At 46.2% G+C, this 72,089-nt stretch overlaps 1 pseudogene; it reads left to right on the top strand.

The window, feature by feature from the left end:
• The first annotated feature begins 18,997 nt into the window (after nt 1-18,997).
• LOC147117610 (lecithin retinol acyltransferase pseudogene) lies at nt 18,998-49,037 on the top strand (annotated as a pseudogene).
• The last annotated feature ends 23,052 nt before the right edge of the window (nt 49,038-72,089 follow it).

Genomic DNA, 72,089 nt, shown 5'->3' on the forward strand with positions numbered 1-72,089 from the left:
CTGATCTCTCTGTCCTCGGCCTATTACATTGTTCCAATGAAGCTCAACGTAAGCTCGAGGAACAGCACCTCATCTTTCGATTAGGCACTTTACAGCCTTCCGGACTCAATATCGAGTTCAACAATTTCAGATAATAATCCCTGCCCCCATTTTTCATGCAGTATGATTTTGCCATTCCCATTTGCAACATTTTCACAGTATGTTCTTTCAATTCCTTCCTCCCCTCCTAAACCCCTCCCCCTGTCTCTGCAACTGCTTAATATCTGTTACATTTCCAGCTTCTTCCAGTTCTGATGAAGGATCCCAGACCTGAAACGTTAACTCTGTTTCTCTCTCCACGGATGCTGCCTGGCCTGCTGAGTATTTCCAGCATTTTCTGTTGTTATTTCCTCTTAGCTTTCTCTGCTCTAAGGAGAACAACCCCAGCTTCTCCAGTCTATCCACGTAACTGTAATCCCTCATCTCTGGAACCATTCTAGCAAATCTCTTCTGTACCCTCTCCAAAGCCTTCCCATACTTCCTAAAGTGTGGTCCCAGAATTGGACAAAATATTCCTGCTGGGGCCGAACTAGTGTTTTATATAGGTTTAGCATAACTACCTGGCTTTTGTACTCTATGGGCAGGATTTTCATTGGGCCGTAGAGGTGGGATTGGAGGCGTGTGGGGGATTAAAATCGTGAAATCGGGGGGCACGAACTCATCCCGCCTCCATGCCAGTTTCAAAGGAGGCGGATACCCGACCTGTGCTGGGAGCCGCCTCCCCGAGGCGGGAAGGGGATAAGTGCCAATTAACTGCCTGTTAACAGGTAGTTAACAGGCAGTTTTTAGCCTAATCCCTATTTTTATTCCTGAAGTGTGGGATTCCCGACGGCTCCAAACCACGCCAAGTTAGCGAGGCGGACCGTCAGGCTGAAGGGCTTGGAGGGTTTGAGATGTCCGGTGTTCAGGTGAGTGATGGGTGCATGAGTGCAGAGGTAAGTGTGTTTGGTGTGTGTAAAGTGTTTAAAGAAGTTTTACTTACCTTTACTTACCTTTACAGCCTTCCTTCCTTCAGGTCTTGGGAGTCCCTCATCTCACCGGCACAGAAAGCAGAATGGCTGCGAGCTGTTAAAAGTTGCAGCATTCAGCTTTCTGTTCTGGAGAGATCTCTAAATCAGCCTGAGAGGAAAGAATTAACTTAGTGTACAGATTGTCAGTGTTTGACAGCTTGAAAGAGCTGTCAAACGCTGATATTTCATCTGTCAAATGCTCTTGACAGATGAAATTTCAGCCTGTGATGTCACCTGTTGCTGGGTGGCCCTTAATTGGCCTGCTGAGCCCGCTGGGTGGGCTCAACAAGGTCAATCAAGTGAAAATCACGTGGATTGGCCACAACTCGATGGAGGCAGGACTACAACCCCAAAAGTTGTAGTCCCGCCTCCTACACGCCTCCAGTATCAAAATCCAGCCCTATGCCTCTATTTATAAAGCCCAGGATCCCATGAGCTTTATTAACTGCTTTGTTAACCTGTCCTACCACCTTCAAAGATTTGTGCACAAGCACCCCCAGGTCTCTCTCTTCTTGCACACCCTTTAAAATTGCACCATTTCGCATGTATTGTCTCTCCACATTCCTCCTACCAAAACGTATCACCTCACACTTTTCTGTGTTGAATTGCATCTGCCATGCGTTCGCCCATTCTACCAGCCTGTCTATGTCCTCTTGAAATCTATTACTATCTTCCTCGCTGCTTACTGCACTTCCAAGTTTTGTGTCATGTGCAAATTTTGAAACACCAAATCCAAGTCATTAATGTATATCAAAAACAGCAGTGGTCCTAGTACTTAAACCTTGGGAAGCTCCACTGTATACCTCCCTCCAGTCTGAAAAACAACCATTCACCCAAACTCTCTGTTTTCTACCCCAGAGCCAATTTTGTATCCATGCTGCTACTGCCCCATGGTCTTCAATTCTGCTAACTTGTTCAAAAGTATCCTTTAGATTATGGGCTGATATTCTCCACTTTGTAGTGGAACATCTCCCTGCCCCTTATGTTTATTAAAAAGAATCACTGATGCTTGCGTGGCATATAAAGGCCAATTTTATGAATGCATACTGTAGGCAGGAGCCTCATGCCTGCAAATACCTGATATGCTCTGCTAATGTGTGAGGCCCAACAGCTTTGAATTTTTTTTGCAACAGGTTGCTGATTTATTGGTGTGCATAAAATATTGCCTTTACCATGGAAAACATTTTGAAATAACCTTTGGTACTCACAGGGGACTAGGGATTACCAGATCCAATAATAGCAGTAATCGTGGTATAGCTACATTTTCTGTCAGCTTAACAGCAGATGGCCACATACTTAAGCTAAAAATCTTATGATACTATTTTTATAATTGTTCTAACCCTTTCATCCTGTTTAAAATGTATTTTCCTCCCTTTTAGGGCCCTCTGCTAATGGCATCCTGTAATTGGCTGCTTGGAGTTACACAGAGCAGTCTGGAATAACTCACTCTGATTACCATAAAATGCACTGGTGTCATCTCCAGATTTATGGGCCAGCTGGTTTGTACTAAAGGACTTAAAGGGTATCCATCCTTTAGTGCTTGCACCGTATATTTCTTCTTCTATTTTAGGTGGCAATTAGATTTTTCCAAACCTCCTGCTCGTCATTTGACAACCTCAGGACATTTTCATCCTGTAAGGGATTTAATGAGCGCCCTACTGCTTATCTCTGATTGGAATTATAACCATATTTCTTTTATTGGTCTTTTTTTTCTCTTCTCATTCTCAAACATTAACAGCCACACTAAAACCAGTGTCACACACTCAAATGGAGGAGGCAGTGCTTAAGATTGAAAGCTTTTTGATTTCTCTATCTGATTTACCACTGGTTTGTACATTTCTGATAGCTGGCACCAATACTGCAGTCAGCTGCCATTGTTCCTCAGAATGACAAAGTTTATATAAATTCTGTCAAAACTGATAATTATTGAAAGTTCACACTCTTGAATGTCACTTTTTCAGAGGGAAAACAGACAGCTGCCAGAGTACTCCAATTATGTGATGAATGGATCCTTTCCAGTAATTTGATAATAGTTATGTTTGTTGCAGTCAGATGACGAATACAAGCTTTATTATGCTTATATTAACATAAGAAATAGGAGCAGGAGTAGGCCATACGGCCCATCGAGCCTGCTCCGCCATTCAAGAAGATCATGGATGATCTTTGACCTCAACTCCACTTTCCCGCCCAATCTCCATATCCCTTGATTCCCCTAGAGTCCAAAAATCAAAGGCCAGAATTTTCCGGGAGGTCAGCGGGCGGAATTGGTGCTGGGTCAGGTGGGATATTTGATATTTTTGACAGATTCTGCTTCCTGATCTTCCAAGCCAAGATCTTTTCTCACTACTGTCCTTATGTCATCCTTTATTATCAGGGCTACCCCACTCCCCTCCTTTTCCATTCTGCCTGTCTTTTCTAAACATCAAGTACCCTGGAATATTTAGCTCCCAACATTGGTCAACTTGCAACCATGCCTCTGTAATCTTCTTCTCTTCCTCTTAGGCAGTCCCTCGGAACTGAGGATGGCTTGCTTCCACATTAAAAATGAGTTCGCAGGTGACTGATGAGTCCAATGCGGGACCTACAGTCTCTGTCACAGGTGGGGCAGACGGTGGTTGAAGGGGTGGGTGGGTGGGGTGCTTGGGTTGACGTGCGCTCCTTGCGCTGCCTCCGCTTGGCTTCCGCTTGCTCCCAGCGAAGAGACTCGAGGTGTTCGGCACCTTCCCGGATGCTTCTCCTCCACTTTTTGCGGTCTTGGGCCAGGGATTCCCAGGTGTTGGTGGGGATGTTACACTTTTTCAAGGAGCTTTGAGGGTGTCCTTGAAGCGTTTCCTCTGCCCACCTGGGGCTCTCTTGCTGTGCTGGAGCTCCGAGTAGAGCGCTCGTTTTGGGAGTCTCGTATCGGGCATGCAGACAATGTGACCCGTCCATCGGAGCTGATCGAGCGTGGTCAAAGCTTCGATGCTGGGGATGTTGGCCTGAGTGAGAACACTCACGTTGGTGCACATATCCTGCCAATGGATTTGCAGGATCTTGTGGAGGCAGCGTTGGTGGTACCTCTCCAGTGCTTTGAAGTGCCTGCTATACATGGTCCATGTCTCTGAGGCATACAGCAGGTCGGGTATCATTGCTGCTCTGTAGACCATGAAGGCTGCATTGGCACACTGAAGGTGGTGTTGGACTTCGTCGTCGACGTCTGCCCTTGTTGACAGTAGGCTCCCGAGGTATGGAAAGTGGCCCCCTTGTCATGGATTTTGGTAATCGGGGGGGGGCAGTACTGTGTGGTGGGGGCAGGTTGGTAGAGGACCTTTGTCTTACGGATGTTTAGTGTAAGGTCCATGCTCTCATACGCTTCAGTGAAGGTGTTGACGATGGTTTGGAGTTTGACCTCCGAGGAAGCGCAGACACAAGCGTCGTCTGCATACTGTAATTTGGTGACAGAGGTTGGGATAACCTTGGATCTGGACTGGAGGTGACGGAGATTGAACAGTTTCCAGTTTGTTCTGTAAATTAGCTCCACTCCAGCGGGGAGCTTACTGAGGGTGAGATGGAGCATTGCAGCAAGGACGATCGAGAAGAGCGTTGGTGCGATGACACAGCCTTGCTTAACTCCGGTTCGTACGTGAATTGGATCTGTGGTGGAACCGTTGGTCAGGATCCTGGCTTGCATGTCGTCGTGAAGCAGGCGGAGGATGGTGACAAACTTTTGAGGGCAGCCGAATTTGAGGAGGACACTCCATAATCCCTCATGGTTGACAGTGTCGAAGGCCTTTGTGAGATCAAAGAAGGCCATGTACAGCGGTTGGTGCTGTTCCCTGTATTTCTCTTGTAATTGACATGCGGTGAAGATCATGTCCATTGTGCCCTTTAGTGGGCGGAATCCGCATTGCGACTTTGGAAGGAGCTCTTCGGCCACTGGGAGAAGGCGATTGAGGAGGATTCTTGCGATGACTTTCCCTGTGGTAGACAGCAGAGAAATTCCTCTGTAATTACCGCAATCGGACTTGTCACATTTCTTGAAGATGGTCACTTAGAAATGGCTATTAGATCAAAGCCGTTTATCTCTATTTGTGCCACTAATTCGGCGCTTCGAGCATTCAGGTAAAGAGCCTTTAGTTTTAACTTTTTATCATTATTCCCTGCTTTCACCTTATTCGCTGATGAACTTTTACCGTTAAACTCTCTGTCCCTTCCTGTCACACTCTGCTTATCCATACCCAAATTGCTACACTTCTCCATTGCCTTGACTTTTCGCTTTAGATTTCTAAATTTCCCCTCACCTGACCCCTCCCCCCACTTTTTTGTTTAAAGCCCTCTCTACAGCCCTAGTTATTCGATTTGCCAGGAAACTGGTCTTAGCCTGGTTTAAGTCCAAATGGAACAGCTCCCTCTTTTCCCAGTACTGGTGCCAGTGCCCTATGAAATGAAACCCCTTCCTTCCACACCACTCTTTGAGCCACGTATTTAACTCTCTGATCTGCTTGTCCCTATGCCAATTTGCGCATGGCTCAGGTAACAATCCAGAGATTATTACCTTTGAGGTTCTGCTTTTTAATTTGGACCCTAGTTCCTCAAACCCTCTCAGTAGAACCTCATGTCTACCTATGTCATTGGTTCCTATGTGGACGACAACAACTGGATCCTCCCCCTCCCACGAGGAGATATCCTTAACCCTGGCACCAGGCAGGCATCACAGCCTTTGGAACTCCCGGTCACGGCTGCAGAGAACAGTATCTATCCCCCTGATTATACTGTCCCCTACCACTACAATATTCCTTTTCACTCCCCCCACTTGAATGGCCCCCTATACCATGGTGCCGTGGTCAGTTGGTTCATCCACCCTGCAGACTTTGCCCTCATCCACACAGGCAGCAAGAACCTCATACCTTTTGGACAAGGGCAAAGGCTGAGGCTCCCCCAGCAATGCACCTGGGGTCCCCTTACCTGCCTGAGTTGTAGTCACACCCTCCTGTCCCTGACCACTAACCAGACCTGTACCATTACCTAACCTAAGTGGTGTGACTGCCTCCTGGATCAAAGTGTCCAGCACAGTGGCATAGTGGTTAGCACTGTTGTCTCACAGCGCCAGGGACCCGGGTTCGAATCCGGCCTCGGGTGACTGTCTGTGTGGAGTTTGCACATTCTCCCCGTGTTTGCGTGGGTTTCCTCCGGGTGCTCCGGTTTCCTCCCACAGTCCAAAGATGTGCGGGTTAGGTTGATTGGCTATGATAAATTGACCCTTAGTGTTAGGGGGATTAAATACATGGGGTTACGGGGATAGGGTGGGATATGTGTTGGTGCAGGGGTTACGGGGATCGGGTGGTATATGTGTCAGTGCAGGCTCGATGGGCTGAAATGGCCTCTATCTGCACTGTGGGGTTTCTGTGATTCTGTGATAAATCTCCCCCTCCCTGATGCCCTGCAATGTCTGCACCTCCGACTCCAGCTCAACAACTCTGAGCTGAAGTTTTTTCAGGAGCAGACAATTACTGCAGAAATGGTCGTCTGGGATCCCGAAGCTCTCCAGAAACTCCCACTTGCTGCTGTTGCGGTACACCACCTGCACTGCCATGTCTTATTTAGTAAGTTAATTAAAATGTTGTAGCAGTTCGTGTTCACCTAGGTAGGTATCGGACGAATGACTACTAAATAATCGAGTTCGACTTCAGGAGAACAATCTAGAAGTTGTTTATTTACAAGAACAGACGAAATACAGCAGGTAAGGCGGTTGGATGCAGGAGCACTGTGAAGTAGGTCTTTCCCCAGCGGGGACGCCACGAGGACTGACTCCGCTGTCCTGTGGAGAGCGTGATGATGTCATCACGCTCGGTCGCGTTTTCCCGCGCTTAGGTGGGCACGTGACCGCGTCGTGCCGTCAGCGTGTTTGCCCACACTTGGGCGGTCACGTGACCTGCATTGCTGTGTTGGCGCGCAACTGGGGCTGGCCGTTGCGCCCGAAGACGCGAGAGTGGGCGGACGAACCGGGCCGGCGGCCATTGCGGGCGCGGGAGGCCAAACCGGGCCGGCGGCCATCGCAGGAGCGGGAGGCCAAGTTGTGCCAGCGACTGTCGGGAGAGTGTAAGGCCGAGCTGGGTCGGCTCGCATCTCGGTGTGTTACGCGACGCGCGACGTGATGTCAGTGCATTATGTCGCGTTCTTAAAGGGGCACCGGCCCAAACAGGTAAGTTAAAGGGGCAACGGCCCAAACAGGTAAGTTATGTACATACAAAGGTAAGTTAAAGGGAAATATGTATATACATAGTCAGGGACACCCGGTGGAACCGCCACAATGTATGTATTTCAGTTAACTTAGTTTATAGTTTATATTTTAGCTAATTACTAGATCTAGTTTAAGTTTTTGGTAGATTAAATTAAATATTTCCCTGTAACTCAAAGCAGTACAAGTATTGGAGACAAAAAGCAGCACCTCCTTCTCCCTCTGCACCGAATTCCAACTCTCTCCAAATTCCAAAGTTTAACACTCAGTTTAAAAGTACTCCATTTAAGATCACTCTGCACAGACCACTCTTCTTGCTTTTTGTGCTTTACACATACTCAAATTTGTATTATTGTCAATGTTTACAGGATCTGCGACCTTCACAGACCACTCCATAAAAGCCAGCAAACAGCTAAGATACCGCCAAAAATAAATATCACAACAATATCCATTTTACAATAATGTGTCATACTGAAGCATATGTGTGGATAGCAAGAAGGATTTTACATTTCTAGAGTAAAGATGAAACTATAGTAAATTGAATAGAATGTCGTAATCTATATATATAAAGCGGTTTGTCTCTCTGTTTGTCTCTCTGTTTGTCTCTCTGTTTGTCTGTTTGTCTGTCTGTATGTCTGTCTGTCCGCTATACACACAAAAGTTATAGAGCGTACCTACACGTGTTATATCAAAAGAAAGCTTATCATTAGGGGAGTCTAATAGGTGTATTTACTTTTTGGTCAGACAAAAATTGTTCGGACAGTATACAAAAAAGGTTCAAAAAACGGCAGCATTCCGCTCATTACACAGAATCTACAGTGCAGATAGAGGCCATTTCGGCCCATCGAGCCTGCACTGACACATATCCCACCCTATCCCCGTAACCCCACGTATTTAATCCCCTAACACTAAGGGTCAATTTATCATAGCCAAATCAACCTAACCTGCACACCTTTGGACTGTGGGAGGAAACCGGAGCACCCGGAGGAAACCCACGCAGACACAGGGAGAATGTGCAAACTCCACACAGACAGTCGCCCGAGGCCAGATTTGAACCCAGGTCCCTGGCGCTGTGAGGCAACAGTGCTAACCACTATGCCACCGTGACGTGATGGTTGACCAATCATACAGGGGATTAACCTGATGGTTGATCAATCGGTGCATCACGGGGGGGCATTTCATTGCATGTGTGGGCGGGCCTAATCCTTCTGAGCTGAGGTGAGTGGCCGCCATCTTGATTCCTAACTATTGATTTATTTTTCCCACTCTCTGTGTGTTTATTTTTCCCACTTTCGGTGTGTACCCCGTTAGGTTCTTTTCTGCAGTTGTCTTCTTAGCTATGGGGTGCTTAAAAACCTGAACTTTAATATTTAGGAATCTCTCTTTATTGTAGTGGATGCGCGGAGCCGCGGCCTAGCAGCACGGGAAGCCTGGGCCTCGAGTTCAGCGGATTCCCGGCGCGCCCGGAACCTGTCGAACCTGCTGAAGGCCATTCATTTCCACGACCACGTCACCGTCTTCGCCTCGGCCAACGTCATTGGGGTGACGGCCGAGGCCGCCAAAAGCATCCAGGGGAACGCGTTCATCCAGGTGCCGAGGCCCGGGCCCCGGGGCGGAAAGCCGACCAGGTCACCGTCTTCGCCTCGGCCAACGGCATCAGGGTGACGGCCGAGGCCGCCAAAAACGTCCAGGGCAAAGCGTTCATCCAGGTGCCGAGGCCCGGGACCCGGGGCGGAAAGAGAGATTGGAGCGGGGGATGAGGGCTCGGGGAGGGGAGAGGGGGGAGGGGAGAGGGTAAGAGGGAGGGGGAAGAGGGAGGGGGAGGAGGGGGAGGGGGGAGGAGGGAGGAGGGCGAGGGGGAAGAGGGGGAGGGGGGAAAGAGGGAGGAGGGGAGGGGGGAAGAGGGAGGAGGGGGAGGGGGAGGAGGGGGAGTGGGGGAAGAGGGAGGAGGGGGAGGGGGGAAGGTGGAGGAGGGGGCAGGGGGAAGGGGGAAGAGGGGGAGGGGGGAAGGGGGTTAGAGGGGGAGGGGGGAAGGGGGATGAGGGGAGAGGAGAGGGGGAGGGAGGGAGAGGAGAGGGGGAGGGAGGGAGAGGAGAGGGGGAGGGAGGGAGAGGAGAGGGGCAGGGAGGGAGAGGAGAGGGGAGGGAGGGAGAGAGAGTAAAGCAGGGAGAGACAGGGGGAGGGAGAGAGAGAGGGTGAGGGAGGGAAAGAGTGAGGGGGTGTGAGAGGGAGGGAGAGCTCGCCTTCTTCCTTCCTTCCTTCCTTCGCAGGGGTCCATCGGGCCAGGCGTGAGGCGCTCCTTCCCCCCCTCTCTCTCCATTTTAATCCTGAACTAAATCCAGCAGTCTCTCTCTCTCTTCGCCCCATCTCTCTCTTCTCCCCCAGTCTCTCTCTCTCTTTCTCTCTCCCTCCCCCTCTCTCTTTCCCTCTCTCTCTCTCCCCCCCAGTCTCTCTCTCTCTCTCTTCCCCCCAGTCGCTCTCTCCCCCCCAGTCTCTCTCTCCCCCTCAGTCACTCTCTCTCTCTCTCGTCCCCCCAGTCGCTCTCTCCCCCCCTTCCCCCCAGTCGCTCTCTCCCCCCCCAGTCTCTCTTTTCTCCCCCCAGTCTCTCTCTCTCTCTCTTCCAACAACAACATGCCCTCAAAAAACCCTCGGCACCGCCGGGCACTCCAGCTAGTAATTTATAAAGTGGATCAGGGCAGGGAGTATCACAATATAAAAAGAGAAATAGCAATAAGATTATAATGATGTGAAAGGATATATTTTATACTTTGCCATGTTGGCTTCCATAACAAATAGTGATTTTTGGTTCTCTTTACAGTTGATTAGACTTCAGTTAAGCTGAACCAAATATCTGAGCAAAATTAGTTTGTTCATTACTACTCATGTATTCGCTGTTTAACACAAACTCATCTAGATTGTGTCAAGCCATGATCATGGACAATGTTGGAGAGAAAAATTCTTACAGAATTTGTTGTTTAATTTGGTTTCATCTGGCCAAAACCAAGGATATCTTTTACATTAATGATGGCAGTCATTTTATTATTGGTTTTTAAATGATAATAAATTTCACCCAAAAGCAAAGCAATTTGATGTTACTCATATTACTAAATGTAAGACACAATTTGTTTAGACTTAACTCCTTTCATTTCAACACATAATAGCCTAGAAGTTATTGGTTTTGATATTAACATATGAATAGTTAACATATTGAGTGTCATTTTATGAGTCCATGTAGCCAGCAGGCAAGGCTACCTGCAGGGCAAACTCATAAAATTACCCTCATATTGTTCAGCTGTTGTAAAGTATTAATCATTTGTATCACAACACATGATACTTGACGATAATTTTATGAAATCGGGCCTCTGGATGATGGAAATTCTTGGGGGACAAATTCTCAATATCTGCTTCCAGTGTGCGGGGTTCCGATTGGGTGGAAAATTGTTGGCGAGCACGTGTCCAACCGCAGACTCCGTACCAGGAGTATGATTTTGTAAAATTACCTCTAAACTATAATTTATGTTTGTCCACTGTTTTAATGGAGGTGTTCAACATTCTTACACTGCAAAAAGTAATACGTAAGCATTTTCCATTCATTGATTTTAAAACCCATGACTGTCAGTATGCGCAGTGAGGTTCCCTGTCATCAGCATGTACTCAGAAGATTACCCCTACAATGGTAAAGATATCCAGGTCTCATTTCACTCTCCTTTTCATCAGTATATCTTGGCAACCCTTCACGGAAATCACAGAAATCACAGAAACCCCACAGTGCAGGTAGAGGCCATTTCGGCCCATCGAGCCTGCACCGACACATATCCCACCCGATCCCCGTAACCCCTACACCAACACATATCCCACACCTATCCCCGTAGCCCCATGTATTTAATCCCCCTAACACTAAGGGTCAATTTATCATGCCCATGTAATTTGTGTTCATCCTATTGCCACTGGAGCGAGGCTGCCTGTCCTCCCGCAGACGTGAGCTGTCTAACTGTTTGCCAGAGAGCAGTGCAGTGACTCGATTTGGGATCACTTTTCTCATTCCAGTGTCCTTGTTTGCTGGGTGCATCCAACAGATATGGGAGCGAATGTTCCCCCTTTGGTCCATAGTTTCTACAATGGGACAGCAAGCTTGGGGTGTTGTGGTTACAATGGTTTCATGTTTTACCTGAGCTTTACTTAGCACGCAGCTGTCGTGCGCCCTATGCCTCACCTCCGTGCACTTTTCTGATTTTTGCCACACCTGTAAGTTGACCAGGTGGCTATTGTGGTGTTTGTGATTGAATGGCCACAGACAAGAGGGTTGAAATAGCAGATCGATAATTCTTTGTCTTATTTTCTTTTTCTTTTTTGCTCGTGCAAGAGGATGATGTGCCCCATGTTTAAGTCAGGATTTCTTGCCTCATATTCATTAAGTGGTCCGTGTGAGCTCCTGAATTGGTTTCAATCGCCTGAGGGGGGTCTGAGAGAAATTTTCCAGAGTAATCTTTCCCTTATTGGCCCTGGGTTTTTTTTTTTGCCTCTCCCAGGAGATTAAGTGGCTGTGGGGTGGGGGGAGAGGGAGAAAAGAGGGAGGTAAGAAGTGTTTAGTCGCAATGCACTTGCTATCATGGTGTGGGGCAGGCTTGATGGAGCAGCTGGTCTGTTCTGCCCTTCAGTTTTCTGTGTTCGTATTCTATCCGGTACATAGAATCATAGAAAGTTACAGCACGGAAGGAGGCCATTTCGGCCCATCGTGTCCGTGCCGGCCAACAAAGAGCTATCCAGCCTAATCCCACTTCCCAACTTTGGTCCGGAGCCCTGCAGGTTACAGCATCCCAAGTGCACATCCAAGTACTTTTTAAATGTGGTTAGGGTTCCTGCCTCTACCACCCTTTCAGGCAGTGAGTTCCAAACCCCCACAACCCTCTGGGTGAAGAAATTTCCCCTCAAATCCCCTCTAAAACTTCCCCCAAATTACTTTAAATCTGTGCCCCCTGGGTTTTGACCCCTCTGCTTCGGGAAATAGGTCCTTTCTATCCACTTTATCTATGCCTTTCATAATTTTATACACCTCAGTAATGTCTCCCCTCAGCCTCCTCTGTTCCAAGGAAAACAAACCCAGCCTATCCAATCTTTCCTCATAGCTAAGATTCTGTACTCCCGGCAACATCCTTCTAAATCTCCTCTGTACCCTCTCTAGTTCATTGACCTTACATTTTTCTTTTGGCCCCTGACAGTTTTTTCTTCCTATTAGCACTGGTTTCTGGTGAGACCTCTCAGAAAATTGATTTATTGGACAGGAGCTTTTCACTAGGCCTGATGAGAGCCCAGGCCACCAATTTAATTTAAAATAATTGATCTCTGCCCTGCTGATTTTCTCGCAACATTTTGATTTGATTACAGGAAGTGCAAGTGATCTACGAAATAAGCTTTTAACGCCACCTGCTATCACTGGAACCAGACTCTTGTGCACAACAGTCTTATTGTTGAAGCACTGACCTACATAACAAACAACGCCAGGCAGCGAAACTGGAGCACAATATACCCAGAAGGCTGGAAAGACAATGATATCACAAAAAACACCAGTTCACCAGTTCACCAATGAACTTTTTCACTGTGTGGCAAAATAAATCCAAATAGATTGAAGTTAAGACATGCAAATAACAATTATATTTTGTTCATTTGGTGATATAAGCAATTTAATAATATTTTATAATCTAGCTAAGGTTGTCATTGGCTCTGTTATGAACTGGACAATGGCTTTTTGAATGGGTCCAGAAATTTCTAAAATATAAGACAGACACCTAGGCCCTGATATTTGCGGGGAGGTGGGGAGAGAGCAGGGGGGACTCGTAGCGGCTGGGAAACCCGAAAGTACAGGGAACGTGAAGGTTCAGCTGAATTTAACTGCATGACTTGGTTGAATTTTTTTCTCCGTTTCCTGGCTGGTAGCCGGCCAGATTGAAGGCTGGCTGCTGGGCGGGAAGGCCTGTGTTACAAGGACACAGCCAGAGACTGGAGTGGTGGGAGAGATAGGGGGAGGGGGAGATTGCAGGGGAGAAAAGATCGCAAGGAAGAGATCAGGGGGCAAAAGATCACAGGGAGAAGAGATCACGGGGGAAGAGATAGCGGGGAAGAGATCGCCGAGGAGACGAGATTGCCGGGGGGAAGGGATTGCGAGGGAAGAGATCGCGGGGGAAGAATTTGCGGGGGGAGAGATCACGGAGGAAAAGAATGCAAGGGTGAAGAGATCACGGGGGGAGGAGATTGCGGGGGAAGAGATTGCGGGGGGTAGAGATCGCGGGGGGAAGAGATCGGGGGTTGACCTGAAGAATGCAGGGGAGAGTCGTTGAATCGCAGGGAGGGAGGCCGATTGTGGCAGGTTAGCTTGGTTTTCTGGGAATCACTCCTGCTCCTCCTGGCACACAAACTCAAGCATTAAATCTAAATGGCTGCTAAAATCTGAGGCACGCAGTCTCATTAGCATATTTAAATTACTAACTCACCCTCCGTGATCAGGCTGCTCGCCCACCCCCCAACCTGCCCCGCCCTGGTTAAACTGGAAGTAGGTGCATTCACGGTGGGCTGGGGTTGGGTTTTAGATTTTTAAGAAATTAACCCACTCCCCCCTAGTTTCAAAACATAAGCCTATTTCTTTACCACGTATTTCAATGTCTCATGGTGCGGAGACTTTGGGGGGAATTTCAATCCCCCCATGATGGGCAGGAGATGGTCGAGAGGGTTAAATTGTCAAATTCACAAAATCTTCTGTAAACACGCCTGTTTCTGATTTTACTGTGATGGATGTCGGAGCGTCCAAATAACCTGCTCTGGAAAGGCCGGTCTGTAATTATAATATTTAAATGAGGGTCCTTTCATGAGATTTTGGCAGCAATTTGAAATTAACACCTCTTGTACGTGTTTCCCAGGGTACAGGAAACTCGTCAATAAGACGAAGGCGAGATTGAATGGCACTTCATGAAGTTGGTTAAAAATCAGGAGTCCCGATATGAATAAAAGCTCAGTACACACAGCTGCTTTCTCAGTTCCCTCTGTGGAAGTATCATAGAATCATAGAATGATACTGCAAGGAAGGAGGTCATTTGGCCCATCGTGTCTGTGCCTGCCCTTTTGGTAGAACTAGTCCACGAGTGCCACTCCCAATAACCTGCATGTTTTATCACTTCAAGTTTTTATCCAATTCCCTTTTGAATGTTACTACTGAATCTGCTTCCAGCACCCTTTCAGGCAGTGCATTCCAAATCACAGCAACTTGCAGTGTAAAAAAAAATTCCTCCTGTCGCCTCTGGTTCTTTTGCCAATTACCTTAAATCTTAAATCTCCGTCACTTTAACAGTTTCCAGTTTCCTGGCCCCAACCGTCTCCTTTTCACTATGGGTGTCCAATCCCTCTACACCTCCATCCCCCACCAGGACGGCCTAAGGGCGCCCTGCTTCTTCCTTGAACAGAGGCCCAACCAGTCCCCATCCACCACCACCCTCCTCTGCCTGGCTGAACTTGTTCTCACATTGAACAACTTCTCCTCTGACTCCACTCACTTCCTCCAAATTAAAGGTGTTGCTATGGGAACCTGCATGGGCCCTAGCTATGCCTGCCTTTTCATGGGATATGTGGAGCATTCTTTGTTCCAGTCCTACTCAGGTCCCCTCCCTCACCTCTTTTTCCGGTACATCGATGACTGTATCGGTGCCATTTCCTGCTCTCGCCCTGAACTAGATAAGTTCATTCACTTTATTTCCAATTTCCACCCTTCCCCCACCATCTCCGACTCTTCTCTTCCCTTCCTTGACTTCTCTGTCTCCATTTCTGGCGATCAGCTTTCTACAAACATCCACTACAAGCCCACTGACTCCCACAGCTACCTGGACTACACTTCCTCCCACCCCGCTTCCTGTAAGGACTCTATTCCATTCTCCCAGTTTCTCCGTCTCCGCCGCGTCTGTCCTGATGATGCCACCTTCCATACCAGTGCTTCCGACATGTCTTCCTTTTTCCTCAACCGAGGATTCCTCTCTACTGTGGTTGACACGGCCCTTGACTGTGTCCGTTCCATTTCCCGCACTTCTGCTCTCGCCCCTTCCCCTCCCTCCCAGAACCATGATAGGGTTCCCCTTGTCCTCACCTTTCACCCAACAGCCTCCACATTCAACGGATCATCCTCCACCATTTCTGCCACCTCCAACGTGATCCCACCACCAAATGCATCTTCCCCTCACCTCCCCTTTCAGCATTCCGAAGGGACCGCTCCCTCCACGACACCCTGGTCCACCCCTCAATCACCCCTAACAGCCCTTCCCCTTCGCCCGGCACCTTCCCGTGCAAGCGCAGGAGATGCAACACATGCCCTTTTACCTCCTCCCTTCCCACTGTCCAGGGCCCCAAACACCCCTTCCAGGTGAAACAGCGATTTACTTGTACTTCTTGCAATTTAGTATACTGCATTCGCTGCTCACGATGCAGTCTCCTCTACACTGGGGAGACCAAACGCAGATTGGGCGACCGCTTTGCGTAACACCTCCATTCAGTCTGTAAGGTGACCCTGAGCTTCCGGTCGCCTGTCACTTTAATTCACCGTTTCACTCCCACTCTGATCTCTTTGTCCTCAGCCTATTATATTATTCCAATGCAGCTCAACGTAAGCTCGAGGAACAGCACCTCATCTTTCGATTAGGTACTTTACAGCCCTCTGGACTCAACATTGAATTCAACAATTTCAAACTATAACCCCAGCCCCAATTATCATCCTGTATGATTTTGCCATTCCCATTTGCAACATTTTGGCCTAGAAATTTGGTATAGCCGCGTTTGGGGCGCTAGTCCTGGCGATGTGCAAAGTTTAGCGCCAGGCGCAATTTAGCGCCACCTAGCGTGATATTGGGTTGCAGCGCCCCTAAAGGTGATTGCGGCGCTAAATCTGGCGCTGCACGCTACTCTTAAGGCGCTAACCCGGAGGCGCAACCCAATTTCGCGGCGGCGGGGCGCAGCGAAGGTGCTGTCAATAATCACTTTCCCTGAGACACACTGGAGCCGGCCAGCTCTTAAAGGGGCAGGTCAATTGGCATCACCAGACACACTCACTGCCTTGTAGGCCTTCAAAGCGGTGGGAGCCTACCTGTGGCGCACCAGCCTAGCAAGACATGGAAAAGGTGAGGCAGAGGGCGGAACGCCTCACTGATGGGGCATTGGATGCTTTGGTTGGCGCAGTGGAATCAAGGCCAAGGAAGATGGTTGGAATGTGATTTATGTTTTGGACAGTCTCCCGGGTGTGAGAGGCAGTTATGTGTCAGTGTATTAGTTTTGCTTTCTGTTGCCATAGCTTTCTCATGTTTGAAGGAACCACATTTTGAGTAATGAAACACTTTCTTCATTTACAATGGCCATGCCTGCTATTTACATGCATCTTGCCATTCACAGGCTTGGGGGTATCAGACCGGTTCCATTCCTGTTCTTGGAATGGCAGCAAGCATTCCGTGAGAGGGGCCTAGAAGCTACTTCTGATCAGCCTCTGACGCGCAGCCTGAGAAGAGCCGCTCGCGTAGAAGTTCAGGCCAGCAGGCATCTTCTCAGCCACCGACAGAGATGTCCTGCACCTTATCTGAGGCTGCAGATCTGGCTGAAGCAGCTGGCACAGCTCAGTCACCACCTCCTTTCTAAATCGCAGCCTTCTGACACACTGCTCCTCCGGCATGTTCATGTAGGAAAACTGCTGTTGGAAAACCCTGCCAGCGTAAGGTTTGCTGTGGTGACGTCTGTTGGCCCTCCTCCGTCTGGCCATGCCCGCCCCCCTCTCCCAGCTTCTCAGTGCCCTTTCCAGATGATTCAGCAGCAGGACGTTCCCCTCCAATGCAGCCCCCATAAAAAGTGCCCACAGGAAGGTTCCCCGTTGTCAAGGCTCACTAACAGCAAGGTGATGGTCAGAAGGCTGAAGTTCGTCTGCCTGCGCTGGCTCAGTGGTCAAATGGCTCTCAGTGTGCAGCTCAGCAACTCTTTGTAGCTCTCGAGGAAGTTGTGCTCCAAAAATGGCTGCCGCTTTTAAGCCACACCAGTCCCCTTTAAATAACGCTCCTCCAGCCCGAGAGCGACTTGGTAAGGTTCCAGGTAAGCTGTCACTATTAGCGCCAGGCGCTACGGAGGGGGGCGCCACTGAATTTCTGGTTTGAGGTGCCCAAAAGGCGTTGCACACTCAAATGACGTCATAATCAGCCTGCGCCCGTGAGCGGGTGCTAAGATTTAGCGCCGGCGCTAAATGCATGCTCAATATGGGGCGAGGCGCTAGGCGCCCTGCGCCCGCCCGGAAATTGGCTAGCATCCCACTTCTTGGCCTCTTTAGGCGTTAGTCGGTGGCGCAACCAACCGAATTTCTCCCCCTTTATCTTTCCTGCCTCTTACAAAAGCACAGATTGTTCCTTCAATTCCTCCCCCCCCCACCCTGTCTCTGCACCTGCTTAATATCTATTACATCTCCAGCTTTTTCCAGTTCTGATGAAAGGTCCCAGACCTGAAACATTAACTCTGTTTCTCTCTCCACAGATGCTGCCTGGCCTACTGAGTTTTTCCAGTATTTTCTGTTGTTATTTCAGATTTCCAGCATCTGCAGTATTTTGCTATTGTACCTTAAATCTATGTTCTCTGGTTACCAACCTTTCTGCCACTGGAAACAGTTTCTCCTTGTTTACTCTATCAAAACGTTCATGATTTTGAACACTTCTATCAAATCTCCTCTTAACCTTCTCTGCTGTAAGGAGAACAACTCTAGCTTCTCCATATAACTGAAGTCCCTCATCCCTGGTACCATTCTAGTAAATCTCTTCTGCACCATTTCCAAGGCCTTGGCCAATGCTTCATAAATGTTTAGCCTAACCTCCTTGCTTTTGTACTCTATGTCTCTATTAATAAAGCAAAGGCATTTTTAACAACCTTGTCAACTTGTCCTGCCACCTTCAAGGATTTGTGTACATACATCCCCAGGTCTCTCTCTTCCTGCACCCCTTTAAAATTATATAATTTAGTTTATATTGCTTCACCTCATTCTTCTTACCAAAATGTATCACTTCACACTTCTCTGCATTAAATTGTGGTCCCAATAACGACACCTGGGGAAATACCACTGTATACCTCCCTCCAGTCTGAAAAACAACCATTCACTTTGTAGCCAGCAATATAGGCCTGGAATTTACGGTCCCCGTGATGGTATACCCTCAGTGTATGCTGTCGTAAGCCTTCTGAAAGGCCTCGCAAGTTCCGGGTTTCCGCATCCGCTGCGCATGCGCGAAAACCCGGAACTTGCGATCTGTCAAGGTTTGCCATGACAGATCATCCGAACCGACTAGAAATTCACTTTCGCTCGTGCAGAGTTGGGCTATTTGCACAACCACTGTGCAGCAATTGCCACAAAATTCTTACGCCTGGTAAAAGCAGGCTTAGGGCCCGCTTTTACCAGTGTAATAAATGATGCACAAACACTTAAAATTAGTTTATATAAATATTGGCCATTTTTCATTGTATTTGCTGTAATGAAGGGACTTATAATTAAATTTGAAAATCAGGACATTTATTTTTATTACAGTTGTCTAAATTGCTTAATGATTTGGAGATTCCAGTAGGGTTTATGGGTATTCTGTTTGTAAATGGAATCCTCCTTTCTCATTGGTGGACCTGGCCCACATGATCCCAGGAATGCTTCCGAACCGCCTGTATCCCTAGGATCTGTGGGCCTTTATGCAGGCGTATGCCTGGAGGCCCAGGACCCGAAGTTGCCATAGCTTTGGAGCCAGGAGGTAAGTTTGTAGATCTTTCCCGGGTTGTAGGCGTACTCTGGAGGCGTGCCTCTGATCGCAAATTCAGGGCCATTAAGTCACCAATCCCTTCTTTGAGCCAGGTCTCTGTTATTGCCACTAAATCATAGACCCACAGGGTAAATTGTGCCTTCAGCTCACCAACCTTATTTACCACGCTACATGCATTTACACATGTGCACTTCCAAACCATCTTAGATTCTGCATCATACTTAGCCTCTGTCTGATTCCTCCTATTTCTGAACTATTCTTTACTCGAGTGCTATTTGTCTCTCCCAGCCCTGCAGTGCTCACAAGAGCGCGTCTCAAGATTCGTCGTGGTCTGCTGCATGCTCCACAACCTCGACATCATGAGGGCACAGCCCTTACCACCAGGTATACGGCAACCAGATAAGGAGGAGGAGGAAGCGGAAGAGGAGGAGGCGGAAGAGGAGGAAGTGAAAGAGGAAGAGGCGGAAGAGGAAGAAGAGGAAAAGGAGGAGGCAATTCAGAGAGCCCCTTTCTGCCTGGTCTGTCTGTGATCGACTCATCTGGCTGCTGTACCAGTGAACGCAACCCCAATTACCCATTCTACAATAGTTCCACACATCACCTTCCCTCTGTTATTGACCATCACAGTGTCCTCTTGGCCACAATGCTGAAATAAAAGCCACCACAAAAGAAAAATTCCAATCCAACATTATACACCAATCCATCCAATATTACATAACAATGTCAACTGATCACCCTTGTGCATTCCCTTAGTGCCTGTTGTCGAAGTCTCGAATCCCGAGTAAGACTCTTAAACACAAAGTATCGTTAAAGACAGGCTTTATTTGCTTGCAAGGGAAGAGTTGTGTAGTCAAGGGCTACATCAGACCGCTTCAAAGTAATACAGAATTTGTAACATATTTATACAGTACAGAAACAAAACAGGCTTTCTATGCCACATGACATAGTATTGAATCATACCTGATTACAAAGGCACAGACCTTGCGAATTATTGGAACAACGTATTCCAGGCTTCGTTAGAATAACGAACAGAAATACCTTGAGATAAGATTAATTAATCCTTTATTATGGGATCCTTCTGTTCTCCCACTGTACCAACTGAGCCTGTGGGCCGATGTTTACCTTATCCTGTCCTTGGCTATTTGTTTGGTAAACGAGGCTCCTTGTTAAGCTTGTCACAGATAAGGAGTATGTATGTAGCATTCCTTTTATTGTCTCATCCCCTTGAAACTGATTAGTGAATCATGCTGTCGGCCATTTGAGTTTTTATTCTATGCCTAGGAAGCCATTTTATGTCTAAGTGAGAAACTGTACTTCCACATTCTTCCCTTTTGTCCTTACTAGGACAACATAACTGAAATTAACCTCTTCCTATCGGTCCTCGTACTAAATTTAGATTTTAGCCAAGGATACCGACTTCTTTGCCGTTTGAACCATCCCCGGGATTTACCTGTATTGATGGTTGACCTTGTCTAAGATCGTCTTTCTTCTTTGTCTATTCTTAGTGTTTGGGCGTGTGTTCTTGTAGGGTTTAATTATGTTTGATTTGATTTCAGGTTTATGTCTTTGTATAGTTCTGCAGCTTATGTTAGCCTGCAGTGTTCTAATTTTCCTGCAGCTTATATTAGCCTGCAGTTCTAGTGCCACTATGCACCTTCTAAGAAGATAGGGAACTGTAGCTTATAGAGGAGGACTAATTCATGGCCCACACAGTTTATAACTAACCTGTGGGGTTCTCCTAAGCACAAGTGCTTCTATGTAAGCCCCCAAAGTGCTGACCAAGTGATATACAAAGTCGATGACACTGGCTTGTTGTTGAAAGGAGTCCTCTCTCTTTTTCCTAGCCTGCAGTTCCCATTTAAATGGAAAATGTGTTTTGCAGAAAGAGGAGAGCACGTGGAGTATATATATGTATATATTTGTCTAAGTTTTCTAATCCCTATAATTGTATTTTATTCAATCGTCTCAGTTCCTCATCCAGGGGACAATTCTTTTCCTCTACTGACTTTACTTCTCTCTGTATCACCATATTCATCGCAGGCAAGACTGCCTTGCCCAACCTATTGCAACAACACTTAATCATTGTGACAAACAGAGCAATGCATACAATCAGGGCTATTACTACTACCAGTCCATGCAATAATATTTGTCCTACTGATCCCAGCCATCCTCCCAATATCCAGTCAGCCCAGCCTTGGTTCTTTGGGTTTTCATACTGACTTACTGCGTCTAGCATATTCGTAAGACATGTACAAAAAAGTATTCACGTGTAATTCTCGTTTCTTTTGGGATCTTTCCCCATTTCCTTGGCATATTAGACTCAGTAGTCCGATTAGTATACAAAATATAAGTAACGTCTTCATTGTTAGAGTCTTTGAAAATTCAATTGTCTCTATTCGGTGCCTTCTTGCAGTGGGATGCGTGAATCCAGGAAGATCTTTCCTTGACTTTTACGGCTGTGTTTGTAGTCAGGAGCACTTGATATGGTCCTTCGAAGCGTGGTTGCAGACCATTCTTTCTTTTAAAAACCTTCACGTAGACGCCGTCTCCTGGTTTCAAGTCGTGGCACTTTCCCTCTGCTGGACTCGTTTGAGCTTCCTTTACCTGTTGGTGAAAGCTGGAAATACATTTAGTTAATGCAATGCAATAGTTTAGCATAGCCTCGTCCATTTTATGAATGTCCATTTGTTTCACCGTAAATGGTGCTGAGAATGGCAGTCTTAGGGGTCGTCCCATAACAATCTCATGTGGAGACAGTCCATTGGTCCTGTTGGTTGCTGCTCGCATTATCATCAATGCTAAGGGTAATAGTTCGACCCATTTAAGTCCAGTTTCACTGCAAAGTTTAGAAATTTTATTCTTCAGCACTCCATTATGTCTTTCCACCAGTCCTGCGGATTGTGGATGATAACTGCAGTGAAAATGCTGGTTAATCTGCAAAGCTTTACATAGTTATTTTATGATTGCTCCAGTGAAGTGCGATCCTCTGTTGCTTGAAAGCTGCATAGGTATTCCAAACCTTGGTATGATTTCTTTTAACAAGCACTTTGCTACTGTTACAGCATCATTCTTTTTACATGGGAAAGCTTCGACCCATCTTGAAAACATATCTATAATTACTAACACATACTTAAATCCTAAACATGGAGGTAATTCAATAAAATCCATTTGTAAATGTACGAAAGGGCCTGATGGATTTGGGTGGGAGGCAGCCTGTACTTTCTCTGTCTTGCCTGGATTCATTTCCTGGCAAATGGTGCACCTTTCACTAATTTGTTTTGCAATTGCCGAAATACCTGGTGCATACCATGTTTGATTAATATAGTCTGCCATCCCCCCTTTGCCCGCATGCATGAACACATGAACGCATCGGGCAATCCATGGGAGTAAAGATTTAGGCGCCACCATGCGGCCGTCATGGTGAACCCATACCCCTTCAGGCGTTTTAAAGCAAAAATCCCTTGCCCAACTTAACACTTCGTCCGAGTTAGCCTGTGACTGAAAGGCTAAAACATCATTAATAGAAAGTGGGTCATTATCTGATTTCTGTTGATGCAAAACAAAGGCTGAGACCTGTGGCCCTGTATCCGACAGAGCGGCTGATTTAGCAGCTCTATCTGACTGCTCGTTACCCAGGGATATGTGATCCTGACTACCTGTATGAGCCTGACATTTAATAACTGAAATCTTAGTGGGACACACTAGAGCCTTCAAAAGATTATTGATTTGCTCAGCATTCTCAATAGTTGATCCTGAGGAAGTTAGAAACCCCCTTAATTTCCAGATCTGTCTGTAATCGTGAGCAACTCCAAAAGCATACCTGGAGTGTGTATAAATGTTAACAGTTTGATCAGTAGCCAATACACAAGCTCTGGTAAGAGCGAAGAGTTCTGCTTGTTGCGCTGAAAAGGATTGAGGTAGTGAGAGTGCCTCCACAATCGAGTGATCATCTGATATGGCATATCCAGCCCTAGGTGATCCCTTGTCATCCCTAAGGGCTGACCCGTCTACGTAGTACGCTAAGTCACTATTGGAGATAGGAGTTTCTGATAAATCTGTTCGGGGCTTAGTCACCAATTGGGTGATCATTTCGCAGAAATGTGGAGTTTCGTCTTCTTCTGTGGGTAGCAGCGTGACTGGATTCAAGGCCGAACATCTTTGAATTAGGAGATTAGAGTTGGATAATAACTCAACCTCATATTTACTGCTGCGGGCTGACGTCAGATGTTGAGTGGCGCATTTTGTCAATAGCACCTCAACTGAATGTGGCACAAATAAAATAGTCCAGTGATTGAGCGTGATACCTTGAGCTTGTTGTACAGCATAATAGGCAGCAGCTAGAATTGGCAGGCATCCAGGCAGGCCGCATGCAACGGGATCCAATTGAGTAACTGTCTTTTATAGTCGTGTCTTTTCCCGTGCCTTCATAAAAGGCAGTGCAATGCAGATTCATGTGCCAGCTGTCTAATTTCAAATCCTTCTGGTACTCTGAGACTGTTCTTGAGGCACGGTGTAGTGCTCCTACAATTTATCATTAGTTTATGGCTTATTTCTTGGTTTTCATTTGCCCACTGGTAGACAATGGGAGGGGAGCATTCTTGTAAAAGGCACATAGTACATCTATCGGTCAGAACGTGTATCTGCAGTCCCTTTTGTGAACAAATTATTGTTGCCTGCATTTTGCACAACAAGTCTCTCCCTAAAAGGTTCATGGGGGCGTCGTCTGATAACAAAAAAGCATGTTGGCCAGAAAAATTATCTGCTCGTATTTGTAACGGTTGTGACCATGTCAGAGTCTGTGAGACACCAGAAAGTCCTATGCAGGTAACATCCTTGTCAGTGCATGGAATTCCTGTAGCGTATTGTTTTGTCAATAGTGAGGTTGTGGCTCCTGTGTCGATGAGAAAAGGGACTTTCTTGCCTTGCATATTTATGGATAGATATGGCTCATCTCTAGAATTTAGCGATACTAGTGGTAATTGGAGAGTGTGGGTATTGTTCGGGGCCGTTTCTCCGTGTCATGCTGAATAATTTTGCCCTGGGGGTCCGAATTGTCCTTCCATAATCTGACCTCCCCAAGGATCCCCTGTTGTAAAGCCTGCTTGTGGACGAGTGTGAATCTGGGCTTGGGTATTTGTATTTACTGGGGCACCTCCCCAGCCTTGATTTTGCTGTTTGGGGAACGGGCAATTGGACTTCCAGTGTCCGATCTGACCACAGTTAAAACGCGGAGAGTTTGTGCCTCTTCCGTTCCACTGGCCTCTGCCAGTCCCTCCTCTACTATTTCCTCTAAATCCGCCTCTGTTATATCCTCTACCTCGTCCCCTGTTTTGACCCTGGTAGTAAATAGTAGTCTGGGCGGTCGGGGCTGGAGAAGCTGCTTGCTCCATTAACAAGGAAACTTTACTCTTTTGATCTTTATTCCTTTCCTGTATTCCTTTCAAGATTTGTGTCAATTCAGGAATGGTTTTATGTCTCCAGTCAAGGCAAACTAAAGTCAACGGTTCCTTAAGTTCTGTTCTGAGGCTGTTTACAAGGGCGTTAATTAAAGGGATTTGGTAATTTTCTTTTGTCATACCCGAATGCTGTCCCATAACTGCTTCCATTCTTTCTATATAATCCTCAACGTCTTCATCCCTTTTCTGAGTTGTCTCAATTATCTTATCTAGTGTTGATTATATTCTCCTGACTTACAGCACTGGGGTCGGGTGATTCACCACCCGCTGCGCCTTGTTGTTGCACTTCGTATTCAGGAGGCGGGGCTGGTCTTCTGAACCATCTCTGATCCTTGTCATCACTGGAATGAGTCGTGGGCATGGGAGGATATTCACAGGGAGGAGCGGTAGGCTTCGGGTTTTGTCTTAAAGGCATTAGCGTAACCTTTTCTTGTTTAATCAATTTATTCATTAGATCTCTTTTCTTATTTTTGTTCTCAATTTTACGAGCTAATATGCTGCGTTCCTTACGTTTTTCTGCTTCCCTTTTCCAATCTGAGAAGGCAGACCAATTTACTGACTTTGCATCCTTTCTCCTTGGGTCTCTGCCTGCTAGGCAGTTTTCTAGACACGTGATTCTATCTAGATTAAATGTACCATCCACGGGGAAAGGGTGTCTGTCTTTCTTGGTCCATCTAGCCCACTTAGGTAAGTCATTTATGGATATCTGACCATAGTAGGTAAAGACATTAGAAGCGGGAGTTCCTTTTTCTGGGATCTTGCTCTGTGCAGCTCCCATCTTAGTTTGTTTGGTGTTTTTTTTTTAAACTAGGCTCTCTTCTTCTAGATCGCAAGTTTCACCCCTTACCCCCTTATGATTATTACTGACTGTCCAAAGGACCACAAGTGATGAAAAATAACAAGTAATAACAACAGTCAAAGAAATGATAAGCAATGCAGCTGCCCAAACAGGCAAACAGACCAAATATTCAGACATTTATCTTATACTTTAAACTAAACAAATAGTCAATTCTCAGTTTGCGTTATACGCCACTACAAACTGAGTCCTTAACGTTTAACTTATACTTTATGTGAGAGTTTTCTGTCTTAATGTTGTCAATAGTCAACAAAAAATGGAAAACAATGGTTGCGATAATTCTTAACCTCTATATTCATATAGAATCCTTATGCTTTAATGCGAGGGGCTTGAACCCTCGTAGAAGGTATCTCAACGGAGAAAAATCCTGAGCCTGGTAATACAGGTCTTCTAAAACACAGTGACAATCCTCAAACGATACCTTCTGCCGCGGGTCTCTCACCCCGGCTCAAGGGACCCACCCTTGATACTGCAGTTTTAACTTGGTACCTTATCTGTCTGGGACTCAGCCCTGTCGACTTTCCTCTTGCCTTCTTTGCCTGATACTTTTTCTTTAAAGACTTGAGTTGTCAGTATTCTCCTCCTTTCAGTGGTCAACAATAAAAGAAGCAAAAGTTACAGGATTCAACTCAAGTCTGAAACGTGAGTCTTAACTAGATCGCAGTACTCCCGTCGGAAGAAACAGACCACACCAACTTAATATCTAATGAGAAATCCTTTTATGTGATAAAACATCACTGTGGCCAGTCAGGATCTGTCATTAGAGATTCACGATGTCCTTGTCCGTGACTTACCGAAAGGCAGCAAGCGACCTCGGTGGAACCTCCAAGTAATACTGTCGAAGTCTCGACTCCCGAGTAAGACTCTTAAACACAAAGTATCGTTAAAGACAGGCTTTATTTGCTTGCAAGGGAAGAGTTGTGTAGTTAAGGGCTACATCAGACCGCTTCAAAGTAATACAGAATTTGTAACATATTTATACAGTACAGAAACAAAACAGGCTTTCTATGCCACATGACATAGTATTGAATCATACCTGATTACAAAGGCACAGACCTTGCAAATTATTGGAACAACGTATTCCAGGCTTCGTTAGAATAACGAACAGAAATACCTTGAGATAAGATTAATTAATCCTTTATTATGGGATCCTTCTGTTCTCCCACTGTACCAACTGAGCCTGTGGGCCAATGTTTACCTTATCCTGTCCTTGGCTATTTGTTTGGTAAACGAGGCTCCTTGTTAAGCTTGTCACAGATAAGGAGTATGTATGTAGCATTCCTTTTATTGTCTCATCCCCTTGAAACTGATTAGTGAATCATGCTGTCGGCCATTTGAGTTTTTATTCTATGCCTAGGAAGCCATTTTATGTCTAAGTGAGAAACTGTACTTCCACACTGTCTTGCATGTGCCTTTGCCTGTCCTAGTGCTCCTACAAAGTGCTATCCCAGTGGCTGCAGCTTGGCTGGTGGAAGGCTGCTGACTTTCAGTGAGGGAGACTGCAGGTGGCCTTGCAGGACGACCTCGAGCAGCTCTGGGCCTAGAAGGCTCGGCTGCGGACTACACCACCTTGGAATGGGCGGCAGCAGTCTGGGTTGGCTGGCTGACAAGCAACAGCAAGGGCACTGGCAGAGTGGCAGTGATGGGAGGACGAATGCTGTCATCCTGAGAGAGGACAGGAGGTTGATCCTCCATGGAGCCAATGCCACTGCCTCGGATGGCACCTCAGCAATCCTAGTAATCTGCTGGAGGAGAGATTGCTGGACTGCTTTGACACCCTGCAAGCCCCTATCCACATTAGTAAACACAGCCACGATGACAGAAGTCTGAACTTCTACTGCAGCACTCAGACATAGGGTGGATTGTGCTTGTGCTACATTGGAAGCTGAGACATCGGGCGCTGCATCATGGTTGGGTCCACAAGTGCGCTAATGGATCTAGCCACCCTTTCCATGCTGGAAATCATTGGCTCCAAGTTCTGTGCAAGGTTGGGCTGGACTCCCCCATGCTCCTTAAATTGCACTCAGGCTTTCTGGCAGACCTGATAATGCATCAAGCATTTTGTTGTGCATACCCATCAGTGGTCTTCTGTAGGCTGCCACATTGAAGTCCTCATCTGAGTCATCTGCAGCAGAACTCGTGTATGACCTCACTGTCTGGGAAGCTGGCACCTGCACTGCCCTTTCCCCCTGCTCTGGCTGCAGGCCACTTGTGCCCAGTGTCTCATCACTTGCAGTTCTTGCGTCTAACCTATCCTCTAAAGTACATGGAGTGTCAGTGTCTGAGCTGATGGCTGTGTACATGGACCTTTAAATCACTTAGGACCTGCACTGTTCCTAGCTTTTCACCATTTAAAAAATACTCAGATCTATCCTTATTTGTCCAAAATGGATGACTTACACTTTCCTGCATTGAAATCCATCTACCACAGTATTGCCCACTCACTTAATCTATCAATGTCTCTCTGTAATTTTATGCTCCTGTCCAGATGGCACAAAGCTGGGTGGGCGTGTGTGCTGTGAGGAGGATGCCGAGAAACTCCAGTATGATTTGGACAGGTTGGGTGATTGGGCAGATGCATGGCAATGCAGTATAATGTGGATAAATGCAAGGTTATCCACTTTGGTGGCAAAAACAGGAAGGCAGATTATTATCTGAATGGCAATAGATTGGAAGAAGGGGAAGTGCAACGAGACCTGGGTGTCCTTGTGCACCAGTTGCTGAAGGTAAGCATGCAGGTGCAGCAGGCGGTTAAGAAGGCAAATGGTATGTTGGCCTTTGTAGCGAGAGGGTTTGAGTACAGGAACAGAGATGTCTTGCTGCAGTTGTATAGGGCCTTGGTGAGACCACATCTTGAGTATTGTGTGCAGTTTTGGTCGCCTTATCTGAGGAAGGATGTTCTTGCCATGGAGGGAGTGCAGCGAAGATTCACCAGACTGATACCTGGGATGGCAGGCATGACGTATGAGGAGAGATTGGGTTGATTGGGCTTATACTCGCTGGAGTTTAGAAGAATGAGAGGGGATCTCATTGAAACTTATAAAATTCTAACAGGAGTAGACAGACTAGATGCATGAAGGAAATTCCCGATGGCAGGGGTGTCCAAAACTAGGTGTCACAGTCTAAAGATAAGGGGTAAGCCATTTAGGACAGAGATGAGGAGGAATTTCTTCACCCAGAGAGTGGTGAACCTGTGGAATTCTCTACCACAGAAGGCAGTTGCGGCCAAGTCATTAAATATATTCAAGAAGGCGTTAGATATATTTCTTAAGGCTAAAGGGATCAAGGGATATGGGGAGAAGGCAGGGACAGGGTACAGAGTTTGGATGATCAGCCATGATCTCATTGAATGGCGGAGCAGGCTCGAGCAGCCGAATGGCCTACTCCTGCTCCTATCTTCTATGTTTCTATGTTTATACTACTTACTGTGCCATCTATCTTTGTGTCATCCGCAAACTTGGACATATGGCTCACTTTTGTGTTTGTAAGTCATTAATAAATATAATTAATAGTTGAGGGCCCACCACAGATCATTTTGGGACACCACTAGTCACTTCCTACCATAGAAACTTGGAGATATTACATCTAGTTCCCTTGTCTAGATCATCATTAATATATATTGTGAATAGCTGGGGTCCAAGGACCGATCCCTGCGGTACCCCACTAGTCACTGCCTGCCACTCGGAAAAAGACCCGTTTATTCCAACTCTTTGCTTTCTGTCTGCCAACCAGTTCTTTATCCAAGTCAATACCTTGCCCCCAATCCCATGTGCCTTAACTTTACACGCTAATCTCTTGTGCAGGACCTTATCGAAAGCCTTTTGAAAGTCCAAATACACCACATCTACTGGTTCTCCCTTATCTATTTTACCAGTTACATCCTCAAAAAATTCCAGTAGATTAGTCAAGCACGATTTACCTTTTGTAAATCCATGTTGACTTTGTCCGATCCTGTCACTGTTTTCCAAGTGCTCTGCTTTTACATCTTTTATAATGGACTGTAGCATTTTCCCCACTACCGATGTCAGGTTTACCAGTCTATAATTCCCCATTTTCTCTCTACCACCTTTTTTGAATAGTGGGGTTACATTAGCTACCCTCCAATCCATGGGAACTGTTCCAGAGTCTATAGAATTTTGGAAGATGACCAGCAATACATCTACTATTTCTAGGGCCACTTCCTTAAGTACCCTAGGATGTAGATTATCAGGCCCTGGGGATTTATCAGCCTTCAATCCTGACAATTTAAAATTCCCCTGATTCTGACTACAAGGGACCTACTCTTGACTTCACCAATCTTTTTCTCTTCATATATCTATAGAAGCTTTTACAGTCAGTTTTTATGTTCCCTGAAAGCTTACCCTCATACTCTATTTTCTCCCTCTTAATTAATCCCTTTGCCCTCCTTTGCTGAATCCTAAACTTTTCCCAATCCTCAGGTTTGCTGCTTTTTCTGGCCAATTTATATGTCCTCTCCTTGGATCTTATGCTATCCCTAATTTCCCTTGTTAGCCACGGTTGATTCACCTTCTTTGTTTTATTTTTATACCAAACAGGGATGAACAAATTCTGTAGTTCATCCATGCGATCTTTAAATGTTTGCCATTGCCATTGCCTATCCACCATCAACCCTTTAAGTAACGTTCCCCAATTACTGTTTGGGGGTCTGTATACAACTCCCACTAACGTTTTCTGCCCCTTGGTATTTCTCAACTCTACCCATACATTTTCCCCACTACTGATGTCAGGCTTACCAGTCTGTAATTCCCCGTTTTCTCTCTACCACATTTTTTGAATAGTGGGGTAATATTAGCTACCCTCCAATCCATGGGTACTGTTCTAGATTCTATCGAATGTTGGAAGATGATCAGCAATGCATCTACTATTTCTAGGGCCACTTCCTTAAGTACTTTAGGATGTAGATTATCCAGCCCTGGGGATTTATCGGCCTTCAATCCCGTCAATTTCCCTAACACCATTTCCCTACAAATGCTGATTTCTTTCAGTTCCTCCCTTTCATCAGACCCTATGTTCCCCGACATCTCTGGGAGGTTATTAGTGTCCTCCTTTGTGAAGACAGAACCAAAATATGTATTTAATTGGTCTGCCATTTCTTTGTTCCCCATTATAAGTTCCCCATTATAAATACCAATTTGATTACATACCCATTATCCCTACTCTCTGACTTCTACCGCCTAACTAGTCTCCTAACCAGGTCAATAATTTGCCTTCAATTCCATGGCCTTTAATTTTAGCTAACATTCTCTTATTTGGAATCTTATTGAATGCCTTCTGTAAGTCCATATAAACTACATCCATAGACATTTTCCTATCTACTACTTTAGTTACTTCCTGAGAAATTTCAATTCGTTTCATTAGACATGACCTACCCTTTACAAACCATGTTGGCTCTCTGTAATCAGTTCAAATTTTTCCAAGTGTTCAGTCACTTTGTCCTGAATTATAGATTCCAATAACATCCCCACAACAAATGTTAGGCTAACAGGTCTATTTCCTGTCATCTTTTCGCTGTCATATTTCATGTCACACTTTGTATTCTCTCTGACTCACATGAGCAAGGCCAACGGAAATTTGTTATTCTGTAATCCTTGAATTCTGCAAATTTGAAACTCAGACAAACAACGTATACATCCCAGTATTCCATGGGATAGGATTAGGTTAGGATAGTTGCTTCTTCGGCTGAGTCTGAACAAGACTTCTCAAGGTTGTAGAATAGTGCACTGATTATGGTGGTATGGATATTGCTTAAATAAGGTAATGAACAAGGAAGAACCTTGGAAAGCAATTGATACCAGTGCTGGTCGTGACCCGGAAACCAGCAAGAAGGAAAGGAGTGTAGCACCTAATTGGAATATTGTCATTTGACAATAAAGCGGTGTGAAATTGAGCAGGGTAGGAGATCGATGGAATCATTGCGGAATTTCAGCTCCAGGGTGTATATTGTCATGCTTTGCCCACCTCCATGCAAAAGGTTTCCAAGAAGATTAAAAGATTGTTGGAAGGTTTCTGGAAAGGATAGAAAGCTGAAAGAAGTTGTAAAGAAGTTTTGAAGTAGTTTTTCACATGCAGAGGGAGAGTGTTAAGAGTAAAAGTTGCAGGATTAAGAAAGGTTAAGGGGGAAAAATTCAGTTGGTAGCGCCTCCCATTAGCACCTTAAGAGGGCGTTAAGTGGGGCGCAAAGCAAATAGCACCCAGGCGCGGCGATATCTGTGCCTCTCGTGAAATTGACCGGATATTTTGCGGCGGCGCTAAACAATACCACCTGATCTCCTGCGCATGCAGATCTTGACGTCATTCGAGAGTGCAACGCCCTTGTGACGCCCCGGACCGGAAATTGAGTGGCGCCCCCCTCCTTTCCGCCTGGCGCAACCAACAACAGGTTGACTGGAACGCTTCCCAGTCGCTGTGGGTGTTGAGTCTGAGTGTCCCAGATATGCTTATTCTAAATCACTGGACACAGACAACAAGAATAACTTAAACAGGTCTTTACTAATCGAAGGTCAGGGCTGAACTGCTTAGCAAATTACTACACAGAGTTTATATACCGGTGTGGTCAGCACCGGTACTACAATATACAGTAGCCAAGAGAAAGTAGTCCATCTCTTAAGGTAGTCTCTTAAGGTGGTACAGGTTACATACACCACAATTCCTCCCTTTTTAGCTTAACAGTGTACATCCCAATTTAAACATAACATGGATAACATATATACAACTTCATGCAAAACTGTTCAAAGATTCAGTCTCTGAGGAGGCCTCCTGATCCGAGTTGGATAACGCCTTTCAGGGGTCTCTGATTCTCGTTGCTGGGGTGACTCATCTAGTTGATCTCTTATGGATTGGACATCATCAGATACATTGGCGTCTGAGGTAGATGCTTCAGGTTCACTAACTTCTTCCACTGGTGTCTCTGTCGTAGTCATGGGTTCGACCCTTGTTCTCGATTCTACAAGTTGGTCAGCATGACGTCGTATTACGTTTTCACCAATATCTACCGTGTACATCAGGGGTCCTTGTCTGGCACGAATTGTTCCAGATTGCCATTTCTCATTCTTATAGTCCCGGGCTAACACTGGTTGTCCTATTTCGAAACTCCGAGTGGTCTTGTTATTTATATGCTGGAACTGTTTGTTTTCGACTTCCCTCCGCACATTTGGTTTTAACAAGTCCAACCTGGACCGCAACCTCCTGTTATAGAACATCATGGCAGGGCTTTGATTTGTCACTGCATGAGTGGCGTTTCGATATGCCATTAGGAAATTGTCCACCTTGTGTTGTAGTGGAATCTGGTCTTCGCTCATGGCCTTTATCGCCTTTTTGAACGTTTGTACAAATCTCTCGGCCAACCCATTTGTAGCCGGATGATATGGGGCAGAGGTATAATGTTTCACCCCATTCTTCTTCATGAATTTCTGGAATTCTTCTGACATGAACTGCGGTCCGTTGTCTGAACATGTTTGTTCTGGCAATCCATTTCTTGCGAATATTGTTCTTAGAACTGCGATCGTCTTTTCCGAGGTAGTGGTCGCCATCTTAATCACTTCTGGCCATTTAGAATGTGCGTCTACCGCAATTAAAAACATGGAGTCCATGAATGGACCTGCGAAGTCAATATGTACACGTTGCCATGGGGTTGAAGGCCATTCCCATGGATGCAGCGGTGCAATTGGAGGTGCATTTTGAACTTTTTGGCACCCTGAGCAGCTTTTAGTCAGATCCTCTATTTGTTGGTCGATACCTGGCCACCACACATAAGCCCTAGCAAGGCTTTTCATCTTGACTCCCCCCAGATGACCTTCATGCAGTTCCTTTAGAACTCTCTCCCTTAATTTAGGAGGAATAATCACCCTTGTTCCATACATCAATGTTCCTTGACAGACGGACAGCTGTTCTCGTCTGGCTGAGAATGCCGGTAACAGTGGTTCACCATGAGCTGACCATCCCTTCACTGTCAATTCGTAGACCCGAGACAGTGTCGGGTCGTTCCTGGTTTCTCTCTCAATACTTGCATTGGTGACTGGTAAACATTCGATGATGGTCGAGTGAAATAACTCAACAGGGTCAACTGTCGGTGCCTCTTCCGCTGTAGGTAGTGGCAGGCGCGACAGCCCATCAGCATTACCATGTTGCTTTGTACCTTTGAATTCGATCTGATATTGATGTGCCCCTTGGAAAAGGGACCATCTCTGGAGCCTCTGCGCTGTCATCACCGAAACACCCTTCTTAGGGTTAAAAATGGAAACCAACGGCTGGTGGTCTGTCAGCAGCGTAAACTTTTGCCCTTGCAGGTAATGATTAATTTTTTTTACTCCCCACACAAGGCTGAGAGCCTCCCTATCTATCTGAGCATAGTTGCGCTCAGTGGAGGTCAATGATCTGGATGCGAACGCGACTGGTCTTTCCAAGCCATTTGGCAACTTATGTGCGAGCACTGCCCCAATACCATATGGAGAAGCATCACAAGCTAAACGAATAGGCAGCGTTGGGTTAAAGTGAGCCAACACTTCCTTAGAGGTGATCAATGCCTTGCTTTTGTGAAAGGCCCGCTTACAGTCCTCGCTCCACTTCCATGGCACTCCCTTCTGCAAAGGAGCATTCAGCGGGTGTAGCACCGTGGATAAATTTGGCAGAAACTTATGGTAATAGTTAATCAACCCTAGGAACGACCTCAACTGGGATACATTTTCCGGAGCGGGAGCCTTCACAACAGCTTCGATCTTGTCAGGTGACTTGTGAAGCCCCTCCTGGTCAATGACGTGACCACAGTATGAGATTTGCTTCTGAAAGAACTCACATTTCTGGCGATTAACTCGAAGTCCATATTCTTTCAATCTGGTGAGCACCTGTTCCAAATTTGTAAGGTGTTCCTCATCATCATCTCCTGTAATCAGAATGTCGTCCAGGTAGCATTGTGTGCCTGGAATTCCCTGTAATACCTGCTCCATGGCCCTTTGCCAAACCGCTGGAGCCGATGCCACTCCAAAAACCAGTCTATTATACCGATATAAGCCCTTATGCGTGTTGATCGTGAGACACTGGCGTGACGCTTCATCAACTTCCATCTGTAAGTACACCTGCACCAGGTCTATCTTGGTGAAGTGTTTCCCGCCAGACAACGAAGCGAAGATATCCTCAATCCGTGGAAGCAGATATTGCACCGTGTGAAGCACCGGATTAACAGTGATCTTGAAATCGCCACAGATGCGAACCTTCCCCGGTTCCCCCGGCTTGTTACTCGATGAACGCTTCATGACGGGAACAATGGGCGTAGCCCATTCACTCCAGTCCACCTTTGACAGTACTCTGGAACGTTCTAGTCCCTCCAGCTCAGCTTCCACAGCAGGTCATATCGCATAAGGTACCGGTCTAGCTTTGAAAAATTTCAGGTTTGCATGTTCTTCAACCTTGATGTTTGCCGTAATTCCTTTCAGTGTTCCCAGTCCCTGCTGGAACACCTCTTTAGCATCGTCCAATATTCTGAACAGTCGTTTAGGTTTGACATCGTCCTTCTTACCGGAATCTACAGTTAGTGCTTTTAAGGAATGCCAGTCCATATTTATTCTCCTGATCCATTCCCGTCCCAGTAGTGGTGGACCTCCCTCAGGTAACACATATAAGTCCATTCCTCGGCTTTCTTTACCCTTGTGGACCACCTTTACCTTTATCTTTCCGATGGGGTATACTCTTTGCCCCGTGTATGTTTTCAATACAATCTCCGTATCCCTTAGGGGAATGTGTGGAAATAACCTTTTGTAATCTTGCTTATTCATGACCGTCAATGCCGATCCAGTGTCCAATTCCATCTTCACTTGGACTCCTGCTATCTGAAGTGTGACCCAGATAGTTTGGTGGTCTGCTGTGTTACCCACATTATGTATTCTTAGACAACCCAGTTCCTTACTGCTGGAGTCTGAATCCGTCTTCTGTTCATCCGAACTGTTCTCTGTCACCTTGTGTACCTTTTTGCACTTTTCCTGTGGTGACTTTTTGTTGCTGGTCTTCTTTCCTGACCGGCATACTTTAGCTATGTGACCTAGCCTGCCACATTGTCTGCATTCCTGATTTTTGAACCAGCACTGGTTCTGATCGTGCGTTGTCCTTCCGCAACGATAACACTTTACTGCACCCAATGCCATTCGATTGGTGCTGAGTTCCGATGACCTTAGCTGCATTTCTGCGGTGCCTCTTGCTGCGGCCTCGTGCGATGCTGCAATGGTGACAGCTTTATCAAGCGTCAGGTCCTTTTCCTCTAGCAGTCGCTTTTGAGTTCCTTCTTTTAGTAATCCACACACGAATTTATCTCTCAGAGCGTCTGCTAGTCCTGTACCAAACTGACAGTACTTTGATAGCTTGCGCAGTTCAATTAAGAATTCAGCGTTGCTTTCCTCTTTCAGCTGCGTTCTCCTGTAAAATTTAAATCGTTCCGCTATCAGCAGCGGCGTGGGGTTTAAATGTTCTTGCAAGATAGTAACAATATTCACGAAAGTCTGAACCGCCGGATTATCTGGTGTTACAAGGTGCCTCAATAACCCGTACGTCTTCGCACCCATTGAGTTTAATAAGGTTATTGCTTTCTTATCATCTGGTACCTCATTTGCTGTACAATAAACTCCAATGCGTTCTACATACGTGGCCCAATCTTCAACATCGCTATCAAAATCAGTGATGTTACCATGTTTAGGCATCCTTGAGAGTTTCTTTAAATATTTAATTTTCCCAAAATGGCGGCTTCCCGCGCTTGTCTTCTTCCCCCGCCTACTAAAATGGCGGCTTCCCGCGCTTGGCGGCTTTTCCCGTGCTTGTCTTCTTCCCCCGCCGACTACAATGGCGGCTTCCCGCGCTGGTCTTCTTCCCCCGCTGGCTACAATGGCGATTACCGCACTGTTGCCGTTCTCGCCTCCCAGCGGTTCTTAATTTCCCCGACGCTGCTTTTGTTCCCCCGCGGTTCTCGTGGGCACTAATGCTTCCCTTGTTGCTGCGCCTCTCAGCCCCGATTGCAGCCCGGCCCTTTACACCGGCTGCGGTCGAGTTCTCCGTGGTTCTCGTGGCATTAACGCTGCCCTTGTCGCTGCGCCTCTCGGCCCTGATTGCAGCCCGGCCCTTTACACCGGCTGCGGTCGAGTTCTCCGCCCTTTTTCCTCCGGTTTCCCTCCCCTTCTCCACAGACAACGCGGCCGACTTTCTGCCCGTGTCGCTAGATTGGCTTACCTACCACCGTGGTAGAAGGATGATCACTGCCTTTCGCTGATGGAGGACTTCGTGGTCAGTAATTTCAACCCGGGTTCTCGATGCCTCCTGTGCGATGCGGTGCTCAGCAAGCTGATGAGGGCGGATGCCTCTTCTCGACGCCCGTTCTGAGGACGAAGCTGCCTTGGATGCAAAACTGCCGCAGGGTAAGATCGGACTCGTCGCCACTGTTGAGTCTGAGTGTCCCAGATATGCTTATTCTAAATCACTGGACACAGACAACAAGAATAATTTAAACAGGTCTTTACTAATCGAAGGTCAGGGCTGAACTGCTTAGCAAATTACTACACAGAGTTTATATACCGGTGTGGTCACCACCGGTACTACAATATACAGTAGCCAAGAGAAAGTAGTCCATCTCTTAAGGTAGTCTCTTAAGGTGGTACAGGTTACATACACCACAGTGGGGCTTTTGTGTGGTAGCCATTTTTGCACCACTCGTTCTGAGAGAGAGAGAGAAATTTTGAGAGAGACAAAGAGAGAAAGAGAGACTTCTGCATTGAGTCAACGCTGTCTGAGGTAGTTTTGGCTTCTGACCATAACTTTGCAGGTACTTTGCTTTTCGACCTTCATAACTTTGATTACCTAGATACTATGGGGGCTGCAATGGATGAGAAAGTCATCCTTCTCCATCACATTCGGAGGGCACAGAGATGCAGAGAGAGAGTGGCAATCATGGTCAGATGGAGGAGGGCCAACAGGCCTCTGTACAGGGGATCTTACCCTCCCAGGGTTTTTCGCCAACAGTTCTCCTACATTAATATGTCTGAGGAGCAGTGTTTGCGAAGGCTGCACTTCAGCAAGGATGTGGTCACTGAGCTCTGCCACCTGCTTCAGCCAGATCTGCAGCCTCAACTGAGGAGCAGGACGTCTCTGTCAGTGGCAGTGAAGATAACAGTGGCTCTCAACTTTTATGCCACCAGTTCATTTCAATCAGCTACTGGGGACATCGTCAATATCTCCCAGTTCACAGTGCATTGCTGCATCCGTCAGGTAACAAATGCCCTCTTTAAAAGGAGATGAGAGTACATCTCTTTCCCCATGACCCCGGACAAGCAGCAAAATGCGCAACGGGCTTTGCGATGATAGCGGGCTTCCCCATGGTGCAGGGCGCCATTGACTGCACGCATGTGGCTTTGCGTGCGCCGCAAGAGAATGCCGAGGATTTCTGCAACTGAAAGGGCTTCCATTCCTTAAACGTCCAGTTGGTCTGTGACCACAGACAGCTGATACTCGCTGTCAATGCCCACTTTCCTGGCAGCAGCCACAATGCCTTCATCCTGCACCAGACTTCTGTGGCAGACTTTATCCAGGCACCTCATCACCCAGGTGGTTGGTGTAATGATCAGTAACATGTCATCCTAGGATGGTACACTAGGTAGAGCTGTATGTATATAAGAGTGGGCTACCCATGATGCACTAGGTTACCCACAAGACAGTAGTCAAGATGGATGCCTGCACATGAAGTCCACATGGCTGAATAAGGTGACTAGCTCAAGCTAGCTGTTCATAATGATAATGTCTATTTATTTATGAACATAACATGGTACTAGGAATGGTAAAATCTGCTGAATATTGTGAAATGCGACATGGAGAATTTGAAGCCACCGGAGGGTTTGAAACTCACGGGGAATGTCGACTGCAATTGGCGGACTTTCAAACAACAATTTGAACTCTACATTGCTGCCATCGGGTTCGGTACGAAGCCAGACGCAAGGAAAATAGCGTTGCTGCTCACGGTTGCAGGCCCACAGGTGATAGAGGTATTTAATACATTTGTGTTTGATCAAAAGGAGAACAGACAAAAATTGGACGATGTGCTAAAGAAGTTTGATACACATTGTTCTCCCAAAAAGAACGAGACCCATGAGAGGTACGTGTTCCGTTCACGGACACAGCAGCAAAATGAGACTTTTGATAGCTTTATGACCGATCTGACAGCCATGTAATTTCTCTGAACTGAAATCATCCATGATTCTTGACCAGATTGTGTTTGGCATTCATGATAAAAGGCCAGGGAACGTCTGTTGAGAGAAATCGAATGAACATTGGAGGATGCTGTGAAAATATGCCAAGCCAGTGAGCTAGCTCAAAAGCACGTGAAGACTTTCAGTGAAATTAATAATAATGCGATTGTAGTAAGTGATAGTGCTGCTGTCGGTGCTGTATCCTACAAGGGGAAGAAACGTGGGCAGAACAGAAATGAAAAGCAATCGGAGGAAGGAATTTTTAATTGTAAATGCTGTGGTTACAAACAACAGTTAAAACAATGCCCAGCATTTGGAAAAATGTGCACAAAATATAATGGAAAGAATCACTTTGCCAAACAATGCTTTTCAAAAGTAAAAACAAAGAAAGGGCAACAAGTCAATGTGATTGAGGACACTGATTTAAGTGAGACATTTTCTGTAGGAATGGTGTCATGTGACAATATCAAAAAGGATACAGAAAATGTGCAGCCCGCAGGAATGGAAAATGCTGAACATAAAGTTAATGCAGTAAAAGAGGACAAATGGATAATGTCACTGCAGGTAAATGGAGCATTAGTCACATTGAAACTAGATACTGGGGCAAAAGCAAACTTAATTAGTATGAGTGACATTAAAAATATGAAAGAAAAGCCCAAAATACAGAAAAAGTCAGTACTACTGAAGGACTATAATGGACAGAAAATAGATAGCTTAGGTGTATGCAGACTTAAAGTGACAGTCAAAGACAAAGTGCATCATCTCATGTTTTCTGTTGTGGCTGAAGGACTTGATTCACTACTAGGTGACAAAGCTTGTGAGGACTTAGAACTGGTCAAGAGAGTCTACCGTATAAACTGTGCCATAAGTAGACCAGATGAATCAGTGGATTCTGTAGTGAGTAATTTCCAGGATGTGTTCAAAGGATTTGGAGTTCTACCATTCAGTTACAAGATCCAGCTAAAGGAGGATGCTCGGCCAGTGGTACATGCTCTACGGAGAGTTCCAGCACCCCTGCGTGACCGGCTCAAGAAAGAACTGGACAGAATGACCACACTAGGAGTCATCAGGAAAGTCGAAGAGCCAACAGACTGGTTCAACTCCATGGTATGTGTAAAGAAAAAGAACAATGATCTAAGAGTATGCATGGATCCAAAGGACTTAAATGCAAACATAAAACATGAACACTACCAGATTCCCAAGCGAGAAGAAATCGCCAGTGAAATGTCAGGTGCCAGATACTTCACAAAGCTCGATGCCTCACAAGGATTTTGGCAACTAAAACTGGATGAAGAGAGCACCAAATACTGTACCTTCAACACACCATTTGGCAGGTATTGTTTCCTCAGAATGCCTTTCGGGATAATATCTGCATCTGAAATCTTTCATAGAGCGATGGAACACATAATTGAAGGTCTGGAAGGAGTTCGGGTCTATGTTGATGACATCATCATCTGGGGCTCCACACTGAAAGGACACAATGAGAAACTGACTAAAGTGCTACAGAGCATACGCCAGAATGGACTGAAGCTCAACAAAGCCAAGTGTCAGTTTGGCGTCCAGGAAGTCACTTTCCTAGGAGATAATCTATCTGGTAAAGGAATAGAGCCAGATATGGAAAAAGTAAACGCCATACTCAACATGCCCCGACCCACTGACAAAAAAGGAGTGCTACGCATCATGGGGATGATAAACTTCATTGGAAAGTTCATTCCTAACTTGTCAGCCAAGACAGCCTGTCTGCGAGACCTGCTACATGAAACAAATGAGTTCGCATGGACAGAAAGACATGAACATGAGTGGATGAACCTCAAAACAGTGCTGACAACCACACCTGTACTCATCTTCTTTGACCCAACAAAGAGAATCAAAGTGTCAATGGATGCATCAAAAGATGGCCTAGGCGTGGTCTTGCTACAAGCAGAGGGTGAAGATTGGAAGCCTGTTGCCTATGCCTCCAGGTCTATGACTGATTCTGAGTGTCGATACACCCAGGTTGAAAAGGAATGTCTAGGCTTGGTAGTTGGACTAGAAAAGTTCCATGGCTACATATATGGAGTTCCCACCTTCACAGTTGAGACAGACCACAGCCCACTGGTTGCCATCATAAAAAAAAATCTGAATGAGATGTCTCCAAGGATTCAACGACTCATGATGAATCTGCAAAGATATGACTTTGAACTGATCTACACACCAGGCAAACACATAGTGTTAGCAGAGGCACTATCCTGAGCACCCACAATGAGTCATGTGAGCTCTACTGAAGAAGACGTGGATGTTCATGTGAGTATGGTCACTGCTGCGCTGCCCGTGTCAGACACAAAATCAAAGCAAATAGCAGAAGAAACAGTAAAAGAGACAGTGTTACAAACAGTAATAGAGAACATTCACAATGGTTGGCCAAAAGGTTCCTGTTCAAATTACTATCGCATCAGGTCAGAGTTGAGTGTTGCAAGTGGACTATTACTTAAACAGAACAGATTAGTCATTCCACAGGCTCTATGTCAAGACATGCTCAAAAGGATTCATGAGGGACACCTCGGAATTGAAAAGTGCAAAAGGAGAGCAAGAGACACTGTTTTTTGGCCTGGCATAAGTAAGGACATTGAGAACATGATAGGCGAATGTGAGACTTGTCACTCACCACCAGAACAATCTCATGAAAACACATCAGACTTACCTGTGCTGAGAAGATCCACACGTGAAGTACAAAAGCCTGATAGACTTAATTTTTGAATACAAAGTAATCTATATTGAAAATGTATTGACTGTTGTGAAGATGTTTATGTCATTATGATTGATTGATATTGATTGATATTGATTTTGTTTAACCTCAAAGAAAGGGGGATGTAATGATCAGTAACATGTCATCCTAGGATGGTACACTAGGTGGAGCTGTATGTATATAAGAGTGGGCTACCCATGATGCACTAGGTTACCCACAAGGCAGTAGTCAAGATGGATGCCTGCACACGAAGTCCACATGGTTGAAAAAAGGGAAAATAGAAAAAAGGAAGGGAAATAGAATATGAGAGTAAGCTTTCAGGGAACATAAAAACTGACTGTAAAAGCTTTTATAGGTATGTGAAGAGAAAAAGATTGGTGCAGTCAAGCATAGGTCCCTTGCAGTCAGAATCGGGGGAATTTATAATGGGGAACAAAGAAATGGCATACCAACTAAATACATATTTTGGTTCTGTCTTCACAAAGGAGGACACAAATAATCTCCCAGAAATACCGGGGAACATAGGGTCTGATGAAAGGGTGGAACTGAAAGAAATCAGTATTTGTAGGGAAATGGTGTTAGGAAAATTGATGGGACTGAAGGCCGATAAATCCCCAGGGCCTGATAATCTACATCCCTGGGTACTTAAGGAAGTGGCCCTAGAAATAGTAGATGCATTGCTGGTCATCTTCCAGAACACGATAGACTCTGGAACAGTACCCATGGATTGGAGGGTAGCTAATGTTACCCCACTATTCAAAAAAGGTGGCAGAGAAAAAGCGGGGAATTATAGACCGGTAAGCCTGACATCGGTAGTGGGGAAAATGCTAGAGTCCATTATAAAAGATGTAATAGCAGAGCACTTGGAAAGCAGTGACAGGATCAGACAAAGTCAACATGGATTTACAAAAGGTAAATCATGCTTGACTAATCTACTGGAATTTTTTGAGGATGTAACTGATAAACTAGATAAGGGAGAACCAGTGGATGTGGTGTATTTGGACTTTCAGAAGGCTTTCGATAAGGTCCCGCATAAGAGATTAGCGTGCAAAATTAAGGCACATGGGATTGGGGGCAAGGTATTGACTTGGATAGAGAACTGGTTGGCGGACAGAAAGCAAAGAGTTGGAATAAACGGGTCGTTTTCCAAGTGGCAGGCAGTGACTAGTAGGGTAGCGCAAGGATCGGTCCTAGGACCCCAGCTGTTCACAAAATATATTAATGATCTGGACGAGGGAATTGGATGTAATATCTCCAAATTTGCAGACGACACAAAGCTGGGTGGGAAGGTATGCTGCGAGGAGGATGTCATGAAGCTCCAGTACGATTTGGACAGGTTAGGTGATTGGGCAGAAACATGGCAAATGCACTATAATGTGGATAAATGTGAGGTTATCCACTTTGGTGGCAAAAACAGGACGGCACATTATTATTTGAATGGCAATAGATTGGGAGAAGGGGAAGTGCAAAGAGACCTGGGTGTTCTTGTGCACCAGTCGCTGAAGGTAAGCATGCAGGTGCAGCAGGCAGTTAAGAAGGCAAATGGTATGTTGGCCTTCGTAGCAAAAGGGTTTGAGTACAGGAACAAGGATGTCTTGCTACAGTTGTACAGGGCCTTGGTGAGACTGCACCTTGAGTATTGTGTGCAGTTTTGGTCGCCTTATCTGAGGAAGGACGTTCTTGCCATGGAAGGAGTGCAGCGAAGATTCACCAGGCTGATACCTGGGATGGCAGGAATGACATAGGAGGAGAGTTTGTGTCGATTGGGCTTATACTCACTGGAGTTTAGAAGATTGAGAGGCGATCTCATCGAAACCTATAAAATTCTGTCAGGCCTAGACAGACTAGATGCTGGAAGGATGTTCCCGATGGTCGGGGATTCCAGAACCAGGGGTCATAGTCTAAGGATAAGGGGTAGGACATTTAGGACTGAAATGAGGAGGAATTTCTTCACCCAGAGAGTGGTGAACCTGTGGAATTCTCTGCCACAGAGGGCGGTGGAGGCCAGTTCATTAAATATATTCAAGAAAGAGTTGGATATATTTCTTAAGGCTAAAGTGATCAAGGGATATGGGGAGAAGGCAGGGACAGGGTGATGTAAGAAAAAGGAATCTTACCATCAAGTAACATTAAAGTAAGCTTTGAGTAACTTATAAACACACTATATACAAGAGAGGTCTTTACCATGCCTCTGGTAGAAGCCTCTTACAATACTGAACAGACCAGTATTTATACCAGTCCAACAGGAAGTGACATATGACAGGAAGTGAGGTATGTACACAGTTCATAGTTCATAGTTCACAGTTCACAGGAAGTGATGACATAACTTCCCGGAAGTTATTATTATTATCACATTCTTCCCTCCTGCAGGATTAGGAGGCTGTGGTCTACCTTTTGGTCCGCAGCCGCCGAACAAGGAAGAGTCGCACCCGTTTGGATTCCCGTCGTAGAGGGTCGCTGGTCCGCTTACATGCGGTTGGCCATTGGTCAGAGTCTGTGTGGCCTGGATTGCCCTGTGAAGGGTCGGGGAGATCACGGCTTCGAGTACGAGCCCCAATAGGTTCAAAGTCGGACTGCCTCTGTTCAGAGGGAGGTGCAGAGCTGGTCTGTGGCGGATCAGTACTTTCATGCGCGGTACTGGGAGGGTCACAACCTTGAGTACAGGGTTCTACCGGCACCAAGCTAGTTGGTGTCCGATCAGGATCCTGGAGAGGGGTACCCGATAGGTCCCAAGAGTTTCCTGGTGAAATGCCATCACCCGATGTCCCACTAGGTCCTGGTGGGCAGGGAGCCAGATCCCGTAATGATACGGTAGATTCTCGGCCGTCGGAATATCGTATGTTTGCATAGGTGGGGTTGGCATTGGTTAGTTCGACCTCGTCTACGAGAGGGTCATTTTTAGACGTCCGAACGTATCTTCGGAGTAATACAGGTCCAGGAGTAGTTAGCCATGACGGGAGTGATGTCCCATGAGATGAGCGACGCTGGAATCCAAAGAACCGCTCATGAGGTGTAGTATTTGTGGCTGTAGAAAGCAGGGACCATATAGAGTGCAATGCATCCGGAAGCACTGTTTCCCATTGCTGGTCTGGTAGGCCCCGAGATCTTAAAGCGAGACGTACGGAATTCCAGATGATACCGTTATACCTCTCTACCTGCCCATTTCCGATGGGATGGTATGGTGTTGTTTTGCTTGTAGCAATTCCCCGTTCTGAGAGGTAGTCCTTGAGTTCCCTTGACATAAAGGATGGACCCCGATCTGAGTGAATATAAGCCGGCATGCCACAAAGAGAAAATACCTGCTCAAGGCAGCAGATTACTGTGGATGCCAGCATATTGGAGCAGGGGAAGGCAAACGGAAAACGTGAATATTCGTCGATCATGGTGAGCAAATATGTGTTTCGAGTTGAAGAGGGCACTGGGCCCTTAAAATCGATGCTAAGTCGTTGCATCGGTTGGGTTGCATGTATGAGTATACCATCTGAGGGGCGGAAGAACTGAGGTTTTAATTCCGCACAAAGCCGGCATTCTGAGCATATTTTCTTTACATCTCCAGTGGAAAAAGGGAGATTCCGTGATCGTACGAAATGTAGCATGCGCGTAACGCCAGGATGACACAATCCATTGTGGACATCCATGAGAGTAGAGGATGACATAGTGGAGCAGAATGCCCATGTGAGGGTGTCCGGGGCCACATTCTCCTTGCCAGGCCAATAGAGAATGGTATAACCAAAAGAGGCCAGTTCCATCCTCCAAAGTTGTATTTTATTATTCTTAATTTTGGTTCGTTTTCGATTATCGAGCATGAAGGCGACTGATCGTTGGTCCGTGATCAATGTAAAGTGCTGGCGAGCTAGAAAATGGTTCCACTTCCGTACTGCCTCTATGATGGCTGTGGCTTCTTTCTCAACCAGAGGATAATGTAGCTCGGCACCTTGTAAGGTCCTGGACATAAATGCTACAGGACGACCTTCCTGATTCAGAGTAGCCGAGATCGCCACCTCCGAGGCATCACATTCAACCACGAAAGGGAGATTCTCATCGATGGAGTGAAGAGCCGCTTTCTCCAACTGTTTTTTGAGAAGGTTAAAGGCTGCAACAGCCGCTGTTCCCAGTGGAAATGATCCAGCATGCAGCAAGGGTTGGATTTTGTCCGAAAAATGAGGAATCCATTTAGCGTAGTATGCAAACAGACCGAGAGCCCGACGTAAAGAAGCCAGATTCTTAGGTGACGGGAGCTCTTGGAGCGGGCGAAGTCTTTCTGGGTCTGGCTTAATGATACCATTGCCTACGCAGTAGCCAAGGATGTTGATGGTCGGTTGCGACTCAACAGATTTGGATTCATTCAGGGTCAAATTACGGCGATGGAGGGCATCCCGAAATTTTTGGAGGTTGGCGTCGTGTTCCTGTTGATCATGACCTGCAATGGTAATGTTATCAAGATAGGGAAAAGTGTCCCTTAGGTTTTCCTGCTTAACCAGGCCATCCATTGCCCGTTGGAAGACAGCCACTCCATTAGTAACCCCGAATGGGAGGCGACGAAATTGGTACAGCCGTCCATTAGCCTCAAAGGCCGTGTACTGCTTATCTGAGACCTTCAAGGGTACCTGATGATAGGCACTTTTTAAATCGTAAGTTGAGAACACTTTGTATTCGGCCAGTTTATTAACCATATCATCAATGCGTGGCAATGGGTAGGCGTCCAAGTCGGTATATTGATTGATGGTTTGCGAATAATCGATGCATAGTCGCTGTTTGTGAGGTTTTAGAGGGTTCTTGACAATGACGACTTGAGCCTGCCAGGGCGACGAACATGGTTCGATGATATCCTCTGCTAGAAGTCGAGAGATTTCAGCCGCAATAAGAGATTGGTCTTCCTGATTAAAGCGCCGCGATTTTGTTATTATTGGTTTGCATCGAGGCGGAATACTGGCAAATAATGAGGGTTCATCAAGTGAAGCTGCTGACAATGCACAAAACGGTAATTTAGACGGTATATTAGAAATAGTAAGTCCGGGTTTGGATCCACCAAACTCAATGGTGATTTTCTTATGCTGTTTTTGGAAGTCCAACCCTAAGAGGAGATCACTACATAAGTCCTTGAGCACCGAAAGTCGGGTGGAGGGATACATACGACCATGAAGTGTCATATCAACAACACAAAAGCCGGAGATTCTGGTATTCAGTGATGACTGAGCCATCGCAATTGCCTGGTCCGATGGGAAGACATGTAGTTTCAATTTCGCAACAATCTGTTCCTTAATGAAACTATCAGTACTTCCTGAGTCAATTAAGGCATCTAAGGTATGCCCTTTAATTGAAATTTTTGTGGCTGCATGAGACAGGTTCTGTGGGCAAGCAGCTGTAATTGGTGTCGTTGCACAGAGAGTGGCTAAAACTCTCGGTGTGCTTCTTCGGGAGAGAGCTCGAGAGGAAGCTTGATAGGTCCTAGCTGGAGCATCTTGATAGGCCCTAACTGGGGCAGTTCGGTAGGCCTTAGCTGGATTGGCCCTCGTAGCAAAGTGTCCTTTTTTTTTGCAATAACTGCAGATTGCATTGTGAGCAGGGCAGGTTTTCCTAGGGTGAAAAGCATCTCCACAAAAGAAGCACTCCTTCCTAGATTGCCAAGAGGCTGCTAAAGTGGGGTCATCCTCCTCTTCTTCATCAGAATTATCAGAATTAGATTCCCCCATGATAGGGTTCACCTGAGACCGCTTGAATTGTTTGGTTGCAGCTACAGCAGCAGATCGAGATCTGGGCAGCTGATAGAGGTCTGCTTTTCTCTTTGCCAAATCCAGAGAACAAGCTAGGTCAAAAGCTTTTTGTAGCTCAAGTGTTTTACTTTCTAGTAGACGCTGGCATATAAATGGAGAGGCAATCCCGCAGGTGAAAGCATCACGAATCATTTCTTTGCGGTACAGCTCAGCTGAGGCTGCCTGAAAGTTACAATCTATGCTGAGCCTGCGAAGTTCTTGCAGGAATTCGTCAATTGATTCCCCTGGCCCTTGTTGGGCTGTGGCCAGTAGATGTCTAGCATAGACCTCATTTGGGGTCTTGGCATACAGTTTCTTAAGTGCCCGAATCACCTCATCGTAATTATCCCATTCATCAACATATTCGAACACTTTTGGGGTCACATAATTGATAAGTATCCTCAATCTAGCAGGAGCATCCACTTTACATTCATCCAGAAAATTCTCAAAAGTACGGTACCAATGCTTCCATACCCTGCCAGCTGCTGGTGTATTCGGGTCCAAGTCCAGACGAATAGGTCTAAGGATTCTCTCCATGATGGGTGGTTCCCTGGATCCTTAACTCCGAGTTTGTCCGAAGGTCTAGTATTTGTGAGTGTAAATACTAAGTTACTGAAATTGATGTAAGAAAAAGGAGTCTTACCATCAAGTAACTTTAAAGTAAGCTTTAAGTAACTTATAAACACACTATATACAAGAGACGTCTTTACCATGCCTCTGGTAGAAGCCTCTTACAATACTGAACAGACCAGTATTTATACCAGTCCAACAGGAAGTGACATATGACAGGAAGTGAGGTATGTACACAGTTCATAGTTCGTAGTTCACAGTTCACAGGAAGTGATGACATAACTTCCCGGAAGTTATTATTATTATCACACAGGGTACTGAATTTGAATGATCAGCCATGATCTCATTGAATGGCGGAGCAGGCTCGAAGGGCCGAATGTCCTACTCCTGCTCTTATCTTCTATGTTTCTATGTGACTAGCTCAAACTAGCTGTTCATAAGGATAATGTCTATTTATTTATGAACATAACAGTTGGCTTCTCGGGGACAAGGGATATCCTCTGTGCACCTGGCTGATGACACCGCTCCCTACGCCCAGCACCCATGCTGAGCTACGATACAACGAGAGCCATCAAGCTACCAGGAACATCGTTGAGCACACAATCAGCGTGCTCAAGCAATGGTTCCGCTGTCTGGACCATTCTGGAGGAGCCCTTCAGTACTCGCCTGAGCGAGTCTCCCACTTCGTTTTTGTGTGCTGCATGCTCATCTGATGCCCAACATCCTGCCTGTGTTTACCGATGACAAAAAGGTCATCCGCGACGTTGTGACGAACCAGTGGCTCATCTTGGGCGTCATCTCCAGGAACGTTAGTATCAGAGTGGACTCGGTGGAAGATTTTGCATACGGAGCCTGCATTATAGCGAACCACATGGACACACTGTGTAAGGAACCGGCACTTCCCAATGAAGAGGTTGCAAGGAGAGCCGAGAAGCTGGTGGGAAGCACAGAGTACAGCCTGTTGTGGAACAACTGTGAACATTTTGTTACTTACTGTAGATATGGCACCGCGGTGAGCATCCAGACTGACCAGTTCTGTGAAGCAGTGAAGACTATAATCCGGGACCAGAGGAGTATTTTTGTCACCGCTGCGTTAGGGCTGGCTGGGATTTTTTGGCTGGGTTTTGGGCCTTCCACCACTCTCCCCATCATCTTCATACCATACTTCCTATGGATGGCTGGCTAATTTGTGCAGCGACCTCAAATGCAATGTAAATATGTGTTTATAGCTTACCAATTGTGTACAAACATGATTTATAAATGTTCATCTGTTTCCGTAAAATAGTTGGCCTTTTTGTGAGATGTAGCTCCATCAATACACAAAATAAAACTGTATTTAGCTTACTATGTAAGCCCATCTGACTTTTTTAATGGAAACTTTTGTACTGAATAGGCTCCTAAAAACAAACTTGTTAATGTAACTTTCTTACTTCATAACACTAAAGATGTACTATGTTTGAAACTCTGAATTAAAAACAATTACTTTTTGTGTTTTGGCACTTCACCTACATTCTTGTTTTTACTTGCTTATGCTAACCATTCAGTTTTGGCCACACACACAGCATCCTTTATGGATTGTGTATTTGCTCAGAGGGTTAACACTTGGGATTTTGTTTTATAAATTGGCAACTATAAATACTGTGGTCAGTGGGTCCTAAAACTTTTTTTCAGATTAAGAAATAAAACACTTAAAAAAAAACGGGAAAAAAATGTTTCTATACAGAGGGCGGTGGAAGCCAGTTCATTAAATATATTCAAGAAGGAGTTGGATATATTTCTTAAGGCTAAAGGGATCAAGGGATATGGGGAGAAGGCAGGGACAGGGTACTGAATTTGGATGATCAGCCATGATCTCATTGAATGGCGGAGCAGGCTCGAGGGGCCGAATGGCCTACTCCTGCTCCTATCTTCTATGTTTCTATGTTTCTATGCTACATAACCTTGCAATCCTCAGGACCCAGCCAATGCCACCAGGCATTGGAGCACCAGCAGAGGAGGAGGAAGAAGAGGAGGAGGAAGATGAGGAGGAAGATCATCAGCAGCACCAAGGCGGGAGGGAGGCACACAATGTACAAATGGAAGGGCTGTCCGTCAAAGGCTCATAGCAAGTCGCTTCTAGGCCCCCGCTGAGGAAATGGCTTCTGCCATTCAAACAACCTGAATGAAACCATCCCGCAACCCCTAAGCCGGTCAAGGCAACAATGATTGCAAAGACCAAACATGTACATTTTGAATAGAGACACTTCTTTATTTCACAAACTCTGTGTGTCTCATTTCCGCATGACAAAGTAATAGAAAGAAACATTTAAAAAAGCAGTCATTCACATAACTGGCTCTCACAACCTGGAGACAATGTCCAAAACAGTTACAAAAATTTGACCACGAACCTCGGCCTTCAATAAAACAATGAAAAACATTTTGTCATACCTCCTACTTTTTTCCCTTTGAGGGTGATCTCCTTCCCTTGCGAAATTCCCCCCTTCCCACCCTGCAGCTCCTCCGTAATGGGACCCCAGTGGCTGGAGCAAGGCTGGGGGAAGGCTGCTGATTGTCACAAACTGAGACTGCAGATGCCCTTGAAGGACGGCCTGGACCAGCTCTGGGCCTGGAGGGCCCGGCTGCTGACTGCACCAACCTCTGCATGGGCGGCAGCAGTCTGTCCTACAGGTGGTGGCAACTGCAGTGGAGAAGTGCCAGTGGTGGCAGCAGGAATGCTGTCATCTTGAGAGAGGACAGCAACTCCCTGCTCGACCGACACACTGGCACTCCCACGGGGCAGCATTTCAGCATCAGGAGCAATCTGATGGAGCACAGATTGCTGGCCTGCTGCGGCGCGGTGAGAGCCCCAGGGAAATGTGCCCGATCCAGCGAGGGTGGCAGCAGTCAGTGCTCGCGTGGCCTCAATTTGCGTCTGCATGAGACCAGCCACTGACTGCATTGCAGCACTAAGCATTTGCGTGGCAGCCGCCTGTGCTACAGCGAAGTGCTCCACACTCCTTGCCAGTGATTCAATGGATTCGGGCACCCTTGCCACTGCAGCCATGAGCTCAGTGTGCCTGTGCTCCGCCTGGGCGCTCATTTCAGCGAGGACCCGCTCCTCCTCTGCGTCCAGTGCAGCAGGACTCGAAGCCATACTCTCCCTCCGGGGAGAAGGCCCCCGAGCTTCCCTACCCCCATTGCGTTGCTGCAGCCCGCTGGGTCCTGGAGCTTCACCCTCGTCAGACCATTCCCCGCTGCTCCCCTCCAGGGAAGGCCTGTTCCCAGTGTGGGCATGGGCTGCCTCGGTAGAGAGTGGCGCTGATGGTCCGGCTTCCTCTTCCTCCTCGCCTTCAGCTTCACTCCCACTGGCAGCTTGAGGGCCCATCTCCTCACCTGGTGAATCACCATCTGAAAGCAGGGAGGTACAAGAGTGGCTTTAGTGTGAGGACAGGGTGGCAGCAAGGGAGGCATGAGTGCAGCGATTTAGTGAGTTGGATTGAAAGTGTCAAAGGCTGCTGTTGTGAGGAACAAGTGGAAGGAGAGAGGACAAAAAGGTGATGACCTTACCATTGCTGTCCAGAATGGGGCCGGCATCTCCAGTGGCGACAGGACCAATCACCTGGCTTGCCACAATCCTGTGGATGTGCTCCTCAAGATCGCTGAGGGGTTGCAGCTGAGGCCGCCCTCCACCGGTCCGTTGCTGCTGTCTCCTATTATGAGACAGCTTGGCCTGCAAGAAAAAGGATGGTGTCCGAGTAAATATGCAGCCATGGTCTTGCCTGAAATGCCTCCCATGGTTAAATAGCCCTTACTGTATGCAGCCATGGTCTTGCCTGAAATGCCTCCCATGGTTCAATAGCCCTTACTGTATGTAGCCATGGTCTTGCCTGAAATGCCTCCCATGATTGAATAGCCCTTACTGTATGCAGCCATGGTCTTGCCTGAAATGCCTCCCATGGGTGAATAGCCCTTATTGTATGCAGCCATGGTCTTGCCTGAAATGCCTCCCATGATTGAATAACCCTTACTGTATGCAGCCATGTTCTTGCCTGAAATGCCTCCCATGATTGAATAGCCCTTACTGTATGCAAAGTGTGGAATGTGCGTGTATGTTTGATGAAAGGGCCATAGGTGTTGGATGAGTTTTGGGCACTGGGGCTTTTAAGACCCTCTGGCCATAAAGTGAGGTTGAGAAATCGTCAAGATGGCGCCCAAGATGGTCCAGCGCTAGCGCGCTCTCTCTGCTTCGGGCGGCCCGCTCTCGCCGCTCGCTCCCACAACCGGAGCGAGGTGTTCGGCGAGTCGGGCGGAGGCAGCACAGCACATCGGGACGCAGCAACAGCCACGTCGACCCGCTAGGGCATGTCGGCTGGCTGCTCCTCAGCGGGAAGGCATTCCTGGGAGGAGGGGAGCCTAGCATGGCGGCCAGAGGCCGGACCGGAAGCGGGAGAAGCAGGCCCGGGCCATCGGACCGTGGAGCCGGCGATGGTGAGGTGGAGGACGCGGCGACCGGAGGATGTGTTCAGCGAGTCGGGCGGAGGCAGCGCAGCGCATCAGGACGCAGCAGAAGCCACGACGACTCGCAGTCCGACTGGGAGGAGGGGAGCCAGGAATGGTGGCCAGAGGGTGAGCGGGAGAAGCAGGCCACCACACGTGGAGCTGAGCCGGCAACAGTGAGGAGGAGGCTGCGGTGATGAGGAGGACGGAGCAGCTGAGGGACATTGTGCTCCCACTGCCACTGAATGCCAAAGAATTGACTTTCTGAACACGGCGCTGTAAAAATAGCTGACGTGTCCCTACGGGGAGTAAGCATTCCATTGTACTTGTACTTGTACTGGTTACATATGGCAAATAAAATTGAATTGAATTGAGATGGAGGGTGTAGTGTCCGTGTGTAGATAAAGACACTGAAGACAGGAGTTGGTTCATAGGTATTTACTAAGCAAGTCTGGGGGGGGGATTCTAAAGGATATACACAATACACAGGCTTATATAGCCCAAGTGGCAATTACCGGCATTACGCACACCTGGGGCTCTTAAAGGCACATACACCATAATTGCTCTTAAAGGCACATACACCACAATTCCTCCCCTTCTAGCTAACTAGTACATCATATTTTAAGTAATTATTAATTACATGCTATATGCAAAATAATATACATTGCTGTATTAATTAATTATAAGTTAGTCTCTCAGGAGGCTTCCTGACTCGGTCCGGATAACGCCTCGGGGGTGTAGTAGTTTCTGGTGGTGTAGTAGGTTCTTCTGGCAAGGCTGATTCGGCTTGAAGGCCAGTGTCGGGTTCATCGGGCTCCAGTATCACCGGATCGGAGGTAGATATGGGTATCTCTACTTCATCGTTAGATGTATAGAGTGGTGGTGTAGGTTGTCCCTTTTCGGATGACTTGATGATTTGGTCAGCATGACGCCTTATTATGCTGTCTCCGATGTCCACGGTATACATCAGTGGTCCTAATCGTGTGCAGATAGTTCCAGGCTGCCATTTCTCGGTACGGTAGTCCCGGGCCAAAACCGGTTGGCCTATCTGGAAGGCCCTAGTTGGCCTTTCATTCATGCCCTGAAACTGCCGGTTCTCCACATCCCTTCGGATGTTGGGCTTGACCAAATCCAGCCGGCATCTTAGGTTTCCATTGTAGAACATCATGGCGGGAGTTTGGTTAGTAACCATATGCGTTGCATTCCTATATGCAAATAAGAAGTTATCCACCTTGTGCTGAAGTTTTATGTCTTCATTACCCATGGCCTTGATGGCCTTCTTGAAGGTCTGGACAAACCTTTCAGCCAATCCATTGGTGGCGGGATGGTATGGGGCGGACGTGTAGTGCTTTACCCCATTGTTCTTTAAGAACTTTCTGAATTCTTCGGACACAAATTGCGGTCCATTATCAGAACATATCTGCTCCGGCAGCCCATTCCTGGCAAATACGGTCCTTAATACTGTGATGGTTTTTTCCGTGGTGGTGGAGGACATCTTTATTACCTCCGGCCACTTGGAGTGTGCATCAACTGCGATTAAGAACATTGAGTCCATAAATGGACCAGCAAAGTCGATGTGCACCCTTTGCCAGGGAGATGAGGGCCACTCCCATGGATGTAGAGGGGCCTGTGGCGGAGCATTTTGGACCTTCTGGCATCCTAGGCAGCTCTTGGTCATGTCTTCGATGTTTCCATCGATACCTGGCCACCATACAAATGCCCTAGCTAGGTTCTTCATTTTCACTCCACCCAGATGCCCCTCGTGAAGCTCCTTTAGCACTTTATCCTGGAGTTTGGGTGGAATCACCACTCTGGATCCACACATCAAGGTTCCTCGGCACACTGACAGCTGTTCTCTTCTTTGCGAGAATGCTGGCAACAGTGGTTCGCCATGTGCTGGCCATCCCTTCACTGTTAAATCGTAGACCCGTGAGAGAGTAGGGTCATTTCTTGTCTCCCTTTCAATGGCAGAATTTGTCACCGGTAGACATTCCACTATGGTAGAGTGGAATATCTCTCCTGGGTCTACTGTAGGTGCCTCTTCTATCGTTGGCAACGGTAGGCGTGATAAACCGTCAGCATTCCCATGCTGTTTTGACCCTTTGTATTCAATGTTGTATTGGTGTGCCCCTAGAAAAAGGGACCACCTCTGTAGTCTTTGTGCCGTCATAATGGGGACACCTTTTTTAGGGTTGAATATGGAGATGAGGGGTTGATGGTCAGTCAGCAAGGTAAATTTTTGTCCGTGTAGGTAATGGTTGAATTTCTTCACTCCCCATACCAGGCTGAGTGCTTCCCTGTCTATCTGGGCATAGTTACGCTCAGCTGAGTTCAATGAGCGTGACGCAAAAGCTATCGGCCGTTCCGAGCCATCAGGGAATCTATGGGACAATACCGCTCCTATGCCGTAAGGGGACGCATCGCACGCCAGTCTGATTGGTAGTGATGGGTTGTAATGAGCCAAAATTTTCTCGGATGTGATTAAGTCTTTACATTTATGGAAGGCACGTTTACAGTCTTCGTTCCATTTCCAAATCACTCCTGTCTGTAGAAGATCATTAAGAGGGTGTAGAATAGTTGATAAGTTCGGTAAAAATTTATGATAGTAATTTATTAATCCCAGGAATGACCTTAATTGTGAAACATTTTCAGGTGCTGGGGCTTTTATAACTGCTTCAATTTTTTCAGGTGACTTATGCAACCCTTCCTTATTAATTATGTGACCACAATATGATATCTGATTTTGGAAAAATTCGCACTTGGGGCGACTTGCTCGTTGGCCCCGTTCTTTCAGCCTAGTGAGCACCTGCTCCAAATTGGCAAGGTGCTCGTTGTCGTTTTCTCCTGTTATAAGGATGTCGTCTAGGTAGCATTGAGTCCCCGGAATCCCTTGCAGGACTTGCTCCATAGCTCTTTGCCAGATAGCTGGAGCTGATGCTATTCCAAAAACCAGTCGATTGTACTGGTACAGGCCTTTGTGTGTGTTTATTGTGAGATACTTTTTAGAGGTCTCCTCAACCTCCATCTGTAGATATGCCTGTGCCAAGTCAATTTTGGTGAAACGTTTCCCTCCGGATAGTGAGGCGAAAATATCTTCTATCCTCGGAAGAGGATACTGTACCGTGTGAAGGACCGGGTTTACAGTCACCTTAAAGTCCCCACAGATGCGAATTTTTTCCTGTTCCTCAGAGTTATTTTTCAATGTTTTTTCATGACTGGAACGATGGGTGTTGCCCATTCGCTCCAATCTATTTTGGATAATACGCCTGCCTTTTCCAAATTCTTCAGCTCTGCCTCGACTGCTGGACGTATTGCGTATGGCACCGGTCTTGCCTTAAAAAATTTTGGAACTGCTGTATCTTCCACTTTTATTGAGGCGGTGATGCCTTTCAAGGTTCCTAGTTTCTCTTGAAACACTTCTTTGGCGTTGGCCAAGATGTCTTTTAATCGTTCAGGTATGATGTCATCATTGTTTTTTTCCTTACTGGTCACCGTCAGTGCCTGAATGGAGTGCCAGTCTAAACGTATCTTCCTTATCCATTCACGTCCCAACAACGGTGGACCACCATCTTGTAGAATGTATAAATACAACTTTTGTATTTCTTTGCCGTTGTATACCACAGGCACCCTTATTTTTCCTTTGGGGTAGACTTTCTGCCCCGTATATGTTTTTAATATAATGGATGTGTCTTTTAGAGGTATATGCGAAAATAGCCTCTCGTAATCTCGTCGATTTATTATGGTTAGAGCTGATCCTGTATCTAGCTCCATTTTAACTGGGGACCCTGCTATTGTGAGGGTAACCCAAATGGTTTGGTAATCCTCTTTGGCAAGTACATTATGTAATTTGAGACAGCTTAGTCTCTTGTTTCCGGAGTCGCTATCGCTATTCTGATCTTCGGAGCTATTGTCCGTCATCATTTGTACCTTCCTGTACTTTTCTTTATTGATTTTTTGTTTTCTGTCAGTGGATTTATTTTGTCCAGATTGGCATACCCGTGCAATGTGTCCAATCTTACCACATTGCCTGCATGCTTTGCCCTTGAGCCAGCAGTCCCTCTGGTTATGGGTGGATCTGCCGCAGCGATAACATCTTCTGAACTCCTGTGTCATTTTATGGGTGCCGAAGTCCTGTGTCTCTTGTTGTATCTCTGCAGCTCCTTTTGCTGCTGCTTCGTATGATACAGCCATACTGAAAGCTTTGTCCAATGTTAAATCTTTTTCAGAAAGCAGTCTTTTTTGTGTTCCTTCACTTAAGAGACCGCAAACAAATTTGTCTCGAAGATAATCCGATAGTCCTGCTCCGAATTGGCAGTACTTTGATAGCTTTCTTAATTCGTTTAGGTAATCAGTGTTACTTTTATTCTTGTGTTGATTTCTCTTGAAGAACTTGAATCGTTCCGCTATCAGCAGCGGTGTTGGGTTTAAATGCTCCTGCAGGGTATCAACAATTTCTTTAAAAGTCTTGTCCTTTGGTTTGGCTGGAGTGATTAAATTTCGTAACAGCCCGTATGTCTTCGCGCCCATTAAGTTCAGAAGTACTGAAGCTTTTTTTTCATCTGTTATTCCATTTGCAGTGCAATCAACCTCTACTCTTTCCACGTATGTGGTCCAATCTTCTATTTCGCCATCAAAAGCCTCAATATTACCAGATTTAGGCATTCCAGAAAAGATATGGCGCTTCCCGCGCTTTTTTTTTCTCTGTAGCAACGATATGGCGCTTCCCGCGCTTTCCCGCCACTGCTACCGATAATAACGCTGTTTTACTGTGGTTTCTGTTTATTCACTGTTGGAGACTCGTTCCCGACGGAGGTCTAAACGCTGACCTGCTTGCCGCGCCGGCCGTCTCTCGAGTGCACCCTCCCAGTCCGTTATTGCTTGCCTCCGATTTCGGTGCCTGTCTCAGCTGTAGAGCCCGCCGCTGGAGCTCCAGCCTGACGCCCAGGAAGGATTAGCGCAGTACCTGTCACCAGCTTGGCCAGCTGGTGAAACCACAGTTTCTCTTACTTCTTTGAGTCTTCTGGACGCTGGAGGAATCGATGTCCTTGAGGTGCTGCCGAATTGCAGGTAAGTCCGTTTCCACTTCGTCGCCACTGTAGTGTCCGTGTGTAGATAAAGACACTGAAGACAGGAGTTGGTTCATAGGTATTTACTAAGCAAGTCTGGCGGGGGGGTTTCTAAAGGATATACACAATACACAGGCTTATATAGCCCAAGTGGCAATTACCGGCATTACGCACACCTGGGGCTCTTAAAGGCACATACACCATAATTGCTCTTAAAGGCACATACACCACAGAGGGATGGAGAGTTTTTTAAAAAAAGGCACTCACCCTGACGACCTGAGTGAGGTCGTTGAACTTTTTCCTACATTAGAGATGGGTCCTAGGCACCATGCTGCTTGAGGAGACTCTCTGAGACACCTCCCTCCACACTCTTCTGTATTCGTGTGGCAAAGGCCTCCTGCCACTCTCTGGGTACAGAATGGATCTTCTGCGATCCACCGCGCCAACCAGAGCCTTCAAGGCCCGCTCGCAGAAGCACTGTGCTCGCTCCCTTGCCCTCTCCATAGTGTTTGGCTGCTAGATTTAGCCACAGGTCTGCCCAGGATGAGATTCAAGGCTCCAATGAGCAGGGTGTGGCTGCAGAAGCAAGATCGACCCTCCCCTTTAAGGACTGACCGGCACCAGTGTGTCTGTGTTCCATCGCTAACGCTAACAGCACCTGCGCTGCGCCCGCCCTCTGAGGTAGCACCTCGCTCCTCAGCCTTAGCGCCTTAAGAGAGGAGTGTAGCGCCTGATTTAGCACTCCAATCACCTCCAGGGGCGATAAAAGCCAAGTTTGCAGTCGGAGGCGATAATTAGCGCCAGGCGCTGAACTTTGCACACCGCCAGTAATGGCGCCCCATATGGGGCGATACCGAATTTTTCCCCCTAAGTGTTTAAAGAAACAAAAGTAAAATTTGTAAATTGTATCATATCTGTTGGATAATAGTTTCAGTCTTATGGAGCCAGAGAGTAAAATAACTGTATTATGATACCAAGAGGTAATGTACATGCAAGGTTAGTTAAATTAGAAAGAGAAGAAGACAACTGAAGAAAGAAAATAACAACCATGGATGGTGACTCACCACAGGTGCCCCCAAAGGAGAAGCCTAGCATCCCAGGAAGACAAAAATGCCCAACTCTACAGCAACCAAACAACAACAAAGGAAGAAGTTAGCATGTGTTGTGCTCGTATTATAAAGGATCAGCCAAATAACCAAATTTTAGAAACTTGCCACTGACATGTGGAAACCTGCTAAGCTGTAACGTAGGCTTGGACATCGAATATAACTCTGTTGCACTGTTATTAAAAAAAGCAGTTCATTCCGAGATATTGTGATACACTTAAAATCAAGGTTGATAAGCTGATTTGCATAACAATTAATATAATTGTAGATTAAGTGAGCCAGTCCAAAGACAAGCTAATTCAGGCATCCTATAAATCTTAAATATAAACAGAAAATGCTGGAAATACTCAACAGGTCAGGCAGCATCTTTGGAGAGTGTAGAAGTGCCTTACTTCTTAGCTCTGGGTAATGACTCAATACACACTTGGATTCGTCAGACGGACAGGCCTTTTATTTAACTTCTCTTGCAAGGGGAATCAGTACCTCCACTCAAGGGGTGAGGCTACTATTCCAATGATACAGTGTAAACGTTCTATATTTATACAGTGTAACAAACAAGTTTGATTGAAATCCCTTTGTTCCTCTATCAGGATACATTTTAGATTAATCATCAGGTAGAAATAACATATTGACAGAAGGATCCTGGACACATAAGTCAACCGTTAATCTATAACAGGGCATGAATCGTGTAACCGGAGGTCCTCTTTAATCATATATAAGGGAGGCAAGCTTTGCTTTCGGTCACAAGTTATCAGGTCATTGGTACCATTAGGTGGGCAGGCATCTGTTCTTGGCTGTAGTTCGAGTACGTGCAATAGCTCTAGTTACACATCGACACTTGCCTAGTGTCAAGTCTGAAAACTTTTACCCAGCAAACACTTGAAATTAACCCCTTATATCATGTAGATTTCCTCATTCCCCCCTTTTGTCCTTTCTAAGGACAATCTATCTCGCTAAGTTTAAGAAACTCTACATCAAAGGTCTCACCCTTAATATCCTCATATTCAGACATCATTGGTACTGGAGGAGTTGACGCTAATAAGGAAAGGACTTTTGTACACAATAATTTTAAACAACCAATCAATAAACTAATTAAAATTATTATCATCACAATTGCGATAAAAGCTTCCAAAATTTGCTTTCCCAATGCTCCTCCCCATCCTGAAATCCAATCCCACATTGACCATGGTTCAGGTTGACGTAGTTTCTCTACGGCCTTCTTTATGTGGTTTACCAGATTGGTGATATTTTCTGAGCTATCTGGGATATAGGTGCAACATTCGGTTTTTATGATTGCACATGTGCCCCCTTCTTTTGCCAACAAATAGTCCAGAGCCATGCGGTTTTGTAAGGCAACAGTGCGCAAAGCCACCATTTCTGCGTTTACATTACTAAGAGCATCTGCAGTATCATTGGCTATTTGTTCCAACACTGCTGCCATGTTTATAGATTCTCTTGTTAACTTCCCTGTTCCATACCAGGGAAATGCTATAGCAAAGAACCTTTCAATTTCTGTAATGGCTCGTTTTGCTCGTGTCCCAGGGTGGCTATCCAAAGATGAAATGTGATGTATATAAGGCACTACATATCCCAAATAACATGACCCAGTCCAATTTTGTGGTAACCAGGGGTATGCTCTATGCCCACAGATGAAATAGGTGTTATTATAGGCTTCAAATTTGTTCCATATCTGGTGCATCATTCCTATTCCGTATTCTCCTTTCCAAAATTTTTTGCTAGTCAAATTTTGTACTGTGGACAGATTCCACCATCCCCAATAAGGCCATTCGATTGCACCTGGTGGTTTAGTAGTAGTTTTAGTCAAAGTGTAGTTACATTTGCACTCACTCCATCCAACCATCAATCCTTCTCCATTGTCGTTTACAAGACAGACTTCTCCTTTTGTTTTATTTATGGTTCCTATTGACGTAACTACTAGACTCTCTGGATTCCTTCGATTATCATATAGGGGATGAAACCACCCTTCAAATTTTATAAGGTTGTATCCTGCATTTTTCCATTCATTTTCCAACTGATCTGGGTTTAAACTATTTTGGGTCTGAAATGTACTGGCTGCCTCCTTATTCCAGGTGGTATTAGACTGTAATAACCACCCTACCATCTCTTCTATCTCGAAGGGAATGGGCCTTAGAGGTATTCCACCCTCTGCATGCACAGGGATGTGGCTGCATATCCAGCATTTGGCAAGGTTCTGTTTTTTAGCATACAGATAGCTCATGTATACAAAGGTATTAACTTGATGATAGTTATGCTTATTTAACAGTCTTCTACTTCTCCCTCCTTGTTTCCTAGCGGTCCTATTAATTTTTCTTTTCTGAGTAATTGATGTTGAAACGAGGGGTTGTGTAAAAGGATTATCACAAAACATTAACTTAGCTGTCAGGGCCAGTCCTCCTCTTGAATTACCATTGCAGAAAACCCCTCCGTTCGCAGTTTTGTCACTTGGTAATACAGTATCAGGGCATGTGACCCACAGCTTATCAAGCCTCTGTCCACTATCTTCTTCTACTATCTTACCCTGTCTTACCCTAAGATTTAGGGGTTGATACGGGGGTACCTGCATAGTATGGTCCTGAAGCTGAACTTTCATGGTCTCATTATAGCATATAACATAAAAGAGATTTTTGGTTAAAAATACACATTCTTCTATACATGGTTTGCCTTTCAGAGGGTCTGGGTAAATCCATATGGCAGTTTCAATTATCGTTAACAAAAGGAACAATCTCATCAGAGTCCAAATCCAGTTCATCTTGGTAGTGTATTGTCTTCAACTGATGCCTTCTTACAATGGGACGCGTGTATCCATGTTGGTCGCTCCTTTACTTTTACAGCGGTGTTTGTGGTCAGGAGTACTTGGAAGGGTCCCTCAAATCTGGGTTGAAGGCCATTCTTTCGTTTGAAGATTTTTATGTAAACGTTATCTCCTGGCTCGAAAGTATGGCACTTTCCTTCAGCGGGATCGACCTGGGCTTCCTTCACCTGTTGATGGAAACTAGAAATGCATTTGGTTAGTGCAATGCAATAACTCAACATATCTTCCTCCATTTTATGAATGTCCATTTGTTTAGCTGTTAAAGGTGCCGAAAAAGGCAATCTTTGTGGTCTTCCCATGACGATCTCGTGAGGCGACAATCCTGTAGTTCTGTTGGTAGCAGACCGCATTGTCATTAAAGCTATGGGTAACAAATCAACCCATTTAAGTCCAGTTTCTTTACACAGTTTTGCAAGCTTGTTTTTCAGCATCCCGTTATATCTTTCCACTAGTCCAGCCGACTGTGGATGATAACTACAATGAAGGTGCTGGTTAATCTGTAAAGCTTTGCATAGTTCCTTAATCACTGTTCCCGTAAAATGGGACCCATTGTCACTTGACAGTTTTGCTGGTATCCCAAAGCGAGGGACAATGTCCTTCAATAAACATTTAGCAACAGTAGTAGCGTCATTCTTTCTACAAGGAAACGCTTCAATCCATCTTGAAAACATATCAATAATAACTAATATATATTTAAAGCTCATACATACAGGTAATTCAATAAAATCCATTTGTAAGTGTACAAAAGGGCCCATGGGGTTTGGGTGGGATGCGGGCTGTACCTTCTTTATTTTCCCTGCATTTATGGTCTGGCAGATAGTACAATTTTCACATATTTGTTTTGCCAACTTTGAGATTCCTGGTGCATACCAGGTCTTGAGGATATAGTCCGCCATCCCCCCTTTGCCCGCATGGGTGAATTTATGAACACATCGGGCAATTGGTGATAGTAATGATTTGGGTGCCACCATGCGGCCGTCATGATGAACCCATAAGCCGTCAGTGTTTTTAAAACAATGATTAACATTCCACTCCGCTATTTCTTCAGGGCTAGCCTTTTCTTGATGGGCTAGCACATCATTCAGGGACGGGGTCTGTTGTTGATCTGTACTTTCTTTAACTGGACAAGTCTTAACCTGTGATCCTATTTGTGATAAGGCTACGGTTTTAGCAGCTTGATCTGCTGCTGCATTTCCCAGTGCAACCTCATCCAAATGCCCTGTGTGCGCTTGACACTTAATAATTGCAACTTGTTTAGGTTTTTGGATTGCCAATAAAAGGTTTTTCACCTCTTGTGCGTTTTTAATTTGGGTTCCTGAAGATGTTAAAGAAAGCGGAACATAAATCGACTACCGTGTAAAAAGTAGTATCTGCCGGTATGCTGATTAAAATTGTGACTGGATTGGGGACCACCGGATAGGTAGGGAAGACTGCTTCATTTACCGCCCTTAGATCTTGCACAAACCTCCATTTTTGGGACTCCGCCTTTTCTACTGGCAGAATCGGGGTATTGCAAGGGCTTTTAGTAGGAACAATAATACCTTGCTCTAAAAGTGATTCAATTACTGGCTGTATCCCCCTTTCTGCTCTTTCAGACAATGGATACTGCTGTCTTCGCGGCAATGGTGCCGCTGGATTTATGGTAACTTTATAAGGTTGTGCCGTATACATTTTTCCTACTTCATTAGGATGTTGTGCCCATAATTTCCCTGGGACTTGTTCAAGCCATTCTTCAACCTGTTTAGATAACCATACTCCATTGTGTCCCAACTCTCTTCTTTCGAGAAATCCATTAAAAATTTCCTTTGTAGCTAACTTTACTGCAAATCCATCACTACCGTACTGGAGAAGGGCGGCTCCCTCTTTATACCATGTATACGTTACTGGTAGTAAGCTCATTCTCAGTACCATTGGCCCTAAGTCCTTTGATCGGTATCCTTGTGCCACAGCTAAAGTCAGATGTGGCTTAGAATGTTTTATCCTGAACAACGACCTTGAAGTCATGGTTAAATTAACTAAGGCTGCGATTCCTTCTGGCCCAACAAAAATCATCTCGGTAGATAAAAGGTAACTTCGTTTTAAAAACGGTTGGTAAAACTTTTCCAATTTCCAATCGTGTCCAGTTTTATCATAATAAACGGTACAATGCAAATCGTAGTGCCAGCTTCTTATGTTTGAGGTATTAATATAGTCAGACAAGACGGATGTCATTCCTTCCCATACCTCTATTTGGTCTACTAGATCTGATCGTAGATTTCCTTGTAGCACTTCCCATGTATACAGAACAGGGTGTTGGGTCTCTTTCATTGGGCAAATACAAGCCTTTTCTTCTGGGATTTGCACCGTTATTCCCGTGGGGGAACATATTATAGTCGCGTTCATCTTGCACAGTAAATCTCTCCCACATAAATTCATACCGGAATCTTCAGATAGTAAGAACGTATGTCCTTGTTCATATTGATCAAATTGTATTGTTATTGGCGCTGATCTTTTTAAACTTTGGGGAATCCCAGTCACTCCTATTATGGAAACCTTTGTTCCGCTTGTTGGGATTTTCTTGGCCAAGTCTTTTCCTATCATGGAAAAAGTAGCTCCTGTATCTACCAAAAAAGTGGTTGGCTGTCCCGCCACTTCAATCTCTATTTCAGGTTCACTTCTGGCATCTTTGGAAACTACGGGCATTTGGGTTTCTGGTGCACCTGGGTCTAATTGTCACTGGCTCTGTCCTTGAGTACCTCTTGTAGCGAAAGGATTGGAAGTGGTAAAATCGGGATTCTGTATTCCACCTCCCATTCCCTTATTTGGGCATTGGGCCTTCCAATGGCCCATTTGTCCACATTCAAAACATCCCTGCTGGCCTAATCCTCCAAAACCTCCCTGTTGACCTGATCCTCTGCCTCTATAAGTTCCTCCCCTTCCTGCCCGGTATCTACCTCTTCCTCTGCCCCTTCCATATCCTCCCCGATATTGCTGTTGTTGATATTGTTGTTGGGCCGCTATGGGGAACGGTTCTCCCAGTGGTTCACTTTTCTCATACTCCACTAACATATTATAAATCTTTTTCCCTTTTTGCTCTCTATTTCTTTCTTGTAAATCTTTAAGTATAGAAGTCAATTCGGGAAGTTTCTTCTGCCTCCACCCCAAACAAATCAATTGTAATGGTTCTTTCAATTCCGGGCGGAGGCCATTTACAAGAGCACTAACCAAGGGGCCTCGTGATTCTTTTTCAGCCAATCCTGAAAACTGTTTCATTTGTGATTCTACTCGCTCTATATAATCTTCTACATCCTCATCCTTCCTTTGGGTAGTTTCCATTATTTTTGACCAGTTAGTTCTTTTGGGGAAGGTAGTATGCAAGTCGGTATACAACTGGCTCCATAGTCCCTCCGCTGGAGGGTTAGCTGGGCCTGCAGTGGCTAAACTACGATGGGTAGAGAAACCCTTAAAGGTTTCTTCTAATTTCTTAAACTGAGATTCCTTCAACCAACCTTTACAAAGGATTTCCATATCCAAAATACTAGGTTGGTGACACAGAACAATCATTTTTAAGTTTGCTATTGCTTTTTCTAATTCTAATTCTGGATCTGGAAGTTCACTCATTATAGTTCGCAACTCAGACGGGGACCATGGACGGTGAACAGAAACATTCCCCTCTCCTTGAGGGTTCGGAAATAATTTCATGGGGGCCTGTCTTACCGGTAAAACCGGTGATTCTAATTCCACGGGGGAGGAAGGGGCCGTGGGAGGCACCTCTAAATCCGGACTACGGGGGTCCTTACTTCGGGTTCTAGATGATACCCCCGGGCTGGTATGTGGCCATGGTGATGATAAGTGGGGGGCCGGAGCCCGCTCTCTATATGGAGGGGGTGATGACACCGACTGACGTGGGGAAGGTTTTGGCAATACTGCTGGTAGTGGCTCATACTGAGGATATAACCTCCTAGTTGTTTGGACTAAATCATCATCACTATCCTCCTTTTCGTCGTCTTCCGTGGGGGATTTCTTCTCTTTACTTAATGGGCATTGCAAAGCTTGAGGGATCTTTTTCTGCTTTTCCTGCTCTCTCCCCCTTTTGCTGGCAATAACACTCATCTCCCTTCTTTTCTCGGCTTCTCTTTTCCAATCACAAAATGCAGACCAATCCACACCCTTATTCCTTTTTCTTCCGGGGTCTCTTTCTAACAGGCATTCCTCGAGACAAGTAATTCTGTCTATATTAAACGTTCCATCTGGTGGAAAGGGGTGATTACTGCCTGAGGTCCATTTGGACCAACTTGGTAAGTGGTCAATAGCTGACTGACCGCAATGTTTTAACATAAAAGCAGCTGGCGTGCCTTTTTCAGGCAGTTTACTGTTACTAGAACCCATTGTAGCAGCTTAAATATTTTAGTTAAAACATACAACAATTCCGTAACACTCTATGATCTGCGTGGGACGCCTCTACAGATCAGACATGACTAAACATTAATACATATAACAATAAACAATAAACAATACTCTTGTTAAACAACAACCAAAGTGTTACTAAATCCCCAACCTATGCAGCCTTACTGGACAAAGCTGCAAAGTTGATTGATAATAACAAGTAGTTAAATACTCACTCTCATAAACATTAAACATTGACACTGTGTTTCAGACATCCGCCCACTCTTCTCTCTTTTTTTTTTCTCTATTCCCTTTAGCCAAATCTTTAGCAAAAAGGGCCTTCAATTTGTCCCAGCTAACTTCAAGCTCTTCTCTCCTTCTACCCTACTCCCTTTAGCCAAATCTTTAGCAAAAAGGGCCTTCAATTTGTCCCAGCTAACTTCAAGCTGGAACCTTGCTAGTTCAATTTCCAGTAAATCGCTAGCTCCTTAGTTAATCAAATTCCTGACTTAACCTTCTCTCTCAGCAAGCTGGAACCTTGCTAGTTCAATTTCCAGTAAATCGCTAGCTCCTTAGTTAATCAAATTCCTGACTTAACCTTCTCTCTCTGGTACCTTTATTTCAGCGCTTCCTACCGTCCTTTTCTGCACGATCCTGTTCGCGGGGCGTCAGCGCCTCATGGCTGGTCCTCTGTTCCGTTTCTGAAAGGGAAGCAGTCACAACGGCAGTTTAACCCCCGAACCTTGTGAGTCAATTACCCGATGGCAGTGCTGTCCAATGGAATAAACAGACTGTGCGCAGCTATGCTTATGGCAGGGAAAGTCCCAAAAATGTGGCAAAACACCACCTTCGGCCGATGGGATTTTCCCAACCGAGCAACGTACTCGGCGTCTGTTAACTCACCAATTGGTACAGCAAGCCATCTCGGTGGAACCTCCAAATTGTAGAAGTGCCTTACTTCTTAGCTCTGGGTAATGACTCAATACACACTTGGATTCGTCAGACGGACAGGCCTTTTATTTAACTTCTCTTGCAAGGGGAATCAGTACCTCCACTCAAGGGGTGAGGCTACTATTCCAATGATACAGTGTAAACGTTCTATATTTATACAGTGTAACAAACAAGTTTGATTGAAATCCCTTTGTTCCTCTATCAGGATACATTTTAGATTAATCATCAGGTAGAAATAACATATTGACAGAAGGATCCTGGACACATAAGTCAACCGTTAATCTATAACAGGGCATGAATCGTGTAACCGGAGGTCCTCTTTAATCATATATAAGGGAGGCAAGCTTTGCTTTCGGTCACAAGTTATCAGGTCATTGGTACCATTAGGTGGGCAGGCATCTGTTCTTGGCTGTAGTTCGAGTACGTGCAATAGCTCTAGTTACACATCGACACTTGCCTAGTGTCAAGTCTGAAAACTTTTACCCAGCAAACACTTGAAATTAACCCCTTATATCATGTAGATTTCCTCAAGAGAGACACAGAGTTAACGTTTCAGGTTGATGACCTTTTGTCGGAACTGGAAAAGGTTAGAGATGTAACAGATTTTAAGCAAGTACAGAGGCAGGGAAAGTCGGGGAGGGGAGGAAAGAACAAAAGAGAAAGTTTGTGATAGGGTGGAAGGCAGGAGAGATTAAATGACAAAAAGGATGATGGCACAAGGCAAAAGCAAATGGTAATGGGACAAGTAAAGAACAAAAGATGGGTCTCGAGGAGGTGTAAATGGGAATATCTGAATCATCAGCAACAGCTGTCGTCCGAAAAAAATGGGGGCAGAGGTTATGATCTGAAATTGTTGAACTCAATGTTGAGTCCGGAAGGCTGTGAAGTGCCTAATAGAAAGATGAGGTGCTGTTCCTTGAGCTTACCTTGAGCTTCATTAGTACAGTGTAGGAGGTCGAGGACAGAGAGGTCAGTGTTTGAGTGGAGCGGAGAATTAAAGTAACAGGCGACCGGAAGCTCAGGGTCACACATGTGGACTGAATGGATGTGTTCCGCAAAGCAGTCACCCAATCTGCATTTGGTCTCCCCAATGTGGAGGAGACCGCATTGTGAGCAGCGAATACAGTATACTAAATTGAAAGAAGTGCAAGTAAATCGCTATTTCACCTGGAAGGAGTGTTTGGGGTCCTGGATGGTGGGAAGAGAGGATGTAAAAGGGCAGGTGTTGCATCTCCTGTGCTTGCATGGGAAGGTGCCATGGGAAGGATGTTGGGGGTGATAGAGGAGTGGACCAGGGTACCGCGGAGGGAATGGTCCCTTCGGAATGCTGAAAGGAGAGGGAAGGGAAAGATGTGTTGGGTGGTGGGATCAAGCTGGGGGTGGCGGAAATGGCGCAGGATGATACGTTGAATGAAGAGACTGGTGGGGTGGAAGGTGAGGTCAAGGGGAACCCTATCATGGTTCTTGGAGGGAGGGGAAGGGGTGAGAGCAGAAGTGCGGGAAATGAAATGGACATGGCTGAGGGCTCTGATGATTGGCAAAAGATATCGGAAGCACTGGAATGTAAGGTGCCATTGCCAGAACAGATGCGACGGAGACGGAGAAACTTGGAGAATGGAATAGAGATCTTACAGGAAGTGGGGTGGGAAGAACAATAATCAAGGTAGCTGCGGAAGTCGGTGGGCTGATAGTGAATATTAATGGTCAGCCGATCCCCAGAAATACAGATAGTGATGTCAAGGAGGGAAGGGAAGAGTCGGAGATGGACCATGTGAAGAGGGAAATTAAATAAAGTTAATGAAATTTTCCATTTCGGGTCGAGAGCAGGATGTGGCACTAACACAGTCATCAAAGTATCGGAAAAAGAACTGAGGAAGGGGACCTGAGTAGGACTGGAACAAAGAATGTGAAAATACATTACGACAGGGAGTGTTTAAAACGTAAAGACCAGAAAGCCTGTGCAATCAATCGCTTAGGTGCGAGTTATCAAATTTTTACATTTATTTTAAAACCTTCAACTGGAAGCACAGTTAAGTCCAAGCCCACAAGCAATCTCCATTGCCCCATACCAGGTGGATGTCCTAAATTGCTAAAATTGACTCCAAGGTCAGAAACTAAGATGGGCACAGGTGTGCATATTTGTGGAGAGTGGAGGTCTTGTCATGCCGAAGAAGCAATCCAATTGTGGATGAAAGTAGAGTTAAGAGGAGGGAATTTAAGTCAGGCATGTGGGTGGAGGGGAAGAGGTAGCTGAGGCAAGCAGATTGAGAGAGATACACTTAAATGAGAAGGGAAAATCAGTCGCATTAATACAGTAATTTTCTGACTTTCTGTTTCTGGTAGAAAATCGTGCACATTGGTAATGCATATAGGAAATTCAGGGGCACACCATTAACTTAAATTTCTAATATGATTTTGGCAGGTTATACATTCACAGGAACACAGTCATAAAATTGCCCTTTAATTGACATCAAAGACAATTTGCAAGCAACCAACTTTTATTTCCCAAAGTTCACTTCATGATTGTGAATACAGGTATGAAGGTTGTTGGGAGGAGCCTCTTTATAGCCTAGCAGCTTGAACAATTGCCTTTATTCCAGCAATACTAACACAATGGGGGCGATTTTCCTGGAGCCGTCAGGCGGGCTTTCAGGCGTGTGGGGGGGGGGGGAAATCGCAAAAATAGGGGGTCGCGACCCCCCCCCCGCCGCCTGATTCCCCGCCCCGTCCAATTTTCACCCAGGCGTTTCTGTCAGACCCGAATCAGTCCCGGCCGCAGCTTCAGGCACCTTAATCACCAATAATTGGCATCTATAATGCCATTTTAAGGGGCCCTTGCTATTTTCAGCCTTTTCCCACGTTAAACACACCTGGTGGGAACCCCACTGATGAAACCTGGTGTGAACAATATCGGATTGCTGACTATCAGCTGCAGGTCAATCAGGAAAGAAGAGATTTAATCAGACATCATTTGTAGGTTACAGGACCTTGTTGTTTCAGGCTTGGGGCAACTTGTTCCAGGCTTAGGCACAGCTGTGGAAGGTTGGAGCCTCACACACTTCTCCAGTGTGAGCTCCTGGGAAGCCCCTCTCGCCACCCTCACTCAGCGCTTCCTCAACGGAGGCATCTACCAGAAGCATGGGAGGCCTTTTTTTCCTTCCCTTCTTGGCATTAGAGGATCTCCAGCAGCAGAGGCGGCAGCAGCAACAACAGCAGCAGCAACAACAGCAGCACCAGCAACAGCAGCAGCAGGAGCAACAGGCTGCGGCTCACCCACCTGAGGCAGCACAGGCCAGAAGGGGCCAGCGCATGGAAGGCCGTCGGCGCAGGAGATACCCCCTGACATAATAAAACTCACTATGCACTTGCTTTGAGCATAAAGCAAGGCTTTAATCAACTTATTTCTGAACATGGAAGTCTAGTTGTATCTATTAGCTCCTTGTCTTTACAAAATGTCCCTGGCAAGCTGGGGCCAACGCCCGAGCATTTATATTCCTTGGATGGCGCCACCAGCTGGCCGTCCAGTGTTATTTCATAGGTAGTTTCTCGATGATGAGATTTATGACACCCCCCAAACAGGGTCTACAGAAACAGGGTGAGCTGCCTCAACATGACTGAGCAGTAGTACCAAAGGCGGCTCCGACTTTCGCGAGAGGTAGTGGCTGACATCTGCGCAATGCTGCAGCAAGACCTGGAGCCCAGAGCACCAGGTCCACACTCCTTACCAGTGGCCATCAAAGTCACCACCGCACTCAATTTTTTTGCCTCAGGCTCCTTCCAGGGATCAGCAGCAGACATCAGCGGCATCTCCCAGGCGGCCGCACACACTTGCATCATGCAGGTAACCAATGCCCTCTTTGCCCTTGCGCACAATCACATCCATTTCACCAGGGATCGCGCAAGTGTGAGGGTGCGAGCACTTGTATTAGCTCATCTGGCAGACTTTCCAAGGGTGCAGAGCATCATTGACTGCACACATGTGGCCCTTAGGGCACCCCATCGCAATCCAGGAGTTTTTGTCAACCGGAAGGGCTTCCACTCCCTTAATGTTCAGCTGGTGTGTGACCACAAGAAGGAGATTTTGCATGTTTGTGCCAAGTACCCTGGCAGCTGCCATGACTCCCTCATACTGCGCCACTCTAGTGTGCCTCTGCTACTGAGGCTGCCAGACGAACTTCAGGGATGAATACTTGGAGACAAGGGCTATCCCCTGCGGACTTGGCTAATGACGCCGTTGAGGAGACCAGCCAACGAAGCTGAGGAGCGCTACAACTCCAGCCACATTTCCACCAGTTGCATTATCGAGCAAACCATCGGATTGCTGAAGATGCGCTTCAGATGCCTGGATAGATCAGGTGGAGCCCTACAGTACTCAGCAGCCAGGGTCTCCAAAATCGTCGTGGTTTGCTCTGTACTTCACAACATGGCACAGCGTCGTGGCTTGCAGATTCCTCAGGACCTCACAGACCCGCCTCGGATGAAGATGATGCTGAGGAAGAGGAGGAGGAGGAGGGCGAAAACGACCATCCTGTAGAGGCCCATCAAACAGCGGCACCATTACGCGAGAACATTGCTGCCCGGGATGCAAGGAACGCACTCATCTTGGCCAGATTTGCTTAGCCTAGTACATCAAACACTGTAGCCTCACTGCTTCTTACCTGAGCATGGACAATGGCCAATTCCTGCGCATTCCTACCTATTTGACCAATATCCTGACAACTGCAAGTAATCCTAAGGCCTCAATGTGAAATCCCCATTTGCCAAATGACACACGCCACAACTGCAGCAGTTGCCATCAGATTTTTTATAAACAAGATACTGATGACATAATAACTATCTACAAAACTTTTCACCCAAGTGACTAACTTGTGATTAGTGGTGCTTTATTTTTCTCTTATGCGTGCTCCTACGTAGAGGTTCCCCTGTGGCTTCAGCAGATGTGGAGGCCCCTTGCTGACTTTCCTGCTGCTCCTGTCTCAACACCTTTGGCAGGCGTCCTCTGGGGTGGCGAGCCTGTGAGGGCTCGTCAACAGTCTGCTCCTCCTGCGGCTGTGCAGGGGTTGAGACGCCTATCTCACTTGAGTGTGGACTCTGACCGGGGGCTCTGCAGTGGCATGGAAGTGTGAGCGCGTGGAGAGGAGCCCCCACTTCCTTGAGGTGTGCCAACAACCTCCCTCTCATGGGTCAGGTCCCCCTCAGCGCCTGCAAGTGGCTGGAGAGCACCTTGCTGCACATCAGGGGGGCCATGGGGACCCGTATCTGCACTGGAAGGACTTCCATGATGGCCTGGTTTCGGTGTTCAATAGATGCCCATCGCTCCTCAAGAGATGTCATTCTATTCTGAACACTCACCATGTTTTCCATACCCTGGCGACTAAGCTCCTCCATGGCCGTAGCCCTCCTCATCTCGGCCGTAGCCCTCCTCTCCTCGGCCGTAGCCCTCCTCTCCTCGGCCATAGCCCTCCTCTCCTCGGCCATAGCCATCCTCTCCTCTACGGTAGCCAGCCTTGCCACGGAGGTAGCCATCCTTTCTGTGGTGATGCGTTCATGCGCCAATGACTCCACTAAGGCTCTGCTCATGTTCGCTATGGACTCCTCCATTCGCTCCACACTCGCAGCGACCCTGGAGACAAAACCTGCCAGAG

The sequence above is a fragment of the Somniosus microcephalus genome, chromosome 5, assembly GCF_052327205.1.
Source record: "Somniosus microcephalus isolate GS21.2 chromosome 5, FLI_Smic_1.0, whole genome shotgun sequence".
Lineage (NCBI taxonomy): Eukaryota > Metazoa > Chordata > Chondrichthyes > Squaliformes > Somniosidae > Somniosus > Somniosus microcephalus.